The 72089-nt window shown below is 43.3% G+C and overlaps 1 protein-coding gene and 1 non-coding gene across 2 annotated transcripts; one reads left to right on the top strand and one right to left on the bottom strand.

Moving 5' to 3' along the window:
* The first annotated feature begins 5140 nt into the window (after positions 1–5140).
* Positions 5141–37043, top strand: PXDC1 (PX domain containing 1). Its single transcript, XM_074943180.1, has 5 exons — positions 5141–5470; positions 21383–21474; positions 23782–23899; positions 28309–28420; positions 35478–37043. The coding sequence occupies exons 1-5, from the start codon at positions 5215–5217 to the stop codon at positions 35593–35595; spliced, it is 696 nt and encodes a 231-aa protein (XP_074799281.1). The 5' UTR covers positions 5141–5214; the 3' UTR covers positions 35596–37043.
* Positions 27278–27350, bottom strand: TRNAC-ACA (transfer RNA cysteine (anticodon ACA)). Its single transcript has one exon. It is a non-coding gene; the product is annotated as a tRNA-Cys (tRNA).
* Positions 37044–72089: the final 35046 nt, after the last annotated feature.

Below are 72089 nucleotides of genomic sequence, written 5' to 3' on the forward strand. Positions count from 1 at the left end.
TTTGCACTGTAAAAATGATAAACAAAAGAAATAGTATTTTTCAATTCACCTCATACAAGTACTGTAGTGTAATCTCTTTGTCATGAAATGCATGTAGATTTTTTTTGTTACATAACTGCACTCAAAAACAAAATAATGTAAAACTTCAGAGCCTCAAGTCCACTCAGTCCTTCTTCCTGTTCAGCCAATTGCTAAGACAAACAAATTTGTTTACATTTATAGGAGATAATGCTGCCCTCTTCTTATTTACAATGTCACCAGAAAGTGAGAACAAGCATTTGCATGGCACTTTTGTAGCTGGCATTTCAAGGTCTTTACGTGCCAGATAACCTAAACATTCGTATGCCCCTTCATGCTTCGGCCACCATTCCAGAGGACATGCTTCCATGCTGATGACACTTGTTAAAAAAATAATGCATTAATTAAATTTGTGACTGAACTCTCGGGGGAGAATTGTATGACCCTGCTCTATTTTACCCGCATTCTGCCATATATTTCATGTTATAGCAATCTTGGATGATGACCCAGCACATATTATTGATTTTAAGAACACTTTCACAGCAGATTAGATGAAGTGCAAAGAAGGTACCAATGTGAGATTTCTAAAGATAGCTACAGCACTTGACCCAAGGTGTAAGAATCTGAAGCGCGTTCCAAAATCTGAGAGGGATGACGTGTGGAGCATGCTTTCAGAAATCTTAAAGGAGTAACATTCTGATGCAGAAACTACAGAACATGAACCACCAAAAAAGAAAATCAACCTTTTGCTGGTGGCATCTGACTCAGATAATGAAAATGAACATGCGTCAGTCCGCACTGCTTTGGGTTGTTATTGAGCAGAACCCGTCATCAGCATGGACACGTGGTTGAAGCGTGAAGGGACATATGAATCTTTAGTGCATCTAGCACATAAATACCTTGCAACACCGGCTACAACAGTGCCATGAGAACTGCCTGTTCTCACTTTCAGGTGACATTGTAATCAAGAATCGAGTAGCAGTATCTCCTGCAAATGTAAACAAACTTGTTTGAGTGATTGGCTGAACAAGAAGTAGGACTGGGTGGACTTACAGGCTCTAATATTTTACATTGTTTTATTTTTGAATGCATTTTTTGCACATAATTCTATATTTGTAAGTTCAACTTTCATGATCAAGAGATTTCACTACAGTACTTGTATTAGGTGAATTGAAAAATACTATTTCTTTTGTTTTTTTACAGTGCAAATACTTGTAATAAAAATCATTATAAAGTGAGCACTGTTCACTTTGTATTCTGTGTTGTAATTGAAATCAATATATTTGAAAATGTAGAAAACATTCAAAAATATTTAAACAAACGGTATTCTATTATCGCTTAACAGTGCGATTAATTGCAATTAATTTTTTTACGCGCGATTAATTGCAGTGAATTTTTTTTATTGCTTGAGAGCCCTAATATTTAGTGAATTAAATAACTTTTCTGGTACAATACTATATAATCACTCACTGGAGGTGTAAGGGGCTGATCCTGCATATAGTTATATACACAGTTAATTTTAGGCATGCAAGTAATCCCATTTTCAGCACTTCTAAAAATAAGATGTATTTGTATATAATATATATGCCTAAATGTGACTTAACTTTAGGAATCTAAGTTTGAAATTTTTGGCATTGGATCATTTTTCATAAGCAGGCAGTAACATGCACACAAGTTTTCTTGTGAAATGTATGTTCTCAATTGCTTTGAGCACTTTAATTAAACTGGGAAGGAGAGGGAGGGGGTGGGGCTGTGTAACTGAAGGAGAGAAAAGTGAATTGTACAAATGAAAAATCAAAAGGGCCCAAACCTGTGAGATGCTGAATGCCCCATAGGAATGAGGACACTCAGCACCAGGCCTGAAATATAAGAGAATTTCAGTCTGTATGGTACCAGGCTCCTTCAAGTTGATTTCAGCAAGAGTTGGGAGAACACAGCAATGGGCAAAAATCGGTCACAGTCTGTATTGTAATGAAAAAAATACAATTAAACAAATAGTGTTCAAAAAGTGCTTCGGCTGCTATATTTAGAAACAACACAAGGCTGACATCTTAAAAATGAGTGTGATGCACAGTTGCCTTCACTTCCTTAGGATATGTGCTGAGTTTTTTTTTTTTTCCTGGGTTACCACAGCAACTATTAGAAAATAAAATGCCTTCTCTTCTTGTTTTGTTTTTACATTGAAGAACTTGGGAGACCACCATGTACTGGAACAAGAGAAGAGATGACAAAAGCCCTCTTTCAACAAAAAGAACTGTGTTAAGTTCTTCCCTCAGTACAAAAGTTCACATCAATCCCTTTTCCTTGAAAACACATTGACTATTCCTAACAGCTAATAACGAATACAGAAGAGAGGTCTTGTCTGTCAGTGATAACAGAATCTTTTTGTGGTGAGCCAAGGAGAAGTGGGTGGGCCTTTACCACACACTGCACTGTCCGCTGTGGTAGCAATGTGTGAAATGTGTATGTAGATTGCTGAGTTGCTTATCTGGTTTACTTCTATTTGTGAGACTTAGGCCCAATCCTGCTTTTTTATGGAGGTCAGTTTGTTGGCAATTTAATTTGACTGGGGCAGGATCCAGTTCAATCTTAAGGAATTTGGGCATTATTAGTCCAGATTTTTAAAAAAATCAATATAATCTTTAATAAAAAGCAACTTGGGGAAATATGGTTCAGTTGTGGTTTGCTTTTTTCTCTGATGTTCTCTTGTGCTTTAAAATGGATTCAACACAGCTGTACTGATAAAGAAGTTGAGTCAACAGAGTGTGGGCAGTTTGTGTGTGTGTCCCTAGGAAAAGGATTAAAATTCTTCTGTTGTGTGTCTTGAAGCATCAGAATGATGTAGTGACTTATCAGCAATACCTACCAACAAGTTTAAAATTGAGAGGGTTTTGCTTACTCAAGGCTTCATGTAGTTTACAAAGTGTCAACCATCTTTTTCACCTGTTCTTTATTTAAAGGGTTTTAAAATTCAGCAATATCTGCAATAAAGATAAACAACAATGCAATCTGCAGTACCTTTCATATGAAAAAGCTACACAACCATCCCCCCCACACTGATTCAGCTGCAATGCCCTCAGAGTAGCTATCCCTCCATTCCTATAGGTTTCTGTTCCACAGCTCTGGTAACTCCTTGTATCTGCCCTCCGCTTGCATCCTCAGCTGTTGGTTTGTTGGCTGCAATCCTGGTCTGAGGAACCTTAGGAGTTTATCACATCAGCAAACCAGCTCTAAATGTGCTACTGAGTACAGTAGCAAGTTAATGTGGGAACCTTAGGTCTTCCAAAGAAAGCACCTCTCTCCTTGCCACTGTAGGATCCAGGGAAAGTGCCCACCCTTCCCTCACTGCACTTCTGCTCTGTCAGAGCTGGTGAGCTGCAAGCAAGCAGAACTCCCTTGCCAAAGACCAAAAATTCTTCATCGAGGTGCAGGTACTCCCAACCAAACACTTCTGGTTTTGTGCCTTCATTTACTTTGGGTCTGGGAAGTACCACTTACTATTCAGATTCACAGATGTTTCAAACAACTAGAACAAACACACACACCCCTCTCTCCCTTATCATAGGCACCTCTCTAGTTTTGGCAGATAGCTCTCTTGCCTGATAGCCCTTACAGTCTCCCAGCTATCCAGTAGGATGGAATAGCCCCAGCATTGATTCCTCCTGAATGAGATCTGCTTAGGGTGGGGGTGAAGCAAACTGTACTGAATGTTTGCAAGAACGCGCGCAATGCTTTTGCAGGCTCAGTCAGGGGTGCTGCTGGCCCTCGGGGGCAAAGAGGTAAGGCCAGATTGGTGGAAAGCACCAGCGAGCTTGCTAGGTTTCCCCCGGCTTTGCCTCCGTAATCCCGAACTACGTATGTGCTTCTAGTCTCGCTCTTTCCTCAGTAACACGCCACGAGTGCAGGTCCTGCTGTAGCTAATCTTGCGTGGGAGGGGGAGGCTGGATGTGGCAGGCACTCCCGCTGCGAAAGGCAGCTCACCAGAGCAGCGGGTTCTGCCTTTTAAACCACGTGCAGGCTGGAAGCGGGCGCTGAGAGGCCGCGAATGCAGCAGCCAGAGCCTGGGGCTGGGGGGAACGGCCTCTTCTCAGCCGCTGGGGCTGGAAGAAAAACTTCTCGGGTCAGTGGGAGGGAGGGAGAGAAATTCCTCGTCCGCTCCGTGGCTGTCTGTGAGATCACCCAGAGGCGCAGGCCCCTGTCCCTGGGCTGGGACCCTGCTCGGCGCTGAGGATGGGGCGGGGGCTGGCTACGGGCTCTCCGCCGCTGCTGCTGCTGCGGAGGGGGAGCCTGGCAAGCGCAGCCCAGGAGGAGGCTCCGCTGGCCGGGGCTTTTCACTGACCCCTCCCCAGCGAGCCGGATCAGCAGCGCCACCGAGCAGGGGGGAGCTGCCCCGGCCGGAGCGCGCAGAGCAGCCGCCCAGGCGGGGCGATCGCGTTGCAATAACCCTGCCCTCGAGTCCCTTTGCGAGAGAAGGCAGCGAGGGGCTTCAGCCTCTGCCTGCTGCAGGGCCGCGGGAGAGACAAAACTTCTCCGCTGCCCCCGAGGAGCCAGCCGCCGGGAGCCTCCGACCAGCCATCCCCAGGGAAGCGGGCGGGAAGCATCCCGCCCCCGCTGTCCATCCCCCGCGGGATCCGGAGAGAGGAAGCCAAGGCCGGGGGAGCGGAGCCCGAGCGGAACTCGCGACCCTCCCCCGCGCTGAGTCCCGGGGCGCGGAGGAGTCGGCCGGAGGGACGGGGGGTGGGTGTCTGCCTGGAGGGGCCTCCTCGATCTGCTGCGTGGGGAAAGGGCCCGGGCGAAGCCAGAGCTGAGTGTGCAGGGAGTCCCGGGATCGGGCTGCAAAGGGCGCTGCCTCCTGGCCCGGCCCGAGCTGCCCCCCTTGGCCAAGCTGGGAGACAGAGGGAGCTGTTTGTGTCGTTACCCCGGCGCTCTGCAAAGTGCAAGAAACTCGGGAAAAGTTCCTGCCCGTCGGGGTCCCCGCGCCGTGCCGCTGCCCGCCGGGCGTGTGACACGCAGCACAGCTGCAGCGGGAGGAGGGCAGGGCTGGAACCTCCCTCCAGCGCAGGAGGAGACTCAACCCGTGCTTTTTGCGGATCGCACCCCCCCCCTTGATTTGCAACCCTCCCCCCAGCCACCCGCCGGTTCCCCAGCAGCTGGAGGAGGCTGCTCCCCGCCGGGGTATGTGCGGGCAGCGGCAGGATGGCCTCGGCCGTGTTTGAGGGCACCTCTCTGGTGAACATGTACGTGAGGGGCTGCTGGGTGAACGGCATCCGGAGACTCATCATCAATCGGCGCGGGGACGAGGAGGAGTTCTTCGAGATCCGCACCGAGTGGTCGGACAGGAACGTTCTCTACTTGCACCGGAGCTACTCGGACCTGGGTCGCCTCTTCAAGAGGCTGCTGGACTCCTTCCCGGAGGATCGCCCCGAGCTGTCACAGTCCCCCCTGCTCCAAGGTTTGGGCAGCTTCTGGCTTCCTTCCTATTGCCTAAGACCCTGCTCCTGGCTCGGGGCGTATGTGGGTACACACCCCGGAGAGGGTGGGGAGAGGTAACTCAGTTGCTGGGGAGAGTCAGGCTCTGTTGTTGGCTGTGTGGGTTTGAGTGGCTTTCCCGGAGCGATTGAAGGGCGGCAGAACTGAGGTGGGGAGGAAAGGGTTAAACGCCAGCTAACGGGCTGGATTCTCCACTGTGTGAGTTACAGCCTTGACCCGTGCCTGTGAAATACCGCTTGGTTCAGTCAGACTGGTGACCCTTCAGACAAGGCAGTGGAGAGAATCTGCGCTAGAGGTTTGGCCCGGATTGCTGGGAAACCGAACTCAGTCATCACACGCACAGGTCCCAAATTCGGATGCACCCTGTGGACGTCATTGTAGAGAGAGTTCTTAGAACCCTGTCCCACCCCGCTCTGGGTCCAAGTGATCCTAATTGACATAATCTATGTTTACTGCTCCATCCACACTGATTTAACACCTCCCCACCCTTGCCCAAGACACTTTGAGGGATGCGGGGGCTTTTCGGGGGGGGGGGGGAGTGGGATGGGGGAAGCACTGGTGTTGAAAAGTGAGCAAATGTGTATTTCCCATTTGTAAGCACAGTCGGTAAAGCAGACTTACAGGGCTAATAATAGAGGGAAAAGTCCAGACTTTGTGTATATTTTCCCATGAGAACATGGAAGTTTGCTGCTGCTGTCTCTCTTTAACCATCCTATGCTGAGCCCCAGTGCAGGGTGATGGAGAGTTAAATTCTGAGGGTTGATTCTCTGCTCCTTTGTACCAGTGTAGTTCTACTGACTTCAATGGGGTTACTTCTGATTCTGACCTGTGTGAGAAAAGACATGGTCCTTGCGGTTGGAGGTAGCATCACAGAGTTTTCCCCAAGCTAAGGTGGTAAAAAAATCATTTTTTTCTAGAGTAATTCAAAGTGAAATATGTCTTGCAGGCTCTGTCAGTCAGTCAGGTCTCCTGCTTTCTTTACTCCTGCCAGGCAGGTCTCCATCTATTTGTGTTGTCATTTTGTCCTGTTAAAAATATCTGGAATATATTCTTCTCCCCCCCACTTCCCTGATTCCTGTGCTATATCCTAGGTTCATGGGAAATCGCTTCTCTTTCTGTTTCTGAAAATGTAGAGTTGCTCATTTTAGTTCATCTTGTTTCCTCTCCTCATCCTTTCTCAGCTAATGCTGAGGGAGGAAGGAATGCTACCTGACAGTTTAGGCACTGAGTGCCCCCTGCAGTCAACTGGGGAACCTTGCTGTGTAAAATCTGAAAACCCTTGAGCTGGCTGCCAATTCTAAGGCCTGCTGATTTGGGTACTCAACTTAACGTACTTTGGGCCCGATTTTCAGTGGTGCTGAGCACCTATAGGCCCTACTGACTTGAGCTGGAGCTGCGGGTACTCAGCACCTCTAAAAATCAGGCCCTAGCTGTATCAAGTGAGGCCCTCCAAATCAGTGATCACTCTTGCAAAATATTAGGCCTTAATTACATGTTTCAGAGGCCCCATTTGTGCTTTTTCACTCGCACTGGAATACTGATGCCCCTACTTGGTCATCCCACATAGCATGAACTATAACTGATGAATAGTAAGGGAAGAGTAAACCTCCTTAGCACATCAGGAGAGTTAATTCCTGTGCAAGGCCTGGGTCCGGCAGCCCTCACTTCTGTGAGCAATCTTTCCCATATAAATTGTCACCCTTATTTCAGTAGGCTTCCACAGTGAATGATATGCATGAGGAAGGGGTGGAAGAATTAAGCCCTAATACCACAGTCATTGAGAGCTTCTATCTCCCTACATTATTTTTAATGCTGACAATTCTATGATTTGGGGGTTAAGATCTTTTAAATCTCAAGAACTGTACTTTCTTTGGCTAATGATGGAAACTATTTACAGTGAATAGGATTACCATACGTCTGTATTTTCCTGGACATGTCCGGCTTTTTGGTTTTTAAATCGCCGTCCGGGAGGAATTTTTAAATATCTAAAAACGTCCGGGATTTTGCCATTATTATTTTTCCCCAAAGAAGAGTTGATCATTCAAGAAAGAGTGAATGTTGATCACTCGAGAGAGTGCCCGCTTTTCCCCCCTAGCTCCCAGCGCTTGTGCCGTGAAACAGTTGTTTCGTGCAGCTGGGAGGGAGGAGGGGGAACACGGTGGGCTCAGGGGAGGAGGCAGGGCGGGGGCGGGGATTTGGGGAAGGGGTCCAATGGGGCAGGGAGGGGGCGGAGTTGGGGCGGGGACTTTGGGGAAGGGGTTGGAATGGGGCGGGGAAGGGGTGGAGTTGGGGTGGGCCCAGGGGGCGGGGGGTGCAAGCAAATAGCCCCACCCCCACCCCCCAGAATGTCCTCTTTTTTGAATGTTCAAATATGGTAACCCTAACAGTGAAACATGGGAATGTGATAAAATCAAAGTCCTGAATTGTTTCTGAGTATTTGTAGTATGTAGCTGATAATTCCAGTTATAGTGAACCCACTTCTTAAAATGAAATTCTGTGAAAAATGACTTTGCGGTAATGAAGTATCACTGCATTTCTCTGTACAGTCTGTATTTCATATTTATTCACCAGGACTTGTGCATATCTGGCCACACATACAGTCAAATCTTCTTTAACTAAATGATGCTTTGGATATAAGCAGGGGATTTTATAATGTATTTGGTACACATAGGGGGTAGGACCCCATTTTAGATACACTTTTTGGATCTCAGGTTTCTGCATGTAGCATTTTAAAGAAGAATCACATTTTTCCATAATTTTCAATATATTTCACCCAGTAGAAAGTCACACAGTTTCTAGGCATTAGCACTGAGTCAGATATACTGTTGATCCTAGCTTTTCCAAAAGTGTCAGGCAGAGTATTATTTGCATCTTTAACCTTTATGGAAGCAGTGAAAGCATTGTGAGTCAAATTTGCATTGCATAGCAGGAACTGGAAATACTTTTGGTTACCATAGGTACATTTAAGTAGCATCAGAAGAATTAGATTATCCTATCATTTATATACATTTTGTCAAATTACGTTATATGAAAGTTAAGGGATATTTTCAAGAAGCAGACACCTAAAATTTGAGCTAAAATAGTTTGATCTTAAAAATGGTTATTAATTTTGTAGGCTAAAATTTTTTTCCACTTTTCAGTTGCAGAAATTTTAGAAAGAGATGGTAGACCACTCCTTTTGTGGGACTGTAATTACTTGTGGGTTCAAAACAAAGCTAACATTCTGTGCTGGTATGTTCCTTTTTGCACAGTACCAGCAAATTTTAGTGAATCCCCCTCCCAATCCACTATTTCCAGAACTGCACAGCATTAATGATGCTTATGCAAAAATAAGGTAATGGGAAAAAAACAGACCCATGTTGGCTACTGTTGCTCTAGGAATACTAAAAAAAGAGGTGGAGAGAATACTGGAGAAATACATATTTGAAATCTTTAAGAGGGGATTGCAAGCTGATTGTGGCTTGTTTGAGATTGGAGTTCTGCAGCTCAGGGCCTGTTTACACTTGCAGATTTGCAGCAGCAAAGGTGGAGCTGCTGCAGTGCTTAGTGAAGTTGATACCTATATCAGCATAGGTACTCCACTTCCGCAAGAGGCGGTAGCTATATTGACAGGAAAATCCACACACCTGAGCAACATAGTTGTACTGACACAAATTTGAAGTGTAGACCAAAGCTCAGTGTTTTGCCTTCTGAAGTTTGTTACATGTAAATCTATTTCAGTCAGAAGAAATACCATTGATCCTTGCAAAGGGCATATGTGCAAATGAACTGATCTGATATAAATGCATGCTTCTATACTGCAACAAGGATTCCCTAGAAAGTCTTGATTATGTGTTTGGTATCACTGTACTTGCTACTGGGAGATCTCCTTTCATTGGGGGTCAGGCTATAATATTACACCAAGCCTGCTTTTCATTATGAACTTTGCAGCGTTTGGACCTGATCCTACAAAACCCCATATTTCATGTGAGCAGACATTCATCATGCAGATAGTTCAGTTGAAGTCAGTGGGTCTCTTTATAAGAGTAACTGTTTGCATAAGTATTTTAAGGCTTGAGCCCTGTTCTAATATCCATACTAAAGGAATTAAGTCCCTACATTAAACTAAGATCACTATAAGTTTCTATAAACTTAGAGTCCTCTTGCAGGATCCTGAGCACTTCCTAGTGGTGCTCAATACCCTGAGCATCTGTATTCATATATCTTAACTTTTCCAGTGACTTTATGCCCTGAAGTAAAAATTTTGACTGAAAAAGCAAATAGAGAGTAGTATTAATTTTTATTTCTTTAGACCAGAGTTTCCATGAAAACATAAATGTTCTTGCCACTTTAATGTGAACTGAGGGTTATCAGAAGCTTGCAAAGATCAGACTTTATGAGCCATGTGATACCCTTAAGCGGTGTGGTACCTGCATAGGAAGCAGGGAATTTAATCAGGTTCCTCTCATGCAGTTTCCTCTGTATTCGTCTGTTGTGTGGAAGACAGGGGGATGGTTCCCCTCCATCCACAGAAGAAAGGCAGGGTCTGGTCCAAAAGGCTCACAGGATCCACCAAGGGCACAAGACCATGTACGTGTTCCAGTGGAATTGCATTGGCATGGTCTCCCCTGATTGCAACTATGCCAGGACAGGGACATTCTCACCATAGGGATTAGAGGGCGTGTCACATTTTATTAGCCACCAGCTTTATTTCATTTCATATGCCCCGGCAGTTCCCAGAGAAAGTGTGTGGGGGGAGGGAGGGGAATGCTGCTATGGAGCTAGCTCTCGCCCGCAGACACTGCCCCCCTCTCCCAGCTACCATTGGTGCGAGGAGCCCCGTGTCCCACCCCACCTAGGAGCCGAACCTGCTGGTGGCTGCTTCTGGGGTGCAGAGGTGTCAGAACAGGTAGAGACTAGCCTGCCTTAGCCAGGCAGCACCGCTGATGGGACTTTTAATGGCCCAGTCGGCAGTGCAGACCAGAACCACCGCGACCCAGTGCCTTACATGCCGCGACCCAGTACTGGGTCGCGATACGCAGTTTGAAAGCCACTGCTCTAGGCACATGCACAAACAACACAGTATAAAAGTACAGACTGGCTCAATAAGTGCAATCATAACATTCACAGACATACACAGTACTTTACAATTCTAGTCATTACCACTCTGCTTACATCTATGCAAAATTATCTCCTCTGTAAAAATTGGTGAGGAAGACTGTGAAAAGGGTTGAGGCACTGACATAAAAATGACCAATTCACTCTAAAGAGATCCAGAAATAATTGTAGTAGATCAAATTAATAAAGTAAAATAGAGAAAATGAGGTACAAATCTGGTATAGAATGAACGAGAAGTGGCTACTGCCTGCAAAATAATATTGAGTAGTTCTGTAGTAAGACTTTTCTTCAAGCACAATCCTTCACCCATTAAGTCAAAGGCAAACCTCCCACTGAATTCAGCGAGTGCAGAACCAGCCCCTAGTGCTTCGTGGTCAATCTAAAATTTTTCTCATAAACACAATGCCACTGAAGCCAGTGATAAATTTATCCTTTTGAGTGTTTATGTGTTTTCTGGGAATCCTAATGGAGTGAAACTGTAACACTTTTATATACTCTAGTGCTGTTTTCATAGGGCCAAATTCTGCTTCCAGAAACTCTGCCCTCACAGACTTCAGTGGGGAGGGCAGAATTTGATCCTGATATTTATAAACTCTTAACATGTGCTAATAGCTTTATGAATGTTCATGTTCCCAGTGTAGAGACACATGGACGGTAAGCATGAAGGTTCAAATGCACTGCCAGAATGGCCATTCACATTACGACTGTGTACATGTGCATACACACAGACACATACCCCTTCACTTTCTCTATCCAGCACTCATTCGTTTCCTCCCTGTAATCAGCACCCCTTACGTCCTATAAGTATTGTTTGTTCTAATAGCACAAATTGAAAAACTCACATTTGTAATGATTTGTTTCCAGTTCAAATGTAGTGCCTGAACCTACACACACACTCTGAGTACACACAGTCTCTTCTGTCTCATAGGGCTGTTCTGCTGTATTTCTCTTTTCAGATTGCTTGTCTTCCGGCTGCTTCCTCCCCCACCCCTGCCCTATCTAGTCTGATTTTTCTCTTCCTTTCTTCGTCAATCTTTCCCAGGCTGTTTATCCCCCTCATGTCTCACTTTGCTTGGCCTACTTTCTGTTTCCTCTCTTCCTCCTCACGTGTTTCTCTGTCCTTCACGAGAATGTTGGTGTCACTAATAATTAATTAGCTGTGGCATATCAGAGCTCTCCCATCGTCCTCCACATTATCTCCTGACACAGAACTTCTGTTTCATGCTGGATCATCTCTGCCTTCCTTCCCTGTTACATCAGGCCAGAAGCAGGAGTGAATGGAAAAGAGATGCTCAGCTGCTTCTGTGTCACATCTGCAGTGCACCAGGAAGGACTGAGGGCTGCATGATCTGGATTACACACACTAGCAGACTGTCACATTTTGCTGCACTTTCTGAACACAATAGGTTACGGGTAATGTGTGCTCTCTTATACACTGTTTACAAGACCATCTGGGAGTTTAATGTATGTGTGAAGGGAGCTCTACAGAGGCAATTTAGCATTTTCCAAAGACAGCAGCTGTTACAGTACTGTGACAATACGGATAAATACACTGCATCTATTGTGCCCCATTTCACTGTTGACAATGTCAATAGTTCATTAACAGAGTTTGTTCAGAACTTCAGTCTGGTGGACAAAAGGGAACAGATTTTCATTTTCAGGCTTCTAGCAATGTAGTCCAACTGAAATTCAGTTTTTTTATTTGCCTTAATGGCCTTTAGATTCAGCTCTTCCAGGATGGCATTGGTTGCATACTATTGCTAAGGACCTTCTGTGAAAGGACACATTTTTTCATTTTCTTCTCAGTCTCCTTTACATCCGATGAAGTGAGCTGTAGCTCACGAAAGCTTATGCTCAAATAAATTGGTTAGTCTCTAAGGTGCCACAAGTACTCCTTTTCTTTTTGCGGATACAGATTAACACGGCTGCTACTCTGAAACAAGTTTTACTTGGTTATACGTAAATCCATTGAAACCGGCTGATGTTCACCAAATCGTTCAACAGCATGGTCCAGTGATGGCAAAAATTAATGGTTCATCTGTAATGTTATAAGATTAATAAAACTTGCTACTTTCATAATAAAGCCATCCAAAAATCTGGAGTACATGATGAATTAATGAAATTTGTCAGTTTGGGGGTTTTTTGGTCCATGTTCCATGCTGAGTTTCTGAGTTTGTATGAATTCAGTGCTAAAAGTGATAGCAGAGACTTCCATTTTAATGCCATTTTCCTTCCTTCCTTTAATGACGTGTTCCTTTCATTTCCTCTTCCTTCGGTCAGTTTTGCCCACTTCATTTTGTCTTTTGTGTTCTGTCTTATACCAAGTATCTTATCTGACACCCTGTCTGCAAGATCACTGGGGCTGGGACTATTCTCTTTGCTTGTGACAGTGAAGTCCTGAGCACCTAGACTGGTGTTTGTAGGCACTATCATAATAATGATAATGTTGGTATGAATGTATGTAAAAAGCCAGTGAGTTGAGAGACCAGACTTCTCTGCCTTTAACCTCCTTGGGCTGTACATGTGTGCATAAACGGTTATGTTAAATATAGAATGAAACAAAAAAAAAACTTTTTTACTCTTTAATTCCTGTTTTGGGGAATTTGTCAGGCTGTTGTTTGAAAGGAATACTGTTAGGTGCTGTAACTTATCTCTGCATAGTCTGAGCTATAGATCTTAAAATAAGAAACCTGTTGTATCAGGATTCAATTTGTGCACGAAGGCCCAGATTTTTACAGGTATTTATCTGCCTAAAGATGAAAATTTTGAAAATCTCACTAAGGACCTAACTCTCACTGCATAATGCTAAATACCTTTACAAATCTGGCCCTAATGCCCCCAGACAAGAGCTCTGTTCAGAATGTAACCAATTTAAAACAATGGTTTTTTTCATACTGCCAACATCCAGCTCCCAGCACAGCTTGCCAGCTCCTCCCCAGTAAACATGCCCAGAATGAGCAATGTTGGTGACATCACATGAAAATGAAATCCGTGGAGCGCAGAGGTGACCTCTAAAACCTGGATTATTCTCTCCAGAATTAATGCATGGACTGAACCCTCCATGTGTGGATTTCCCCATCCCCCTGAGAATAGTGGGGAAGAGTGCCGCCTTTGTGACACCATCCCCAGCCCCATGCAAGGATAGCGTGGCAGAATTGAAGACTAGGTGTCACAGGGGAGGTGCTGCTCTCATAAGAACATAGGACAACATTTCTCAAATGCAGCCAGTTTCGCAAATGCAGCCATCATGGCTGCATGCGGCCACCAGGGTCTTTTTGTGCAGCCACAACAGCCTCCTGGGTGGTGACGGGGAAGAGGGGACGCATCGGCCCCTCCCCCTCCCTCCTTGTTGCTCCTGGATGCGCCACCCTGCACCGCCTCTGGAGAGAGGTGGGGTACAATGCTGCAGGAGCAAGGGAGTCCTTGACCACCATCGCCTCTGGCCCCTGCTGCCTCCCCCTTTGGCCTCCCCATCCAGGGCTTAATGGGTCCTGGGTCTTGCTGAGAAAAATGATATTAACAAACATGCAAATATCACTTTTCACAGCAGACTTACTAGCTATCTGTGAAAAGTGATACTTGTATGTTTATTAATATCACTTATCGCTTTTCATAGCCTCCCAGGTAGCTACTAAGTGTGCTGTGATATTAACAAATATACAAGTATTCACAGCAAGCCCCAGGACCCTCTATGCCCTGGATGGGAAGGGGGGGGCGAAAGGGGAGACCACATTATTTTATATAATTATGTGTATATAATGTCTTCTGCAGTTTCCACAGTATGCATCCGATGAAGTGAGCTGTAGCTCACGAAAGCTCATGCTCAAATAAATTGGTTAGTCTCTAAGGTGCCACAAGTACTCCTTTTCTTTTTGCGAATACAGACTAACACGGCTGTTACTCTGAAACCACATTATTTTTGTTACTGAGTCTGCCAAAAAAACCCTACAAATATACATTACAATGATTTGGATGTGAATCTGTGCATATTTAATTGTTTTTCCTAAAGTTAATTAAGTATTTTAGGGGGAAAGTGTAAGTGTGGCCACAGTGAGAGGTGGTGGCCGCATTGTGAGGCCACCAAAAATTTGTTGCGAGAACCCCTGGTAGGATTTCCCATGCTGAATCAGACCAGCTGTCCATTTAGTCCAGGATCCGGTCTGCAACAGTGGCCAGAACCAGCTGCTTCAGTGGATGGTGTAAAAAATCTGCAGTAGGCCAGTGTGGGATAATCTGCCCTCCACATAGGTTTCATCCTGATCTCTAAAATTAGAGATTATTTTAAACCCTGAAGCATGAAGTTTAATATCCCTTCCAGCATTTTTATTATCTTTAATTATGACAACTCTGGCTATTTTTGGTTATCCATATAAATTCCCAATCTGCCCCACCTGCCTTTTTTTTAAATCTTGATATGTTCTTGGCCTCAATTATTTCCTATGACAATCAGTTTCACAGCTTAATTGCTTCTTGTGTGAAAATGTATTGCCTTTTATCCGTTTTGAATTTCCTACCTTTTAATGTCTTTGAATGTCCCTTTGTTCTTGTATCATCCCTGCAGATCCTGTATAATTCTGTGCAGAAATGGGGAGGAGGGGTGGAAATAACAGCTGTAGACTGTCTTATCTTTCTCTGAGGCTGCTAATGCATGCCCTGCAGGTGGGGAGGAGCGCTCGAGTCTCTTGCTGGGCCATGCTTTCTGAGGTTAGGGGGAAGAGTAGAGTAGCAGCCAGCAGTCATCTCTGCAAGACAGCTCCTGTGTCTATGCAAAAGACTTTCTGTAGAGATTTGTAAGATCTAATTGCCCTTTATGCAATTGGGAGGGGGCTCTACCTCTAAAATTTGTGGTTCCTCAATCCCTTTCCATAAAGGAAAACTTTGCCAGGTGTACTTCATAGGATTGTCCACCTCTTCGTTTACCTTGCTCCCTCCTGTGGGTTTTCCCATGGGAGATGGCAGTCTGGGTCGAGGAGAGGTACAATCTGATTTATTTTTTCATATACGCTGTGGGATATAATACAGTAACTCCGCACTTAACGTCCTCTTGCTTAATGTTGTTTCGATCTTATGTCCCTGCTCAATTACAGAACATGCTCCATTTAAAGTTGTGCAATACTTCGCTATAACGTCGTTTGGCTGTCTGCTTTGTCCACAGCTGGCAGCTGCCCTATCAGCTCCCTTACGCCCCCACCCACAGCACCTCCCGCCTGCTGGCAGACCCCGCAGATCAGTGCCTTCCCCCTCCTCCCCCCGCCTCCTGCCTGCAGCAATCAGCTGGCTTGCGGTGTTCAGGAGAGAGAGGGGAGGAGCGAGGACTCAGCGCGCAGGCTTCCCCTCCCTCCTCTGCCTCCCGAACTCCGCAAACCAGCTGATTGCTGCAGGCAGGAGGGAGGGGGGAGGCTGCATGCTAAATCCTCGCTCCTCTCCCCACCCTCCTGTCCCCTGAACATCACAAGCCAGCTGATTGCCGCGGGCAGGAGGGAGGGGGGAGGAGCGAGGACACGGCGTGCCCCCCTCCCTCCGCTGCCTCCTGCCTGCGGCAATCAGCTGGTTTGCGGTGTTCAGGAGGCAGGGGAGGGAGGGGGAGCCTGCGCACCGTGTCCTCGCTCCTCCCTCCTGAACGCCACAAGCCAGCTGATTGCTGTGGGCAGGAGGCAGGGGAGGGAGGGAGAAGGAGTGAGGACGTGGCGTGCGGAGTAAAGGGGGAGAGGGGAAGAAGAGGCGGGTTAAGGGTGGGTGCTTGGGGGAAGGGGTGGAGTGAGCGGGCCGAGGGTTGAGCTCCCCGTCCCTGGTGCTTGCAGAGTAGGGGAAGCTGCCACTGCTGCTGCGCAACGTGCTTCTCCTAGCCTACAGCACCTTCAGCCTCCTTGCCTGCCTCATTGTCTCCAGCGCCAGGGCTGTGCCTGCGTGGGGTAAGGCGGGGGCACCTCCCAACTATAGTACTGTACTGTATGGCAAAAAAAAATGTCCCTGGAACCTAACCCCCCTATTTACATTCATTCCTATGGGGAAATTGGATTCACTTAACATCGTTTCGCTTAAAGTCGCATTTTTCAGGAACATAACTACAACGTTAAGTGGGGAGTTACTGTATGTAATAGTAATCACAGTACAACATCTCACACACTTTGCAGAAAGCGTACACTTGCTTTGACTTCCGTGCTCCAGTAAGGTTCCATGGTTAGTGAGTTAAACTTAAGAGCGGAAGGGGAGGATCTCTATGCCAGTCCCTTCGCCCCTTACCCATGTGTTAGTCCCATTAGAGTCAATAGGGGTAATCTTGCGAGTAAGATAAACAGGATTTGGGACCTGTCTGAGACAATGCCAACTTAAACATAGCTACATTTTTGGAAAAGCAAAGACCTATTCATGGCATTATCGAGGGATGGTGTGTGAGACTTATAGCTCTTATGTATGTATCTAGCTATTTTGCCTTGGAAGTCAATCAGTCTTTTTATAAGTGACTCATTATGTACATTTCTCATCAACGCTGTGTGTGATATAGTGAGCTATGCACCATTGAGTGAAATTCCTCCCCCAACCCCCATCAGTTAAAAAACATGCAAATGAATCAAATAAGTGCTTTGCTACGTATGTGTGTTACATAAAAGTTCAGCAGTGTGCAAGATTAGGTGTATGGACATTAAAACATAATTATTCACATTTCAGTAACATTTGTATATAACTGAAGGTTTTGTGGTGGGGAGAAGAAGCCCATGGAAACCCATGGAAATCCAGTTTAGCTTAAGAACGATAAAGATGGGTGTTTACAGCGTTTAAATCACTTGAATTGATAGTTATTTGTCCAAGCATAGTACACATAATAAGACAGCACAGTAAAGTTTCCAGGGAGGATCCAGCACATGCTTTCAATTAGAAGTCAGACTGCAGCAGAAGAAAAGGAGTGTGAGCAACATTTCTCCGTGACCTCACTGGGATATTTCCCAGCTCTCAGCTAACCTACGTATGCATGACTGAACAAGTGAAAAATAGTACAGTTGGGTTCCAAGCTACAAGGCATATTCTTCTGATTTATTTTCCTTTATTTAAGGACTTCAGTCTGAACAAGGTTTCCAAGTCTGTGTTAGCAATGTAAATGGAGGACTTGGGTGAAATCCTGCAACCCTCTCGGCCAAAAGTTACTCCGACTGAAGCTGGCGAAATTGGTCATATGAATAAGGAGTCTTTGCCTGGGTAAGGGTTGTAGAATTTGCCCTTTTATCCTGCAGCCCTCATTCTTCTAAGTTCTCCCACTGACATTAATCCAGGTGCTTGTGTGAGTAAGGGTTGCAGGATTCAGACAAGAGTCTGTTACCAAGCACCGAAAGGGTTTGATTCTGCAAGGTGCTGAGTCCCGCAGCTCCTGCTGACTTCATTGGGTGGGCTGATCCTGCAAACTCTTATGCATGTGAGCAGTCCCATAAATTGCAGGATCGTGGCCTACAGTTACTGAAAGTACTATGGCATGTCTTGTACCTGTTAATTTTTTAAATTATATAATGTGTGCAAATATTACAAATGAAATTATGCTGGCTTCAGTTTACATGTAAAACCAATTGGGTATTTTCCACGTATTTAGAATCTAGATGCATAAAGCAGAGAGGCCCGTACCGAGCTGAATTCATAGTGACTAATCGTATAAGATCAGCAGCTTCAGGCTGCATGTTTGTAGTCAGTGAGAACGTTCATAGCGATTTATTCATGCATATATAGTTCTTATTCATGCATGTAGGCAAAGTCTGTCCTGGAGCTCTCTCTGTGGCAGTGCAGATTTGCATGATCCTAAAATCAGACTCGTGTGCTAATCATGCAGTCTGACCACAAATTGACACTTGTCAGTCACTGAGAGGAAGCATTATTTTCAGAGGTAACAAGTGACATGGATGGCTCTTGCAGGCTTTCGGTAGAAAAGCAAAAGGGTCGGAGTTTTTGCTCCCTCTCATCACTGTTAATCTCCTTCCTCCCCACTCTGCTTCTTTTCTTCTGTTACGTTGTTTAAGATTTTAATAAAAATGTTTTTATTGTGCTAAAAGCTGTAAAGCTTCTGTTCCAGTTTTCTAGTAGGTTTTTGTTTTTTGTATTTGGTCTGTAGCTGATTCTTTTCCAAGATCTAGAGGTTAGAAACGTACTAGAGGTGAAATCTCTTGCTTATGATGAAAAATCTTGGTGGACGCATGGAGCTATAGAACCCCCTACTGGGTGGCCTGTGAAGTGCCAGAGACTAAAAATCTCACCTGCCATTTCTGATGAAAGAATAGGCCATTGTAGACAGAGAGAGCTCTTACCTGGACAGATATGCTTCTCTAAGTACTGATTCCTGCCAGCCATCTCTTTTGGAAGACTAGGAGGTGTGTCAGTGTCTTGAATTTGCAACACTGGAGCCCAATCCTGCAAACCTTTATTTACACAAATAGTCTGTTCTCGTGCAAGTAGTTCCATTGTGTTCAAGGATTTGCACAACGCTTTTATATAATGCTGTATGTCAGGAAAAAAAGATGAATGCCTATGTTAGAAATATTATTGGAGAGAAGCAGATCCTGCTATTGGAAAATCAACAGATGCAAACTTATGTACTTGGTCACGTTAGGCATAGAGATGGAAATAACCTGAGAAAGTTATTATGGAACAAATGGTGGTGGGTCATTATATTGGGGGACGACCAGTAAGGCAATGATGGATGGATGGTATATGGCAGATCACTGAAAGGTCAGCTGCTCAGCCCTTGAAATTAGCGATGGATCATGAAGGCTTTAGAAAATCCTGCTATGATGTCATTAATACATGGATTTACTTACTTACCTACTTATTCATAGTAAAAGCCAGGCAAACACTGCAGTGCCACTTTGCATATAGAATCTTTGGCCCCATGTCAAAGCACAGGTGGGGCTGGCCTGGAATAAACAGCTGGCAAAAGGGGCTACCAAGCAACTAGAAAGACGTAGAACATGAGGCTATATCTATATGTTGGTCCAACTTCTCAATAGCCTTATTCACCTACATTGTGACAAGATGGAATCTCTGTAGGTGCCTATTAGTTACAAAATTCAGAGCTAGATCAAGATTCTGAGCACCCCAGTATTAAGGGCTGTTGGTTTTGCTGTGTCTACTTTCTTTAGGCCCAATCCAACTCCCTTTAAAGTCCATAGAAATACTCACATTGATTTCAGTGGGAGTTGACTCGGGCTCTGGGTAAGGAACCTCTTCCTTCCTTGAGCATGGAAGAAATAGGAGAAATGACAGTGTGCCTAATGGATTTGTATAGAATATAGCAGAATGTGACAACACATCCAACATCCTGTTGCTCCATCCTTGGTAATCCTCTGATCTGCCGTGGATGATGTAAATTTGGGGCCCGTTGCCAGTAGTAGTGCTGTTGAGATAGTCTGTAACTTTTTTTTTTTTAACTAACGCCGTACTTTAAGGACCATTGCCAGCCTAAAGTCACACTTCTGCATAGAAGTTATGTATGTGCCAGTGCTACGAGCAACACCTAAAATAAGGCTATGTACACACTACTACTTACGTCGGTATAACTTATGTCGCTCAGGGATGTGAATAAGCCACCCCCCGTGCGATGTAAGTTACACTGATCTAAGTGCCAGTTTGGACAGTGCTGTGTAGGCCGGAGCGCTTCTCCTGCCAACGTAGCGACTGCCGCTTGCAGGGGCTAGAGTAATTGGAGAGCTCTCTCCTGTCAGATTAGAGTGTCCACACTAGCAGTGCTGCAGCGGCACAGCTGCACCGCTGTAAGCTCTGTAGTGTAGCCACTGCCTAAGATAACAATGCCAGACAGAGATTGGAAGGAAAATGGAGGGGAAATTTTTCTATATTTTTGTCTCCAGTTTGTTAGTTTTGTATGTTTGACAGTCTTGTATGGGTCTTTCACACAGCAACAAGGAGATTAAAACTTTTTTTTTAAAACATGAAAATATAAGTGTAAAACCACAAAAATTGTCAGAGTGCTCACGGGCAGGGTTCTACCTCAAACTATTTTACATATTTTTGTTGTCTGCTTTTAAAAGATTGACTTAGGTTTCAGTTTGCTGGATTTTTTTCTGCAGCAGCCTGTAGGACTTCCTCATTTCCCAGCGATGAGGTCTGTTAGGTTGTGAAAAAAATCTCTCAAGTATTATGATGGAAGCCTCTTATTCTGAGACATTTAAAACTAGAGACAAAGCACTCTAAATATATTGCACCGACTGGATATTAAGATGGTGTAGAGGACCTAACATGTCTTTTTCCATCTTGATCGTTTCTATGGCTGTGTGATAACGTTCATGGTGGATGATTATCATGACAGTTGTAGCAAAATCCCCTTGTCCTGTAGTCTAGCTGTTTACGAATAGGGTTTTGAAAAATCTTCCTTTGACTATTGCTCCTGTACCGTATTATGTTCAAGAAATATGAGACTGCTCTCAAAGAGCTTTGTTTAGCTTGTGTTTGATTCTTTCCTCTTCTCCTGTGTGAGTATTTTCTTTTCTACTCTTCGTTGACAAATGAGGATGGATCATGGCTTCAGAAAGAGGATTTTGGGTTTTTTGATTTAATATCCCTCTCTGTGTTCCAACACAGCAACACTCTGACATGAAGTTAGGGGAGCTACTTCTGGACAATGGGTCATCATCTCCTGAGGTAAAAGATGTGTATCAATTAGGCATGCTGTTTGATGTCTTTCCACATATTCATGAGTAACCTAGATCTGTCTGCCACATATAGACGTCCACATGCATGTTTTGTATTTTCATTCTCGCTTACAATGTGTTTACCTTGTTTCTAGGACTAATCACAATAAAAGAGGCCCGTGATATAGAAGCCAGGCTCAATGAAGTGGAGAAGCTTCTGAAGATTATTATAAATATGCCTTGGAAAGTAAGTATGCTAAGTACCACCTTACTGAACTTCAGACCCGGTGGATAGTAATTTGCCCTCTTCATTTAGATGGGAAGGCATGGGGCTGTTCAAGATCCTGCATGATATCATCCCTCCCTCCCTGTATCTCAACCCTCATAGTCTCCTACCCCTTGTTTCTACCCCTGCTGCCTTTGCTCCTAAGCAGCCCAACTGGTATCCTTCTTTTCCCCAGAAGACCCTGCTTTTCCTAGTGCACCAAACTATCACCCTCTCTCCAGTCAGGTACATCCCTCATTTCAACACAAGTTCTTCTCTGGAGCCTGTCAGAGTTAATCCATCTAAGTCAGTGGTTCTGAACCTATTTACCATTGTGGGCCACATATGCAGCTCTCTATGTGTTATGAGGGCCGCATCCACACAATATATATACACACACTACCTGTATGGTCCTAAGGCTGTCACATGGGCTGCAGCTGTGTGCTGTTTGGACCACAAGCGGCCGGCAGGTTGAGAACCAGTGATCTAAGTAATGTTCTGTTACATAACATTTATTCCAAAGTGACCTGAGCATTGCCATGACTATCATCTCCTTGTCTTTCAGGGTAATATATCTGACCTGCATTGTGTGTTGAATTGAGTGCCCAATCTTGTAATTAGATCCACATGAGCAGACCCCCACTGATTTCAGTGGGGCTCTGTATGGCACAAGGGTCTACCTCTGTGTTTTCTGATTGCAGGATGGGGGCTGTAGATTGTAAGCTCAGTCAAGCAGGGACTGTGTATTTCCCTGTTTTTATTGCACGAGGCACGCTGAAGGTGCTCAAAGAATAATAATAATAGTAATAATGGGTATTATTTGTAGTCTTGCCACTGCTACCCCAGGCTTCTGAATGCCTTCCTTTTAATGTTATCTGGACCCTAGATTCAGTCCCCTTTTTAAATTGGACAAGTCACTTAACCTCTCTGGCCTTTCGGTTTCCCATCTGTACAAAAGGTATTATAATATTTATCTCCATGACAAGGCTATGTTGAGGCTTGATTAATGTATGCAAAACACTTAAAGATCCTTGGGACGATCTTGTGAAAGAGCAATTGCTCTTGAAGTTCAACCACACATGCAGGAGTTGGGAGATATGAGTTGCATTCTTGGTCATGGTACTGGCTTTGCTATATAAATGGGGAAGTCATTGAACATGTGTGCCTCAGTTTCCCCATCAATAAAATGGGGATGATGATACTTTGCTGGGGTACCAAGCGATTTTATTCATTTTAAGTGCTTTGTGTTCTTCAAATGGAATGCAGCATGGAAATACAACGTATTTTTATTTTATATTTTCAGCCAAGGTCCTATGATATGATGGTGTAGCCAATAGACTAGTGGGTCTCAAACTTTTTACTGGTGACCCCTTTCACACAGCAAGCCTCTGAGTGCGACCCCCCTAATAAATTAAACGCACTTTTAAATATATTTACCACCATTATAAATGCTGGAGGCAAGCGGGGTTCGGGGTGGAGGTTGACAGCTCGCGACCCCTCAGGTAATAACCTCGCGACCCCCTGAGGGGTCCCGACCCCCAGTTTGAGAACCCCTGCAATAGACCATGTGCCAGGCGTGATCATTCTGCCTGACAGTCATATTGCTGTATTTCAGTGTCTCAGATACTTACAAAGTGTGTAGTCATGTCTGCTGTGTCAGTGTCTTTACCAAGGAAACTAACTCATGAGCAAACAAAGCGCTCACTGGGGAAGAAAACTACTTGAGTAATTGGCGACCATGGTGACTGATAACCAATGTGAATGGGTGGTCATTTTGAAATCTGCAGATCATGGACCTGGTTGGCTACTTGTTCTTGTGTGGAGCAAGATATACTCCACAGAAGTCAGTGGATTTACACTAGTGAAAAGGAGTGTAAGCGAGAGGAGTTGCAGACTTCATGAGTTTTTTGGCATGTCCAGATGAGTTCAGTGTAAGAGGGTTCCCCCCCACCCTCCCCCACTAGACAAATAAGTTTGTTATAAGGAATATTGACTTTTTTTATGCAAAGTGCCTAGAAAATCACTGATGGACAAGTAACAAAAAACAAAAAAAACCCACCCATGAAGTAATCATAATTTATTAGACAAACCCTGAGAGCACTGGGCATCTGGAATGCCTAATGTAGTCAGTGGGAGTTGTGTGTTGTCAACAGGAATTGCATGTATTCAGCATTTCTCAAGATTTGGCCCAGTAAGAGGTGGGAGGTAGGGGATAACAGGATAAACAAACCAAGCCGTAAGTCTGGGAATTAAACTTTGAAAATATATATTTCTTTGGTTCTTTTTCAGTATTCTAGATCTGAAGTTGTCCTTACCTTCTTTGAAAGATCTCCGTTAGATCAAGTGTTAAAAAATGACAATGTCCATAAAATTCAACCAAGCTTTCAGAGTCCGGTTAAAATATCAGGTAAGAATTATTAGCTCGCTAGAATGCATACAAGAATTATTAAATGAAAATATTTGTCTGTTCTTTCACTCCCCTCCCTCCTCAACATTTCAAAAGAAACGCTTCATCCCTCACTTTCCCCATGCTCTTGCCTTCCAATGTATAGAATATCATAAGGGCAAACACGCTATGGGCATTATACGATCTTCAGATTCTTCTTTGTGCTGCTTGGAGTCCATTAGCCATTCCCTGAGAAGGCCGTGTCCTTGTGCTGTCCATACTGTTGCACTGCAATGGAAGAATTGAAAGGACATGAACTAAATAAAGTATATTTTTATAACATGCAAAATGGTCACATTTTGTACTAAGGGTTTATTTATAAATATTTTAAGAAGGATTAATACATGATGAATAGATGTGAAAGACAGGAGTAATAATCTTACAGATAGTTGTAACTACATCAGTACAGTAGAAGATTTTGTAGATGATTATATGCCATGGTTAGGAGTAATCATTTGTTAGAGTTTATTAACCCTTTATAAATGATTTATAAATGTACCCTTAATATAAAGCATGCCTGAGAAATTTAACAACAAACCCATCTGTATAAACGATGGTGAAGAGCATCAAAGAAATTAAATGAAACACAAGAGCAGACGTAAGTACAGAACAGTGATTCCATGCCCTATTTGGCTTCCATGTACAAATTCAGTCTCCTTCTCAGTGGAGGATTTGTGTGTCTGTCTCTTCAGGTATCTACTTGTATGCTTGGGGAGAGGGGAAGGGCGTGAATACATTTACTGTACGTAATCCTCCTTGACCAGAATGTGAGTCAGGTAGAGGTGGGTATCTTCATTAATCTAAACAAAGAAAAGTGGGTTTTTCCTATATTGATACATGACATGTGCAAATGTATCCCAAGAGGGAGTAAATGCAAACACAGAAAATCAGTCATTTATTCTTTATATAATCTTGCAAAATTTAGCGTGTTCAGGATCTTTTTTTTAGTCATTTTACTGATGTACAGAACAAACTGTGATAAAGACCTCTAGGCCAGTTCTAATGGCAAAGGTATGAATTTATAGACAGATTATGTATAAGCTAATTAGAAATTACATCTACCATTTCTGTGCACAGTTTTTGCATCGGTCATTCACTTAAATGCATGATGTGTTGACTATATGCCATTTATTTTGCTTCTATATACCTGAAAATGTTCTCTGAAAATACACTAAAGAGCATATTCAATGGGACTACTTGCAAAGTAAGTTGCTACTCGGTGTCAATAAGGGTGGCAGACTCTAGCTTTAAGAATATATAATGTGAAACAAAGTGCTCTTAAACAATATACTTTAAAAGAAAGTCTAGGAAAAATTGCAGTTTAAAATACTGGAAATTGACATACTGGGCCTGATTCCCTTGACACTTATACTGGGATAAATCAAGTATAACTCCATTGGAGCTGAACTGGTTAAACACTGGAGAATCAACTTTTTTGTTTTTGTAGAGTTTAAGGCTTGTTTTGTTCTCTGAAGAAAAATGTAGTGAAAGGCAACTACTTAACAACTTGGTCTGTGTGCATCTCTGCACACGTGACATGATGGGTCCAGAAGCAGATGGAATGTGGTCATTAAGCAACAGTCTGGGCACCATTCTGTTGCAGCTCTAAGAGTGCAGTAAGACAGCAGCTACTAGTTCTGCTGCTGTTCCGTCTTACACTGGTGTAAATCAAGCATAACTTTGTGGAAGTCACTGAAGTTACACCAAACTGGTGTGACAAGAAAATGCGGGTCACTGATATTTTTAATGGTTGGTAAAGAATTGTGTGGAGACCACCACCTTAATTCTCATGTATGAATGCTCAAATACAAAGAGTGAAACCTGGACGAGCAGTGAGTAGATTCTGCGTAGAGGAGCTATGGAAACAATGGGACCTGAACAAGAATACGTTTTTAAATCCCAAATTAACTCCTACAGTTTATAGTCACACCTGACTTGATTTGTTTTTTCCTCTCTGTCTGGGTATCCAAAAGCACTCTGTGGTAGTCAGTCTTATGTATTGACTGGCTGTTATAAAGAATTTCAAAACAAAGCCCAGAATCCGCTGTTTAGTTGATACAACCCTAGTCTGAATTTTGCACAGTGAAATGACTGTATTGTTTAGTTGATGGTTCCAGCAGATGGCACTAAAGGTTAACTTCTAAAATGCTTCATACTGCAGGGGTAATGCTGTAATATTCTTAGGTCATGTCAAGGACACTAGGAAAAAACTGTGACATGCTGGGCTTGCTTTACGTTGGATATAATACAACTCTCTAGGTGACTTGTAACCTCTGACTACGCTGCAAAAATATTTTGTAGTCACTAAAAGAAAACCAACTGTGTCCAGCACAGTCCACTCCGGATTAAAATATTTGAACCAAACAAAACTCACCAGATGAAAGCAGAGTCTGATCCTTGAGTTTGCATCTCAGTCTAGTGAACAGTGTTTGACAGGGAGTCATGGCTGAAGTGGGATTCTGGAGGGATTCAGTGTAAAACCGCTCACAGATACATCCTGTTCAACTTGGGTGCAATACAAAATGGACCAGAAGTCAGAGAATAATTTTTCCACATAAACATAGAGGCACATGAGTGTTAGTCTGAATGCAAAAATGTACCTTCATTGTAAAAAATTTAAACCTCAGGTCTTTTCACATCTAAGGTTGGTCGGTATCACAGGGTGGCAAACACTTTGGGTTCAAGATGCAAACCTTTTGTGTCCAGACCCACCCCACCACCCTTTCAACAGCGGGATAGTTCTCTTGTTGTTCCTGCAGATAATGCTGAAAACTAACAAACAGGGCCTGGTTCTCCTCTTAATTTGGTGTATATCAGGAAAAAAATCTATTGAGGTCAGTGGCAGTGTGAAATGAGTGCAAGTGAGAGGAGACTCCAAGGATGTGCCAGCCCCAGTGTACTTTTGCTGCTCCCAGTGAATGAAAGGTGTTCTAATGAACATGGGGCTAAAATCTCTGATGTAAATGGGTAAGAAACCATTAAAGGCAATGCTGCTGTATCCATGTATACCAGTTGCAAATTTGCCCCTGAATTGTAACTTGGTTTCATGCAGAATTTATAAAGTAAATGCAGGTATGTTTCTTCACTCCCTGCCTGAGAGCTTTAACTTTGAAGTTTAGTTAACTTGTTAGATGTAGGAGTGTAAATTAATGATCATAGAATATCAGGGTTGGAAGAGACCTCGGGAGGTCATCTAGTCCAACCCCCTGCTCAAAGCAGGACCAATCCCCAGTTTTTGCCCCAGATCCCTAAATGGCCCCCTCAAGGATTGAACTCACAACCTTGGGTTTAGCAGGCCAATGCTCAAACCACTGAGCTATCCCTCCCCCCAAAGAACACTGAGCCAGGCAGGAGTCGAACCTACAATCTTCTGATCTGTAGTCAGACGCGTTATCCATTGCGCCACTGGCCCTGAATCAAACATCTCTCCCTTTTATCATGTTCTTTCTTCCCTCTTGGCTTAGCCCCCACCCTTCCACTCATTTGAGTTGCAAGTGTTGGGCCTAATCTTGATTGAAGTCAGTGGCATTCAGGCCCAAAAAGTGTAAGCTTGCTGCAGTGAGCTTGCTAAGTATTTATGATATCATAACTTTGTGTATTCACTGAGAGCCGAATCTAGTGCCCCATAAAGTCAATAGGTGTCTGTCCACTGATTTTAATGGGGATTATGTTAGACCCTCCTACCTATAAAAAATGACTGTAGAATTCAGCCATTCTGAGCTGGTAGCATTTGCAGAGATGTAATGACTGCACAAGGCTCAAGGCAATAGAGAATTGGGCCCAAGGAAAATTGCTGTTGGAAAACCTATTGTCTAACTTACTTTCAAGGTTGCTGTTGATTTAGAGTTGTAATTATTTCTTTTCTTCATCTTTTTGTTTAATTATGATAACTTGCTGTCTGGGAAGAATACAATCAAGAGTACTGTTGGACTATAACCTTATGGAGCAGATGCCACTCCATTGAAGTCAGTGGGAATTTTGCCACAGGCTTTAATGGGAGCAGAATTTGGCCTTCTCCCAGATGGGAAGATTTGCTAAATATTCTCACATTAGAGTTCTGAACTGCAAATATTCAAGCACATGAGTTCAGTAGGACTGATCACAAGTAAAATTGCTCAGATGTTGCTCAAGTGGCTGTGAAGTCAGCAAATGAGCCCAGCTCATCATTAAGCTACAAAATAATAAAAAGACTTTTTCTTTTAAATTAGCTTGCACAGATATTCACTGACACTTCAGTGTGTCCTGTTTGCAGTAATGTCAGCTTTGTGCGATGCACATCCACCCTATCCCTGCCTTGTCGCCGTCCCCCCCTTTTCTGGATCCATCTCAGACTTTCAGCATTTTACCTCTTTCTTCCCTTCTCCCCACAGAAATCATGCGTTCTAATGGATTTTGTTTAGCAAACACTGAAACAATAGTTATTGACCACAGTATACCAAATGGAAAAGACAAGCACCTGGATGTAGATTCAGCAGAGCACTTGTAAGTATACATTGTTGCTGAGTATTGGGGTCTTTAAATTAATTGTAACCTTCTCCTAACAACATTTTAATGCCCAGACAAACCCAGTGCTGTGCGAAGACCTGTGTTGGTAAAATTGCCTGTCTAGCTGATTAAAGGTTGGTTAGTTTGGCTGGGCTGTAAGGGTCTGTCTATGCTGCAGCTGGGAGTGAGCCTCCCAGCCTGGGTAGACAGACTTGTGCTAGCAGGGCGTAACCTACTATGCTAAAAATAGCTGTGTTGACGTTGCAGTGCCGACAGAGGCTCGGGCTCCCCACTCGAGCTCGGACTCAGGGAGCAAGGTAGGCCTGAGCTTGGGTGGCTAGCTTGAGCCTATGCCATGCTGCAACATCTACACAACTATATTTGGCATGCTCGCATGAGCTCCACTGGCACAAGTCTGTCCACCTGGGCTGGGAGGCTCGCTCATAGCTGCAGTGCAGACGTACCCTAAGGGCCCATTGCAGCAGTCATAAAAATCAATAGACTCCCAATGGAGTGTCATAAGAACATAAGAACGGCCATACTGGGTCAGACCAAAGGTCCATCAAGCCCAGTATCCTGTCCTTTGACAGTGGCCAATGGCAGGTGCCCCAAAGGGAATGAACAGACAGGTTATCATCAAGTGATCCATGCCCTGTCACCCAATCCCAGCTTCTGGCAAACAGAGACTAGGGACACCATTCCTGCCCATCCTGGCTAATAGCCATTGATGGACCTATCTTCCATGAATCTATCTAGCTCCCTTTTGAATCCCGTTATAGTATTTGCCTTCACAACACCCTTTGGCAAGGAGTTCCAGAGGTTGACAGTGCATTGCGTGAAAAAATACTTTCTTGTGTTTGTTTTAAACCTGCTACCTATTAATTTCATTTGGTGACCCCTTGTTCTTGCATTATGAGAAGGAGTAAATAACAACTTCCTTGTTTACTTTCTCTATACCACTCATGATTTTATAGACCTCTATTATATCCCCCCTTAGTAGCCTCTTTTCCAAGCTGAAAAGTCAGAGTCTTATTAATCTCTCCTCATACGGAAGCCGTTCTATACCCCTAATCATTTTTGTTGCTCTTTTCTGAACCTTTTCCAATTCCAGTATATCTTTTTTGAGATGGGGCGACCATATCTGCACGCAGTATTCAAGGTGTGGGCGTACCATGGATTTATAGAGAGGCAATCTGATATTTTCTGTTTTATTATCTATCCCTTTCTTGATGATTCCCAACATTCTGTTCACTTTTTTGACTGCTGCTGCACATTGAGTGGATGATTTCAGAGAACTATCCACAATGACTCCAAGATCTCTTTCTTGAGTGGTAACAGCTAATTTAGACCCTATCATTGTATATGTATAGTTAGGATTATGTTTTCCAATGTGCATTACTTTGCATTTATCAACATTAAATTTCATCTGCCATTTTGTTGCCCAGTCACCCGGTTTTGTGACCTAAAGGAGACTGGCCCTCTTCTGATGGAAAAATTGTGGATGCAACATGGGGCCTCAAGGGTGATAGGTACCAAGGGTCTGATTTGTGCGACAGAGTGCTGAGAACCAGTAGCTGACCCAGCACTCTGATCACTGAGCTTTAATTAGTTCCCCCAGAAGAGGCCTGCTGGAGGAGTGGAGTATTTAATTATCTAATCAAACTGGAGGATGGGAGGACTGATGGGCTAAGGGGCTAATTATCCTATTAGCTGAGAGGGTAGTTAAAAAGCATGGAAAGGAAGTGCAAGGGAGGACGCTAGCAGAGTTCAGAGGAAGCAAGAGGTCAGGATGGTGAGAGCGCTCCCTAGAGAAAGGGCTGAGGATTAGAGGAAACTGCAGAGAGAGTTGCTGCACAGGATTGTGATGATGGTTTGGTGGAGGTAATATCAATAAAACTCATGGAGGTGCTAGCAGACAGAAAGCATCCCAAGCTGTTTGTGTGGGATCTCAGAACAAGAGCGGACACTGGCCTGTTACACTTTGTCTTTGGTGAGAGCTGGATTGAATCCAGTGTGTGGAAAAGTGAAGGATCCACAGAGAGGCGAAATCCTCCTAGGAGGCAAGCAATTTATTACTCAGTGACTAAAATATACCTTCTTATTTGTTATTGCTCCCCCTTTGGATCTGCATTGTAGGCACTTTGGGGATAAAGCTTTCAAATAGAGTTTGAGTCGATGAGTATGTTGACAGATTAATTTTTATGGAAATGCACTCCTGTAAAGTTCTGTCATGCCAACTGATTGATGTTTCACTTTAATAGCTTCAACTAGATGGAGGTAACAGTGTATTCAAGAATTTTAAATATTTGCAGTGAAAAACATTGAGTTACCCATTAGTCAAGCCAGTAAAAACCAAGGAAAACAAGGGAGGAAAAACGTCATGGATAAAATGGGCAGAAGCTTGGTTTCCAAACTTAAGGTCTTTTCTAAACTTCATTTAGAATGTGATCTGTATCAGTTTGCTAAAGGGTTTAAAGGATGTTGAGGGCCCCTGTTGTAATCAATGGGAATTTTGCCATTGACTTTAATGTGGCCAGGATCTTGCTCCTTGTTTCAAACTTTGATTCTTGATAACATAGTTTGAACTGTAGCACATATAGGGCCATAATCCAATGGCTGGAAGTAGGCGTAAAAAGATCCAGTGTCTGGAAGCTGAAGTCATCAAAGCTGAAACTGGAAAGCAGACATACATTTTTAATAGTGAGGGTAATTAACCATTGGAACAGGTTACCAAGGGACATGATAGATTTTTCCATCACTTAGATTCTTTTAGAAAGACATCCAGTCTTGATTTAAAAATATGCTCTAGCTCAGCCAAAAGTTGTTAGGCTACAATAGGGGATCAGATGGTGTAATGCAGTGGCCTGTGGCATGCGTGAGGTCTGACTGGATGATCATAACAGGCCCTTCTGGCCTTAAAATCTGTGAAATATATAACAGATGCAGGGTTTTCAGACAAACTGTGGTGAAAGAAATAAGCCAATGAAACAGGATGTCTTTACCATTCATATTCTAAATTCAGAGGTAGCTTGTTTTCTCTTGCAGGGAACGGTTCAGAAGTTAATAACTGAAAATCTATACGTGTGCTGTTCTTAGGCTGAAGTGAGGTCCTTCCTGCAGTTGTATTTTATAGCAGGGATAGGACTGGAATCACTTGTGTAAGATGTGGTTTTATCAAAGGCAGAGTTAGTGAAGATTTCCTATATTGCAGCTGTAAATGTAGGTTGATAATCTTGAGTGAAAGTATACATTTTTTTGGAGTGTTATGGACTCCATTTGCAGTCTGTGTACAGTTGAATTGACTGGATTGGTGCTTTCTGTCTGAAATAAGAGCTAATTCCTGTTTGGCTGACTAGTCTCACCTGAAATGAAAACTTGTAGATCCACATTTTTCTTCAGCAACTCTAAGATATTGTAAGCTAAATAGGGCTTGGCTAGCTTTGAACTTGGATAGCAAATTTGCACAGAATACCTACATGCTTCAGAAAGTGGTACTGGAGATTCAGTAGATGGCACTCTTTCCTATAAGTCTTTATTGAACCAGTGTCCAACATTCAGAGGCATTAGATCGTGAGTGGTGCTGTGTTTTGTAAGATCCATAAAATGGAAATCCTGATCATGCTTCATTAAAGATGTTGTAGCACTTTTGTAAGCAGGAGAGTTAGTGCTGGTGTTCTGGCCAAATGCCAGTTTGAGTAACTGTATTCTGCCCCTTTAATTTCCCCTGTAATTTTAGAGCCTGTTTTGTGCCCTATGTGACCTTGGATGGTCTGGAAAGGATTCAGATTTAGAATTTCATTTGGCTGTATTCTTCACATCCTGTCCTGAAATGTGTTGTACTGTTGCAGTGTGCTGTGAAACAACTGTGTTCCATCCCAGAGGTGGCAGAAATGATCCCCTTGTGTATAGTTTGTAATCTTTTGAGAGAGAAAGTGCTAAATAGACATCTTCTACTCATTATAATTTAGTCGCTGGTTTTGCTTTAGTCACTGGTTTGCTGTACATGAGCCTTATCTTACAAGGGTTATTTGGACTCTTTCTGCCAGCAGCAGGTGGTGAAAACTGTGGAGTTAGCCATGCTGCTTTCTAGTAAAAATCCACTGTAATAGAAGATGTGCATTTTTAAGGACAACCCTACTGTAGTGTTATAAGCATGTAGAGCTCTGGATAGGAGATTTTTATATAAGTGAATGCAAATAAGTTAAATAGAGAGCTATGCTGAAATACTAATGTTGGGAATAGAACATTGCCAGAAATGTAAAATCCTACCATTTACTATCAGGAAAAGAAAATGCTACCACTGACCTTTAAGATCTACCCAGAGAGAGAGCAGGGGCACTATATAGATACTGATCTTATGCGGGCTGATACATGGGACCAGGCTCTCTTCTCCCACCAGTTTTACACTAGTGTTATTTCATTGACTTCTGTGGAGTTATTCTTGGTTTACAATCATGTAGATTATGAGAGGAGAATCAGCTAATACTTTCTTCACCAGCAGCACACTGTCCCTGATTCTCCTCTCACTTACCCATGATTTACACTGGTGCAATCGTATTATAAGGAGAGAAATTACCCGTTTTGCATCAGTGTGTACAATGAGAGGAGAATTAGGCCCTTTGTGAGGACGTATCTTTTGAGGAACTAGGGAATAATTAGTGAGGACAGAGGAAGGAATCCGCATGTAATTAATAGTCTAAAGAACTATTGTTTCAGAAACTCTCACTTGGGAAAATGACTTGTTTGTAACGTCTCAGAAGCATGTTAAATATCCTACTGCAGTGCTGTCTGATGCAGTCTCCTTAACTGAGTTCAGCTTCACATGAAGATTTTAAAATATTGCAGAGTCTAGGGTATATGTCCCACTTTAAACAGAAGTGTCATCTGTTCTTCAGTAGAGATACTGATGGGGGAAAGATAGAATCTTAACAGACCTGTCTCCTGCTTTTCTAGTTTTTTCACCCTGAACGTAAGACCATGGAAAGTAGATAGAAGCCTGGTATCAGAATGCTATGGCGTGTTTAAAATATTCCTGCCAATGACTTGTGAGGCTTCTGAAACTAAAAGAAAGAGTTTGATGGAGAAATTGCATGTGGGGTTGGAAGCTTTTGACTGCCATTACTTTGCCCCAGCTCTTTTTGGTTCATCTCTGGAATAGCGTGCCCTAATGGCAATCTGTGGTAGAGTTGCTGGGATGACTGTAGTTATGTTACTCAGCTGCTGCAGTCTAATCAGTTCAGATGAATGTGATGACCCAGCTTTACACTGAACTATTTAAGGCTCCATCTGTTTGGTCTCTCTTCAGAGAATTCAATGATGTCTAACAAGATGTCGGAAAATATGAATATTGGCTCCATGCCAAGCGAGGCAGGTCCCATAATGCAGCAGCATGAAGATGGTGCAGAAAATGTCAAAGGAAGAGAAACTGAGAATAGGATCATCTTTTATTCTGGTCCAGCTAAACTAGGTTTACTAAAACCTTGTGTGAGTAGGGGATGGAAGTCAGGCTGTAGGCTGTAGGCATTAGAGAGGGATACACTGACTCATCAAGAAATTGCAGTCATTCTGTCATAGTTTAGTTCCTTATTCTGAATTGTTGCAAAAGCCAAATGCAAAGCATTGTATATAAAAGGAAAGGATTTTATCTCCATTTTCAGACCAAAACAAAAGCAGATTCCATTCAGACTCTGTCCTCTGTGTTCTCAGAACAGAAGCATTTGAAATAGCTGCCAAAGGCTGTGAGAATGAAATGAGAGAATTTGGGCCTCAATTACATGACTCATTTTTCTAGTGCTTGCTTGCTAGCTTCCTTCCTTCCTTCATCACCAGCATGTTTTAACCTAGAAGAGAGTGAGATGGTTCACTCACATATGAGAGTGTGGTTCAGTAGGATTAACTCTAGAGGTTCTTCTTAAGTGCTCCACGTGCAGTCATTCACATACCATAGTTTGAACTTCTCTTGGCTAGTAAAATTTAATCAACTCCTCTCCTAGATCTTTGACATTGCCTGATAGAACATTGACTTCCTGGGAACAGAGCCTTCCTGTGGTTGGTTGGCAGTAGGGGAGGCATGGAGAAAAGAATTCTTGAGAATGACTTGACTACTGTTTTTGACCTAGGCCACCTTTCATATGCCACACTAACAATGTATCACAAATACACAGTGTCATCAAGTACTATGATGACAACTGCCATAGGTGGCAACTATCATATTAGGGTGCTCATCCTTGTGGTAATAATTTTTAATAAACACTGTTAGCTAATGAGATGGATAACTTACTGCCTCCATATGGGTACCATGCTATATTATGAGGTTTGGTCTGGTTTTTCATTCAGGGCATGTTTTTAAGAAGATAACCATCTTATTTTACTGAAAACAAACTGATCCTCCCTCCATTCATTTCCATGGTTTAGAAAGACACAGGCCTACCGTTAACTGGGGGGTGGGAGGTGGGGGGGGGGAAATCTCTCTAGTCCTGTAACACTAACTGATTCTGAAACTGGCAGTAGATGCTGTACTACTTTGGTCAATGTATCAAAGAAGCATAATTACAATCTGTCAGTGGTTCACAGACTGTGATCTGTGAGACACCAGTAGTCCGTATGGGCTTTCCTTGGTGGAGCATTCTGAAAAACAAAGCACTGCTTCATTAGGATGAAGCGCTGAGGTACTGGAAGAAGGGGTTGATTCCTGGGAGGATCATTCTCTTACAAAGTAGTCTGCACAAAGATAAAGCTGCAATAAAGCATTAGAAATGCTTCTACTGTTACTCAGGTCTGATGTGAACTAAGGCTAGTTGGTAATACTTACTCAAAACATTGCCCTGAAAGGTGGGCAAGCAACATTAGCTGGAGATAAAGCTCAAGAAAGCATTCTTGTTTGCGGTCTTGTTTCCACATGGTTCGCTAGCAAGTATCTTTCCTCATTGTTTCCTGGATTCAGTCTTCAGTTGTTTTACCTCTCTTTCCACAATTTATGTTCATTCTTTCCTTTGTCCTCCACTCCTTTGTCCCATGCTGTGTAAGTGATTTGACTTTTTTTTTTTAATTTTAGGTTTGAAAGTGTTAGTGAGTTTACTTCAGAGCTAGAAGACACTGATGATCCAGCAGCCTATGTCACCAACTTGACATATTACCACCTGGTCCCATTTGAGACGGATATTTTGGACTGAGGCTTTCCAGGGACCCAGTCAGCTAGCATCCAGCTGATTTCTTTGCTCATAGACTCTGCTATCCCCTTGCTCTTCTATGAATAAAGCTGTGTGATTAAAAACAGCAGAGAAGTTGCTGCAGATATGCCATGAAACTGATTTTGCAGCTTAGCCCTTCATTGTGACTCAAGGAGATACCTTGCAAGGAAGTAACTGCTTCAACAAACTCCTTTTTCCCTGAAAGGAATGTAGCAAGATCTTTGGGCTACTTGGATCCAAGGAAATCATTTTGGCAAAGGCCATGGCAACCACTACACTGACAAAACCATAAGCGATCGTGCTGTCGTTTGGCACCGGTGGTCACTGGTATACAATGCAACTTGTACAAAAGACTACCCATATTAGCAGCTTCCTGTCTTAAAACGTCACCACAAAATATCCCCAGATGTACCGAGTACACTTCCACTCCACCTTTATTAGAAGACCACCTCTGTTAAGCAATCAACATTTGTCAGTCCCTTTATGTGGTCACTTAAGACAGGCCCCATAGTTTGCTGTCTGTTCAGCTGTGAGATGACAGGTGCCTTACGTATAATGTTACAAATACCATAGAGTGCCTACAGGAAACCAATGCACAATCTGATTACTTTACCTCTGTTAATCCTTGGGTGTTGTTTAATCATCCGAGAGCTGACCTCTTTCCTTTCCTTTCCTGAAATAGGAGAGCAAACTGGCATGGCAATGGAAAGCTTATAATGCTGAGGTACCTTGAATTACATCAGAGTTCTGGAAAGCTGATAGGAAGGCTGAACTGCCTTGCTAAGAATGGTCAATGTATGCCAGGCACTTGGATCTGGGTTTTCTCTTGGACCAGGAAATCTGAGCAGTGCTTGCAGTTGTTTACACAAGATGGATAATTACCTTTGTGTATTACTTTCCAGAGAGTGGGGAGATTTAAGCCCTGTTGGGACTGAGAATTAAAGATAAACTACAATGTATCTTACGAGGACAAGAAAAAAGAAACCACCGCAGCTCAGATAGTCTGCTTAACCCACTCCCATAGACCCAATGGGCCTGATTCTGATCTTGCCTACACTGGTTTCATACCAATGAAATTCTATTCATCTCAGTGGAGTTACTCCAGTGTCAGAGAGAGCAGAATCAGACCCCAAAGGCTCTTTACTACTGAGTAGTGCAACATTAACCTCTCTTAGAGCTCAATCTTGTAAATTGCTGAGCACCCTGAACTCCCAATATGAGCTCAACACCCTGCATGATCAGGCCCTGACCTTTCATCAAGCATTTAGTGTAGTAATGGCCAGAATTAATTTAAAGAGATATGAACTGAGAAGAGTGCATTTTGAGCTGGTTATCTGCACAATGGCTTTGCCTTGGTCCTGAAGAACTTGGCACAGCTCCTCTCCTGTATACTCTTCAGTGCTCTGTGTATAATAACAGTAAACAGAATTTGCTAATGTACATAATAAATTATTGAAAATCCTAATTCCTTTACACAGTATGTTTTTAAAATATATATTTAATGAAATAAAATTACTCACCTTAAGTATGATAACTTCCATTTAAAGTGTTGACTTCCATTTATTTTTCATGGAGAGTAAGTCTCTGAGACCTGAGTCTCTGCTTTTTCCTCCAATAATTTTGGAAACAGGTTGAGTAATTGCTGCTTTTTCTGTGCTGCTTGAGTTCTCATGCTGCAGATATAATTAATACCCAAGTGAAAGCTACAGGGCTGGGTACTGATCTCACTTCTGTATAAACATGGATTAACACCACTGCCTTCTGTGGAGCTGCTTGGGATTTATACAGGTGAAAATGAGATCAAATCTGGCATCTATAGTTTCTCGGGGTGGAGGAGTTCCTTAAACTGGAATGTAATAGGAAACTTCCTTTTTTCATGTTCTTGAACTAGATTTATTTTTCTTTGCCCACTAACTACAGTTCTTCAGTCTATGCTTCCAGCTGATTATTATTGGGTAGCCGCATTATCTAATGGAAGGGGCACTGGTGGACCGGGAATTGGGAGATCTGAGTCATGTTCCTTGCTCTGTTACTAACCTGCTATGGGACCTTGGGCAACTATACGTCACTGCCCTATGCCTCAGTTTCCCCATTTGAAAATTCTACCTGCTATCTCCATTTTACAAGTGCCTACGCCCCACTGACTTCCCCTGAGACATAAGTATTCTTGTAAATGTTATCCAGTGATACTTACCTACTTTTTGTAAAGTAATTTAAGATGTATGGATAAAAAGTTATATTAAAGCTATGTATTATTATCACTGAGTTTAAAAGCAAGTGACCTCTTTCACAATGAGGAAACAGGTCAAGCTGTGGACAGGAGAGAAGATGTTGTGGGTGGGTCGTTTTATTAAATCTGTGAGATTAAGGTTTAGTTCATAAACAGAAGTTGCACTGGTTTCAGATAACTGTTCTTTTTAAAACGATTTAAATTGGTGCAAAAGGCTGTGTGACTACACTTTATGAAATAACCCCTTTAGTTAAATAGATGCAACTTTCTCATGTAGATGAGGCCTTAGTCCTTATACCAAACATAAATTTGGAAAAGGATAAAGTATTAATCATGAATATGTCCACTTTTAAAATTCAAAATGGATCTAGGGCTAAGTAAAAATCAAGTAATAGTATGAGGGGTGTAGGAGTGTTCACCGCCACACAGTCAGATAATGTTAAGTGTATACTCTATTACACACAAAACACTACATTGAAAGGATCTTATGAAGGTTCCAAAGTCAAGCCCTCAAAAGTTTGCTGGTGCAACCTTAATTCGGCCCCTGAACATGTATGTGTTATAATTCAGTCTTTAATTACATGATCACATACTATTTTCCCACAGGACCCCTACCTCATTCAGGCACAAGGTGGGCCTGCACAGGAGCTGAATCAGGGCTGTCTAGTAAAGGAGATTGTTGTCTGTAGGACTTTTGCTTTATTTGTTGCAGAAGTTGGAAGGTGTGTAGTGAATGAGGCAGGACACTGCAGGAAGAGAAAGGATGTACATAAAAGGTTGTTACAAGGAGGAGGGAGAAAAATTGTTCTTCTTAACCTCTGAGGATAGGACAAGAAGCAATGGGCTTAAATTGCAGCAAGGGAGGTTTAAGTTGGACATTAGGAAAAAATTCCTAACTGTCAGAGTGGTTAAGCCCTGGAATAAATTGCCTAGGGAGGTTGTGGAATCTCCATCATTGGAGATTTTTAAGAACAGGTTAGACAAACACCTGTCAGGAATGGTCTAGATAATATTGTCCTGCCATGAGTGCAGGAGCCTGGACTAGATGACCTCTCGAGGTCCCTTCTAGTCCTATGATTGATTCTGTGGTGGTGTAGTTTTGTGTGGTGTGTGTGCATGCGCACAATCTAGGTTGTTTTTTGTTTTTGTTTTGAAAAAGCAAAGTGAAAAAACAGAAATTCCATCATGTGGCATTGTATCGGCACAGACGGGTCATCAGCAGGGTTGAGACTTTAGATCTACCACACAGATCTGTGGCACTTGACCTAACAGTAACTGATAGAGGATGACAACCTACTACTGCTATGTGGACTAGCACTAGAGGAGGATGGGGCACTGCCAGTGGGTTTCAAGGTATTTGCTGACAGCAGAGGAATGGTGAGACCAGGAATATTATGTTCTGTTCTAGGATCTAAAAATGAGTATGCTTTAGTGGGCATAGATTCTTCTGCCCATTCCCCTGAAGTGGGACCCCTTTTGCTCATTCACATCTCTTTCCCACCCTGGTTCCTCGCTCCAGTCCCATTCTTCTCACTTAGCTAGTCTCCACTCTTTAGGCGTCTCATCCCAATCTCTTTGCCTCGCCAGTCCCTGTTCTCGCCCTGCAACCCAGATCCTCATCAAATTGATCTTCTTCCCATCACCTCCTTCTCCCTGCCTCTGTGGTTCTCAGTCCCAGTCTTCCCCACCTGGCTCCTCAACCAAACTAATTCCTCCCTACTTACTGGCTCTCAGTCTCCTGACCCAGCCAGTCCCAGAGTCCTCCCCACCCACCAATGTCCAGTCTCAGTTTCCCCTCCCAGACTCCTTGCTCCACAGGCATCTGCCTCATCCAAGATGCCTGGGAGCCAGCAGGGGGCTCACTGGGAGCACAAGAGTCACAGAATCCCTGCTCTCAGTTCAGGTGCAGCCCAGAGCTGCAATTGCAGGTCCCTGGGAGCATGCCCAGTACAGACAGAATCAGTGGGGAATTGAGCCAATTAATGTGAAACACATTAGTGTGCTTTGGAAATAACTCCCCTATAGTCTGCATTACTGCTACATGTAGACAAGCCTTTAGATGCTATAAGCCAGGGAGCAGGAACATCAGCTATATAAACAGAAATTCCATCATGTGGCATTGTATCGACACAGATGGGTCATCAGCAGTGTTGAGACTTTAGATCCACCACACAGATCTGTGGCACTTGACCTAAATGTAACCTGTAAATACAAATGCATATGGTTTGAGTCATAGGACCTGAGCCTTTACTCAGGGACCCAGATCCTGCACTGTAAAGCAAAGCATTTCAAAACCTGGTTGCTGGCCATAAAAGGATTGGCCTACCATAGCAGGGAGATCCACTGATTGCACAGAGCTGATGCAGCAACTCCTTCGCCACTGCTGCAATAATGGGTAGAAGAAAAGTGTAATTCCCTTCTGTTCCCTGGTTTCCACATGGGACATTTGGGGCCACTGGCAGCCAGTGCAATTTAGAGTAGCCTTAATGCTGCTCTAAATTATGTTAGGGGACTAGCCTGGCATAAAAGTCAGGCCAAGATTATGGGGATCACAAAAGCCTTTTTTGTGCATGTACACCAGCTTCACTGTGTGTCCCTGAGTTGTAACTAAGGAGTTGGGCCACTCATACTGGAACAAATCAGGAATAGCTCCATTGAGATCAATGAAATTACACAGTATAAGTGAAAGCAGAAGGGACCCAGGTTTTCAATCTCTAATATTGAATGTCCAGAAGCAAATTAGATAAGCTGGCAGCCATCAGTCAGGTTGGGCAAAGCAGGAGCTGATGGGTTCCTCTACCACATTGACTGGGGCTAGGGTTGTTTCGTCCCTTGGAGCTTATCATTCCATTGAAAGAATGTGCCTGCAAAGCGCAGAGTGAAGCTATGACTTTAGTGATTTTGCCTATCTATTTCTGATCTTCTGTGTTTTTTCGAGACTCCTCCTTTTGTGAAATAGCAGCACATTAAGGAATAGGAAATTAGTTATCTTAAACTTACGGCTTTGCAATCACACTGGAACTCCTTGATAACAAAGTTGACTTATTTCAGGAAAAAATCTTTTAGTAGGAAAAGGGAATATATGACAAAATAACCCCCTTCCTCTTTTTTCAGGAGAGGAAGCAGGGATTTCTTTCCTCTCCTACAGTTGCAGGGAGCCCTGGCAGCTATTAGTCTTCCAGAAGCTTCCATATTTTCATTCATTCCCACCCGAGAAGAGCTGCAATGAGTTTGAAAAATTCCTCCTTGAACCTTGTCTACACTGGGGATATGACCTGGTTTCATCCATGGGTGGCCAGGCAATGGTGTAACTGCCTCTCTGCAACCCTTAGCACAGGCGGACACAACCACTATTTGTGAGGTGGCGCTTACTCCTGCTTGAAACCAGGCTAAGCTCCTTCAGTGCAAACTGTGGCTCTCCTTGCCCACATTAGGTTTTGCACCAGTGCAGCTACATCACTGGTTGCTCACTGATGGCGGAGATGGAGGCCAATGTAAACAAGGCCCATGGAACAAAGGCTATGTCTATACTATGGAGCCTAAACCAGCATAGCCCCTTAGTGTATGCCAACAGACATGGTTTTTCTGTTGGTGTAGAAGCACCACCTCCCCATATGACATGAGCTATGTCAGCAGAAGCACTTTTCTGTCAGCATAGCTGCATCTACACTGGGGGTTTTGTCAGCAGAGCTGTGTTGCCTGGGGGTGTGGTTTTTTCACATCCCTGACATAGCTGTGCCTATAAAAGTTTTTAAATGTAGACCATGCCAGAGGCAACCTCCCTCCTCCTTCCTTCTTTGCATCTGCTAAACAGGTGGTGGGAAAATGATAATCCACTTGGGCCATGTCTTCTTAGGGAAAAAAGGTGTCTTTTTAACACGTGTTTAAATCCTAGTGTGCAAAAGGAAGTTGTCAGCTAACACATCTTGGGCTTGTCTACATGTGAATGCTTTTACCAGTTACACTGGTCCATTCATAGAGGTGTGACTCCCACGTAGACACTGGGAATGTCTACACGGGGAAAATCAGAAAAGTTAAACCAGATTAACTAAAGGAGTGAATTTAAAGTGCACTAGCTGACGCACATTAAACCGTGTTATTTGGGGTTGAGAGCACTCACACGGGTTTAATCCTGTTTAAGTTTTATGAGTGTCCCCGCGTAGATATGCCCTCTTATTCTGGTATAAACACCTACATAAATTAAACCCCTTCTGAAGTGCCATAAACTAAACCAGAAAGGCACTCTTCTACCAGAAATGAGTGTTCATATGGGCAGTTTTTCCTGTACTAGTAACTGAAAGCCTGTGCTGTTGGATGGCTGTAATTCATAAAGTTGTATGTAAATAAAGCCAAAAATGACTAAGAATTTAAAAATTTTAACAGACCGCATATCTCAGTGAAGTCCAATCCTGGTGATATTCCCAACAAAAATATATCTCAACTGTTTGTAGCTGTTTCCATCCCTTCACAGTGACTCAACAGCCAGTCTAGGCTTCCAGGTGATGTTTGGGGCTAATGTGTGTGCTGCTGGTGGTGGTATGTGGGTTGTTGTGATGATTTGCGTCTAGGGGGGTTGTGTTCATTTGTGCATATGGTGAATGAGGGGTGTGTACTGCTGTGAGGAGCTCTGTATGTTTGGGGTCATTGTGTATGCTGGTTGTGTTATTTTGTGGATGGCAGTTGAGTGCATATCTGTGGTAGTTGGGCCAAGTAATCCTCCATCCATGCAGCCTCCCTCACGTCACCAGTGAAACTGTTGCATGTAAATTAGCTGTAGAGTATGGGTTGTGAATGTGATTGATTGAGTGACCGCTGATATCACACTGGGTCTAGGACTCTGGGCATGGCATAGATAGATGCCTTACTGTAGCTGAACACCACACAGGTGTAATTAATAAAGTCAAAACTGGCTGAGAACTTAAAAAATTGGATAGTAACAGACTGTGAAACCCAGTGATGACTCAACCTGGTGATACCTAAACAAAACAAGCTCTCAAGCATGCTTGTAGTTGCTTCCATTGCTTCACATGGACTTTACAGACATTTTAGACTTCTGAGTTATGCACAGGGTGACATTCCTGCAATCTGATTATATAGATAATGGCATCAGTTTAAATTCACACCTTAGCGTTATACTTGCATGACTTGTGTGTGTATATAAGGTCTTAGATGATAAAATAAATCTTAGGGGAAAGTTTAGGGTTTATCTTGGCCAGCCAACACATTTAAAAGTACAGCATGCTTTGTCTAGGATTGTAACATGTTAAAAATCCATCTTTTTTTCCCTTTAGTGAAGGTAAGGCCTTGGAGTACAACATTTAACATGTATCTGGTAGGTGTTAATTGCTGCAATTCAAAGTGATAAATACATAGCATAACCCGATTGCTTATGGTGAAGCGTCACGCTGAGTGGAAATGCAGTGAAGCACTTCTGGGACTTTGATTTCACTTCATAGAGCTGGATTTCACTAAATTAAAAAAGCTTTCATGTGAAGAAGGAGCACAGAGATTGATTTAATGATGAGCACTGTGTCTTAAGGAAGTCTTTGTACATAACACGTTGAGGTTTTCTGTGGCTGTTGTTAGGAAAGCAATTTTAAAATCATTTGGTGGAAACATTCCCTGCAATCCTTTGCTTACGTACTTAAGGTAGGAACAGTTTTTCCTTTTGATTATTTTGTGTGTGTAATTCTTTTCTTCCTTTTCTTGTATTTCCACTTTCAAGTCCCTTGAGTAACTAAAAAACTAGATTTTTTTTCTCCTATGTTTTTGGAAATGTATTAAATTTTTTCACTACAGCACACAAGCATAAGCAGAGCCCATGTATTCCACAGCCCTGGAATCCTCCCTTTACTGTACAATTCTGCTCCTAAATCAATACTTTTCTTTTAAAAAAACAAAAACAAATTTACATTTCCAGCTTTTAAAATTGAGAAGAAAACCTTCCAAGTGTATCCAATGCAGTGGTGTCTGCAGGAAGCCAGGAAATACCCCTGCAGACCCCCTGGGTCTGCTGCTCCCATTCTTTTCTGTGGGGGTGTATATTCTGAAGCCTAATGATGAAAATGTATTTTTCAGCACTGTTTGTTAACTTCTGGTTTTAGCAAGAACATCCAGGCAATGCTTTTATCCCAAAACTCCTTCCATAATCCTAAATCACCTCCCATATGTTCTTGGCTGTCTAAAGCCTCGCTGTCCTTTGCCTAGCTACCACAGGGTCTGGCTTCCTCCAACAACTTCTGCAGAGTATTTGAGTTGTGAATGATTGGACTGACAGTATGTTGAAAAATGAAAATTATGGGGCATATTAAAATTTGAATATACACAAGGTATATTATACTCTTCTGTTCTTTGTTTTCATATTAAATTAAATAAAAACCTTTGGTGAAATCCTGGCCCCAATTAAGTCAGTGAGAATTTTGCTGTTGACTTAATTGGGGCCAGGATTTCAAGCACATTTTGAAGTACTTTGAATCAGGACCCTAAGTCCACATGTGGTCTCTTGTTCCTAAGTCTTTGCTCAGATTTGTTTTAATGCTGCTTAAATAGTTGACTATTGATACAGTTCTAAAATCCCATTGTCCTGATTTCTTTTTTTCTTTATTGGGGGTGGGGGGTGGAGAGGAGTCTCTTTTGGAATAACTGTTTCTTTATGTCTATTACTTTGGAACACTGCGCAAAAATAGTGCGCTAAACAGTTACTGCCATGAGAAGAATAAAACAGTATTCAGTATAGTCTAGTGGTTGGATCAGGAGCAAAGGATTCATTTCTTGGGGGTTTGAAGTGTTTCCCCCCCCCCAGTTATTAAACAAGCTGACATTTGAATATTGTCAAAAATCTTAAGGAAGTAAGGAAAGAGAAGAAGGCCATTCAGCACCAGATATTGTCCACTAACCCTTTTATCATTATTAATTATTATAAGCAGCATGTTTAAATGTCTCCTGCAGTCCAGTCTTTCATTATGATTCCTGATTTCTCATTTATATCTGCAATAGTTCACAGAGCAACAGCAGATTTTTTTAAAATTCTATTTTCTAATTCCTAAGATAAATGTTTACTCCTGTGTTACATACATACATGTTCCCACCACCCCCAGATTACTCAGATATTGTTATTGGTCAGCCCAAGTTTCTTTCATCAGTTTAATGGCTTTCTAATGGAAATATTTGCACACAGATGTGTTGTTCCAAAGTTTGACTGCACATTGAGTATTCAGAGCTTCAGTGCTGTAGAACAATTGTCTCTTGTTTGTATAATCGTTCTTGTCATATTTAACAATTTCAGCTAAGACATACATTTGGGGATTTACGCAAAGGGAAGAAATATATTAAAATGGTATTACACATAAGTGTCCGTGCATAACAGTAATGGAAATCACATTCCGCTAAAAGTTTATGGTAATTGTGAGGTCTTGTGAACTAAATGGAAATACTTATCATATAATTATGTGTGGGTTGGCAGTTTTTGGGTCTCTGAACAAAACCCCACTGATCTGTCTGTCTGATAGCCCCAGAATCCACATTATCATAGTATCAGAGCACCTCACAATCCATAATGTATTTATCCCCACAACATCCCTGTGAGGTAGGGAATTACTATTATCCCCATTTCACAGATGGATCAACTCTCAAACTGTAAAATAGGACTTGTTGGCTGGAAACCCAGCTACTAAATTGAGATGGTCACTCCTTTTGCAAAAGCTACTACTGTAGAAATCCTTGAGGGACCTGACTCAGGTCAAGATTGATAAAGGAGATTCCTTGATCTTTAAGAGTATGGTTACACTGCAGAGGAGTGTGAGCCTCCCAGCTTGGGTAAACAGACTTGCGCTAGTGTGGCTCAAGCAGGTGCGCTAAAAATAGCTGTAAGGACATTGCCACTTCAGTGGAGGCTCAGGTGAGCCACCCAAGCTCAAGCCTAGGGGATTGGGTGGGCTTGACAGGGCTGGCCTTACCATGAGGCGAACTGAGGCAGCTGCCTCAGGTGCCAGACTGTGGGGGGGCACCACTAGGACCCAGAGTGTAGATTATTGTGTCTGCTGCTGGTGCATATGTATCCTCTCTGCTCTAGGTGCACAGAGATGGTGGAGTGCTGTGCTGGAGGAAGGAGGGCACAAGAGACATAACAGGCAAGCAGGAGAAAAGGTGAGAGGGAATAACAGAAAGCAGCAGGACCTGCAGGGAGAGAGAGGAGGAGGAGCCGCTTATGTACCTCTCTAGCACCCCCGGGAGCCTGGACTGATAAACACCAGCTTCTCAAGGAGCTTCCTGTTTCCTGCTGCTTCCCTGAACCCACTTGAGGAGAACAGGCAGTCAGCTGAAGTAGTAGGAGCCAGTTAGGCCCTTAAGATGCTGATATCTTCCCTCACTCAGGCCCTGTTACCAGCCTGCTTATTTGTCCCTTTCAATTGAGTGTTGAGAGCCTAGCACTGCGTGGCACATCAGATCAGCTGTATGTGCCAAACAATGGAACTTCCTTAAAATTGTGGAGCTGATGGCTGAGTTTGATGCTGTACTCCAGGAGCATCTAAGAAGAGTCACCACCCAAGAAATGTACACACACCACTACCTTGGAAAAACCATTCAAAATGAGATCATACAGTTACTGGCAACAAAAGTCAAACAGAAGATTGTGGCAGATCTGAAGTCAGCAAGATGTTACTCTGTTATTCTGGACTGCACACCTGACATCAGCCGTATGGAACAAATGACTCTAATGGTGCGTTTTGCAACAACAACAGAACCTAGTGAAAACGTCCCTGCAATGGTGACTGTCAGAGCATTTTCTAGAATTTATTGACATTGATGATACTACAGGAGCTAGTATGACAAATGTGCTTCTTAAAAAGCTGGAAGATATGGGAATTGTGATAGCTGACATGAGAGGTCAGGGCTACATTAATGGTGCCAACATGAGAGGAAAGAACAGAGGAGTACAGACACAGATCCGAGAGTTAAGCCCCCGAGCTTTTTTTGTCCTGTGCAGTTCTCATTCATTGAACTTGGTGGTCAGTGATGCAGCATCAGCTTCTAGTGAGGCTGCTGCATTTTTTAATGTAATTCAAAGCATCTATGTATTTTTCTCTGCATCAACTCATTGATGGCAAATTTTGAAACAACATCTGGGAACATCCCCTCTGACACTGAAACCACTGAGTGCCACACGATGGGAAAGTCGAGTGGAGGCGATAAAGCCTATCAAACACCAAATTGGGAAGATAGATGATGCCGTAGTTGCCATTATGGAGGATAATGTTATGACAGGAACTGTTCGTGGGAGAACAGTGGCAGAGGGAAATGGAATCACCAGAAACATACACAACTTCACATTTCTGTGTGGCTTTGTGTTCTGGCATGACATACTGTCTGAAATAAATGTTGTAAGCAAGAGACTCCAAGGTGTTGACCTTGATATCTGGAGCAATGGAACAACCGGACAAAGCAAAGTCATACCTACAGTCTTACCGGTCAGATGAGGGATTTCAAAACGTTCTGAAGAGTGCACAGAAGTTGGCAGAGGAACTTCACACTGAAGCTATTTTCCCACCCGTTCAAGAATACAAGAGTCACCGAAGAAGACGACATTTTGATTTTGAGGCACAAGATAATCCCATAAGAGACCCCAAACAACAATTCAAAATTGAATTCTTTAACCAGGTGCTAGATTGTGCAATACAGTCAGTTGAAGAACGTTTCATGCAGCTCAAGGAACACAGCAGTATATCTCGGATGTTGTATGATATTCCCAAACTCCTCACTATACCTGAAGACGACCTACACCAGCAATGCAGGGCACTAGAGACAGTGTTGACACATGATGACATGCGCGATATTGATGCGAGTGATTTAGGTGATGAACTGAAAGCCCTTTCAAGATACATTTCAGCAGGATCAACTCCAAAGGCTGTTCTGGAATATATATGCACAAATAAGATGGCCACCCTCTTTCCAAATGCTTTTGTTGCTCTGCGCATACTTCTAACACTTCCTGTAACAGTTGCCAGTGGAGAACACAGCTTCTCCAAGCTGAAGTTAATAAAAACACATCTACTCTCCACAATGACACAGGAGAGGCTGGTCGGCCTTGCAACCATCTCAATAGAGCATGAGCTTGCCCAGAGTGTGGACCTTCAGCAGGAAGCAGTTCAAATCTTTGCAACCAAGAAGGCAGGGAAAGCACCACTTTGATTATTCAAACAGATAAAAATGCCAGTGTTTATTATGCAGACAAGAAAAGTTACATTTGCTGTTCAGGTGTTTGAAAGTTAAGTGTTACTTAAAATTTTTGAACAAGGCATTTTAAGTTGTTAGTTCTTCTTTATTGGGGTAGGTAGCAGAGCAGTACCACGAGAGGAGTAGAACAGGAAGAAGGCAGAATTGAGACCTTTCAAAGTTTTGGCCCAAGCAAGGGGACATGGGGGCATCATTTCAGCTCCCCGCCTCAGGTGCCAAAATGCTGTGGGCCAGCCCTGGGGCTTGAGCTCATTCCCTTTTTGTCTTGTTAGAGCTGGACTTGAACCATCAGCTCATTTCCCTAATGCCATTGAATACCCATCAGAAAGGAGAACCTTAGGTCATTAGTGAGCTGCTGAGATTTCAGCAGGCACCTTAGTATGTCTACACTGCAAGTGAAGTTGTGATTGTAGCATAGCCTGAGTGCAAGCAGTCCATGGAGCCTGGGTATGTACTTGGGTTGCCAGCCCATGCTGAAGCCCGTGCCAGCGTGTCTACACTGCTTTTGTTACCTATACTAGTTAGATTAAAGTTAGCATGGGCATGAGTATACCTATCTGGCTACAATAGCACCTTCACTTGCAGAGTAGACATGCTCTAAGGTGCCCATTGAAATCTTATCAGCTCAGTAGTGGCCTGAAGTTCTACTGATGGGCATTCAGTGGCATAAATGAAATGAGCTGATGATTCCAGTCTAACAAGACAAGAACCCACATCACAAGCTGTAGGGAGACCAAGAACTCTGAATAGTCCTTGAGTCTGAGGTCTACACTAGAAATTTACATTGATATAGCTCTGTTTCTCAAGGATGTGGATTTTTCACACCGCTGAGAATCATAGCTATGCTGACCTATCCACATTGTAGACAGTGCTAGGTTGATGGAAGAATTCTTCCATTGACCTAACTACCATCTCTCAGCGAGGTAGGTTACCTACCGTGACAGGAGCATCCCTCCCATTGGCATAAGTAGTGTCTACACTGAAGCGCTAACGCAGTGCAGCTGTGCCATTGTAGCAGTTTAAGTGCAGACATACCTTCAATTACTGCTTTGCTGCCATAAATGGTCCCTCTAGAACAGGGCTGAGAACAGTTGGTTGAGGCACTAAGACAACCATTGCTGCTGGTTGGTGTGTGTGTGTGTGTGAGTGTGTGAGAGAGAGAGAGAGAGAGAAATACAGGATTGCCGTCTCCAAGGTGGTTCACGTCAGCACCTTTTATGATTACTAAGTGTGCCTTTTAAAAAAGGAAATGAACCAAACCTCCACTGTGTGCAACATGTTGTGAAGGATCCTGTGTACAGATCTTGCTGACAGGCAGTACAGGGGGTTAGGTCTCCATCTCACTATATGGAGATACAGTTGCTTAATTCCCTTTAGTGTAAGCCCATTGTTGCCATTAGATAATCCCCAGGCTCTCCTAAAAGATATTGCAGTGGATATTGACTCAAAATAATTTGTGGCCAATCCATTAAAATCATCTTTAATAAATATGTCACAAACAATAGGGGAGTGTATGCAAGTGAACTGCAGTGAATGCAGGATTAGATTCCAAAGGCTTTCACGGTATCTGCTTGAATCTTCATGGACCAGGTTAAGACTTCCTCTGCACCTCCCTGGGCAGCTGTTTCAGAGTAATGACACAGCCTTACTGTGCTACAGCGACAGTGTATCTATCAGGCCTGGAACATGCTGAGCTCCCTCAACTCCAATGGCAGTTAAGGGTACCTTATAAGGGGGCTCAGCACCTTGCAGGACTGAGCCCGCTTTTTTTTTTTTTAGAGCTGTCAAGGTTCCTTCCCCACTCTGAACTCTAGGGTACAGATATGGGGACCTGCATGAAAACCTCCTAAGCTTACTTTTACCAGCTTAGGTTAAAACTTCCCCAAGGTACAAATTATTTTACCCTTTGCCCTTGGATTTCCACTGCTACCACCAAACTTTATCTGGGTTCCTGAAAAAACGTAGTTTGGACACATCTTTCCCCCCAAAATCCTCCCAACCCTTGCACCCCACTTCCTGGGGAAGGTTTGGTAAAAATCCTCACTAATTTGCATAGGTGACCACAGACCCAAACCCTTCGATCTTAGAACAATGAAAAAGCATTCAGTTTCCTTACAAGAAGACTTTTAATAGAAGTAAAGGAATCACCTCTGTAAAATCAGGATGGTAGATACCTTACAGGGTAATTAGATTCAAACATAGAGAATCCCTCTAGGCAAAACCTCAAGTTACAAAAAAAGACACACAGACAAGAATATTCATTCTATTCAGCACAGCTATTTTCTCAGCCATTTAAAGAAATCATAATCTAACACATATCTACCTAGATTACTTACTAAGTTCTAAGACTCCATTCCTGTTCTGTCTCCGGCAAAAGCATCACACAGACAGACACAGACCCTTTGTTTTTCTCCCTCCTCCCAGCTTTTGAAAGTATCTTGTCTCCTCATTGGTCATTTTGGTCAGGTGCCAGCAAGGTTACCTTTAGCTTCTTAACCCTTTACAGGCGAGAGGATTTTTCCTCTGGCCAGGAGGGATTTTAAAGGGGTTTTACCCTTCCCTTTATTTTTATGACAAGAGCCATGTCATAACCCGCTAAAATTCCACCAACGTGCTGGTGGTCTCCAAACAACTGGTCTAATTTATATGCGGTAAAGCTGAGTTTAAAAGTCACCCTCAATTAGTCATTGCCTCTTGTTTAGTAGCTGCACCTTTACCATGCAAGCCACAGGCAGAAGTAATTAAATGTAATAGAAGCCACACTTATTTTGAAACCCACCCTCCCTTTTTTTATAGCCCCAGGAACAAATAATTAAATTTAACAGAGGCCATGGTGTTAAAATAAAAACATACTGGAACTTCACAAATTTGGAGGACAGCTTTTTTGTCTAACAGGCCTTAACTTCAAGGAAGTTGGTGAATGATGTCATATTCTAAATTCAGTGTTCCAGGCTTTATTCTTCAGATATAGAGAAGAAAGTGAAAAAGGAGACTGACTTGGCAGCTGAGGGATGGAGGAGAAAAGGGAAGGATTGTGAGTACAAAAGAAGCAGAGTTCAGAGGATATCCTCTATAGGGTTACCATATTTCAAGTTCCCAAATAGAAGACACTGTTGAGGGGAGAGGAAGTAGGGGGGGGAAGGATGGGTACAGCTCTCCAGTTGCCCAGTTCTGAAGGCAGCGCTGCCACCAGCAGCAGCTCAGAAGTAAGGGTGACAATACCATACCATGCCACCCTTACTTCTGCACTGCTGCCGCGGTGGCTGGCCAGCATCCACCACTCTCTGACCACCCAGCTCAAAATCACAGACATTTGTTCTTATTTCAAAAATGCACCAGCACAGAGATCGGAGGACCTAAACAGAGGTCACGTCTGGGAAAACCCAGATGTATGGTAACCTTAATTTCCTCGATGTGATGGGATGACTCATCTTCATCACTTTAAGGGTGTATTTGTGTTTCTTCACATTGGCAACGTCCAAAGGTCAGATCAGGCTGTTTAACACAAATGGTTAACATCCCAGCAGAATTGGTGTGACTGGGGTTTTGAATTTTGTTGGTTTATGGATGAAGGTTTAAATAGAGATAGTGGACCTCCCACATTAAAGATTTCAGAAATAAACTGCTATACTAGTCCACTGCAGCTCTGGGGCCGGGGGAGAGGTGTCTCTCCCTGCTGCGCGCCTGCACAGCCCTTGATAGCCTGCTGTGCGGCTGCGAAGCTTAGAGGGAACTTAGCCCACAACCAATGTTCAATGTTCTGAACATCATTGAAATGAATGCTGTATGTGCCTCTCACCTCCAACTCCATTTCCGTATTTCTCAGATGAAAAATGCTTATCGCTATTTTTTGATGTTGAGTTTTTTGGGAACAGAGTGGTTGATAATATGCTTCATGATTCTGTGACTTTTTCCTGTTTGTTTATGTTTGGAAATATCCAGGACTTGCTTCAATGTTGAGGGCATGATTTTCATTTACACTAAGGCCCCTAAATGCTGCAGTGCTCTGGCACTGTAAAGCGGCATTAGAATGGGTATAAATGGCACTTACACACATTATTTTATTATTAATTGTATTCCAGTAGTGCCTAGAGGCCACAACCATGATCAGGGCCTCATTGTACTGGGAACTGTACAAACACACAGTGGGAGACAGTCTCTGCCCTGAAGAGTTAGCAATCTAAATAGATTCAACAAATAAAGGCTTTGGCAGGGGAGGGATATAATGTGAATACCACGATGGTTTGCAAGCATCGTGTTAGTTCCATATAATTTTTTTTTCCAGATATTTTTGGGCGGGTTTTTATTTGATCTACACCTTGTATTTATAGAGCACTAATCAGAGGGTATTTACTTTACTACGTACAGTACTTAAGAAAGCACAAGTCTTAAAATGAGAGTAAGCTCCTCTTATACTTTCCTGGGGTTGGTTGCTTGTGATTTTTTGTTTTTATGTAACCGTCACAACTCTTGTTTACGATGTGTAGGCTTTGCTTGTCCTTCTACCTAATCTCCCCCAACTATTTGCTGGTACAGTAACAGGGAATATGAACTTTAATATTACATCGGAAGCTTCCTCAGCTATACCTAAAGAGCCAGTGCACTCGGCCAATGCTTCAAATGTATAAATGTAGCACAAGACTAATCACGGTTAGTTTGGTTTGGAGAATTTAATGGCTCTAGAACTCAAAAGAGAGAGAATATTGGCATGACCTTGATGAATATGAAGAATTAACATGGTTATGGGTTTCCGAATGAAAAGATGAAACTTACAGATATATTTCTAGAAATATTCAGTCTAGATGGCTTGAGACTGGTGATAGGTTAAAAGAAGTTTGCTTCCGCTTCTAATTTGAATCCAACTCCGGTCAGTAGAGACCTAAAGGCATTTTCTTTGGATAGCTCTTTAGAGGCCTCTGTAAAATAGGTGGGTGGTTTCAGTTCATTGTTTACTGGCCAATTCTCCACGTTTTGCAGAATGGCACAAAATAAAATCCTATTGGTAATATCCTCAGTGAGGCTATGGAGTGAATGTGGTAGTTCCAGGAGGAAGGGCATAGAGGTGCTCCTTTGTAGGTAGTCCTTCCACTACCTACCTTGAAGGTAGTCTATTGGGGGCCTTATGAGGGAATTTGCACCATTATTGCCTATACTGTACTGGTCCTGTGCATAAATAATTCTGTTTCCAGAGTTAACCATTTATCTTCTTTCACTATTGAAATGCAGATGGAAAGTATTTGTAAGACCCTGGTGCTGGGCTATGTACCAGCGATGGTAGCCGGGCTTCATACTAATCAAGGGAAGGAGAAAACATGGATAGAACCCAGCCACTTAAAGAATCTGAACTAGTCTCTTCCGTGCCGTAAAAGATTCTAGAATTAGTAAACAGAACGAGATTTGCTCCCTCATGCTCAACAATCTGGGAAATGAGCAGGGGATGTGCTGTGAGCAGGGGATGTGCGTGGGCCATTAGTTATGCAACTAAAGAGAGAAAAGGCTGGTTGCTAATGAATATAAACACGTTTGTGAAAGACGTACATGGACTACAGTAGGGGCACAGAAGAATGGGTACTATAGCAGTACCTAATGAATTTTCCATGCCTTGACTTAAGCTGTCTGAAATGTTGACTTGGAAAACACACTTTATTTTCCATAGAGCCAGACAGAACTTTTGTGAACTAAGCAACAAGACAGACAAATATATAGCTCAGTGAGTCAAGAGGGAATTACAAAGCAGTTCTGTGGCTCTGACAGACAGAAAAGATGGGTTTATTACCTTTGACAAGACTGAGATTGGGAGAGCCAGGTTCACGATTTTATACTGATTGATACATATGAGAATCTATCTCAACTCCTGATAGCATAGACTTTTCACCAGTAGATAATTCCAAGCGAATGAGGGAAAGGGGAGACAATGGGAAATTAATTCACAGATTAGGCATCAAATTTATGATGCCTTAATTGCTTAAATGGAAGATGGATGCCTTCTGAATTTTATATGCAATTGGATAACACCAGTCAGGTACCTCCAATTACTATACCGCAACTAGATACTACAGTAATAGTTTACAAACACATATAGCTAGCTTTGTTAATGCAAAAGGAGCAAGCAAACTTTCTGGATCACTAGAACAATTTATTTTGTGTAGTTCTAGAAATTATTGTCTCTACAGCTGTCCCCCCTATTGTTACCATAAAGCACAGTAGGAAATATTAAAAGGTTTTGGATTTGATCACAGCTTTGTTCAGTGGCTCAAAATACTCTGAGCTAGCCCTACAGTTATGGGGCCAACTTCTGCTCTCTCTGTTGCACTCATGCAATAGGGTTGTGCCAGTGTAACAGAGAGTGCAGAATTTTGGCTTATGGTGAGCAAACTACAACAGCCCAGTTTCATTAGGGCACACTAGACAAAGATGCCATTACTCCTTCCTTGTTCTGCCTGTGACTTTATTGACATGCACTGTGACCGTATAGATCATTGTTGCAACCAGGGTCCTATGGTTGCACCGGGTCTGGTGCAGAGGAGGGCAAGTGGGGTGTCTATGGAAAGGTTGTAGTTTGCGGGTTATGATTATGCTGTCTGTATGTGTGTATCATTTTTGTATTTGAAGTTATGAATATTGGCTATGTACCTCAATGTATTTCAATGTGTTTGATGCTAAGTAGCCTCAGTAAAGCATTTGGTCAGCTTCTTGAGAAAGGACTATTCTCAGTAAGTGCCCAATCAAGAAACACTTAACTGACAATGGACTTTGGGACATGCCAATCCACATCTGAGCTTTCCTGGGAATGTTCAAACTAACATGTAAACAATGGCGTTGGACTGCAAAAAGCTGAATCATTCATAGACATGTGACTTGCCCAGGTGGCTACAAACTCCATCTTGTTGCTGTGATTTTGCACAGGAGAACAAAGGGGTTTCCACCCACAAGAGAAAGAATATAAAAGGCCCTGAAAACCCCTCCATTCTGTCTTCAGTTGGCTTAAGTGATGGCCTCTCCACCCCAAAGAGATGCCTGAAAGAAGGGGTTTTTCCCATCACTGTAGGTAATCTACCTCCCTGAGTGGCAGGATGGAAGAATTCTTCCACTGAGCCAGCTGCACCTATATGGGGGTTAGATCAGTTTAACTGCGGTGCTCAGTGGGGTAAATTTTCATATCTGTGGGTGCTTTAGCTATGTCAACCTAACTTCAGGTATAGGTCAGGCCCCAGATTATAAATTCTTTGGAGCAGGGACTGCCTTTTTGTTCTGTTTGCACTATGCCTAGCACAATGACGTACTGGTCCATGACTAGGACTCCTAGCTGCTATGGTAATACAAATAATAAATTATGATTAAAAATATACTTTTTTTTCTAGCCTGGATGGAGCCTTAATAGAATATAGAAGAGCTCCTCTGGCATGTCCTGGGGGCCTTACCTAGCAATGACTTTCAAATGTATGGGACTTAGAATGTTCCAAAAATAGGGAATAATGAAATTTGTGTTCAGATTTCTTGCTTTAAAATACTGGAAGTAGCACTTATAGGAATCTGGCATAGGACAGTCATTAGATCTAGCTGATTTTTTTTTTTAAATAGCATAACATTTCAAGGACATTTTTACTCTACAGGTTCTGTAAACAGACAATTTTTTGTTTCTTTAAACCTTTTCATGAACTTTTTAATCAAATTTTTGGTTTTGAATGTTTCCAATGTTTTCTATTTTTTCTTCTTTCCCCCTGCACTTTCCCCTCCCCCATTTTATCAGTGAGAAAGGTGTGTGTATGGAGGGAGGGGCAGGAGGAGGGTTGAGGAAAAAATGGGGAAGAAAGGTAGGTAGGAAGGGGAGAATGAACAATACACTGAAAAATGCAGAATATTAACAAAAATTGTCTTTTTTGTTATCAAGAGTATCAGAAAAACAAAGCTAAAAAAATCTGCACAAAGATTTGTATTTCAATAAAAGGCCACTTTTCACAAAATTCTAAAATTTTCAAGCATCTTTATCAGCAATAAGTAAGATATTTCAGATTTACAGCTTGATGTGTTGTGAAGCAGGCATATATATTTTAGAATTTGTAATTTGTTTCTTCTCTGTATTTCTGTACCTGTGCCTGAAAAAACATATGTTACCCAAACTAATGAGCTTCAGAAAAACATATTGACCTTTCTATCATTTGACTAGGCTTGGAAGGAATAGATTTTTATTAGTAAAATGTCTGTAAACATCAATTTCACTGTACACACACAAACCGATGAAACAATAGTTCCATTGATAATAGATCCATTTACAGATAGACAAATGTGCTTTTGAGAACTCATTAGAGTTTGATTTCAGGATATTTACTTTGTATACTTTGATATCTATGTTGACAGTTTGTATTTTAGTGGGTTATAGAGCTTTAACCTTTTGAATCTCAACAACTAAATAATTGTCTGATCCCCCTCATAGCCTACGCCCCATAATTTCCCACAACTGTGAAAATCTAAATGGATAAAAATAAAAGTTTAAAGCCCGTCACTTTGCACAGCTATGAAAGCTTTAATCGTTAAAAATAAAAAAAAATGCTCAAAGATAAACATCAGTATTATCTGTTGCAATATATAAAATTTAATTTTGCCAAGCCTATGTATGACTGAGTTCCCAGAGTCTTGGTAGGGAAAAGCTAAACCTTATCTCCTCTGTAACCATGAAACTTATTTCTTATCTAGTGAGGATAAAACATTCAGACAGAAAAAAAATGTATGCTTAACCCAGTGGTTCTCAAACTTTTTATGTTGGTGGCCCCTTTCACATAGCAAGCCTCTGAGTAAAACCCCTGTTATAAATTAAAAACACATCTTTTATATTTACCACTATTTTAAGTGCTAAATTTACCACCCTATTGTTTAAAATGAATTTACCTTCTCTCACCACTTTTTAATTGACTAAAACACATTTTTATCAAATTATTTTTATAAGCAAAAAGATTTTTAAATAGCTACTGTTTAATATGGGTCGGGGGGGGACAACAAAGAAATGTTTTCAATATCTCTGTTCACACCAGACTTCGCAACCCATTGCCACTCTCACTTCTGCACTGCTGCTGGGGGCAGGCACTGCCTTCATAGCTGGACAGCCAGAGAGCAGTGGCTGCTAGCCAGGCACCCAGATCTGTAGGCAGTGCCACCACCAGCAGCATTGCAGTATTGCAGAAGTAAAGGTGGCAATACCGTACCATGCCACACTTACTTCTGCTTAATGTTTGATCTTTGCTCTGGGAGATGTAGCTTCCCAGTGGAGGGTTGGCTGAGGCAAAATTTGGGGTGGCTATTGCCTCTGCAAGCCTCTCCCGGTGCCACCCCTGCCTGCGTGTCTGACTATTAAATTATAATTTTTTTTTTTTTTTTGCCAATCTCAGTGTTTCGATTAGGCTGCGGTTTAATGCATCTCTTCAGCTGCTGAACAATCAAGCCCTCTAATGTTGTCTCAGTCCCAGGGCCTTAGACATGCTGCACTGCTGTAAAAAGTGACTTGCACCAGTGTAATTTATTCTGGTTTTACAATGGGATAAGATACTTCAATTCAAGGGTCCATCCACATTAGGAAAAAGGTGTATTCTTACCACGTTAGCCAACACAAAGGAAAATTTCTAGTGAAGACAAGGCAGTTTGTAGTTTTTACATGTGTCAAGGTAAACTCTGGGGGAGACTTGCATTTACCTGAAAGCTTCTTTACATTTAAAGTACTGTCTATACTGTGAGGCTGGTACAACTGCATGGCTGGATGGATTTTCCACATCCCTGAGTGATGTACTTATACCATGTGACAGGGTGGACTAGGGCAAGAAGCCCCCTGCTGGAGGCCTCAGAGTCCTGCCACACCTGTCCCAGGAAGGGAGCAGTGGAGCTAAGTCCTCCAAGCTGCCTAGAGAGACTGTGCAGGAAGCAGCCAATCAGAAGGTGAGACTGCAAGGGGCTAGCTAATCAGAGGATTGCAGGCTAGTATAAAAGGAGCTACAGTGTAGACCAGAGTCAGTTGCTGTTTGGTGCCTGAGGAGTGACTGTGGTGCTTCTAGTGGACTGAAGGATGGTATCACTATGGACATCTCAGTGCTAGCAGGGACTGGGGGTGTGAGAGATAGTGCCAGGCTGGTTGCTGAGCCTGACCATAGAAGAGCCCTAAGGTAAGGGTGAAGCATTGGTGAAGGTTGGGGCCATAGGAAAGTGGATCTGAAAGCAGTTTAGTTAAAGGGTCATGGTGGCTTGGGTCCTTGGGTTGGGACCTGGAGTAGTGGGTGGGCCTGGGTCCCCCCCACAGGCTACTGGAGAAGTGGCCTATGATTAGATGGTGATTAACCCTTGCCCCCTTCTCCTCTGAAGGGAATCTGAACTGTTAAGAGGCCCAGCTGGGGCCAGAACAGACCAGAGTAGGCCAAGAATCTCCAGGGAGGCAGTCCTGGGAGCACAGCCCCCCTACATGGCCAGGACTGCTTAGAGACTTGGTTGGACTAATCCCCCAGAAGGGGTCCATTTGAGTTGTTCTGTACAGACTGTGAGTGACTTGGTCACTAGAAATAGGCAGAGAAACTGCCAGAAGGGGTCACCATAAACCAAGAAGTGTAGACATAACCAGTCAAAAGGGGTGTTTGTGAGGTGTGGGTGCTGCACTATTACATAACAATGTAAGTTTGTAGTGTAGACCAGGGCTCATCTTGCTAACATGTGGAAACTACAACCTGCCTTGTGTCCATGAGGATTTTGCCATGTGATTAAATGGTAATATGTGGTAAGAACCCACCTTTTCCCCCCACCCCCCCTGCACAGTGAAGACAAGGCCTATGTCACCAGTTACATTAATGCAATGCATCTACACTAGGGATTTACAGTGGTGTAGTTACACTGGCACTAATCCCCACCCCTCAAGTTCTCAGGTACAGCTACATCTTGCAACAGCTTTCTGGAAGTCCTGACAGAGCATGGAAGCTCATTTTATTTTCTGGATAGGAATGTCATCACTCTACCATTGAAAAGGCCCTGATTTGCCTCCTCTGGCGTGAACCTGAATTTGTCTTGTGCATTTTTAGGAAGAGAAGATGCTCTCTTGCTCTTTGTACTCAGTCTTCTTAACATTTTCATCCCTCCCCATACCTTCATGTGTTGATGGAATTTACCACTGAGCAGTTACTATGGCAACCAGGACATGGCTGTTCTAGGAATGAGAAAGCTACAGAAAGCAAATAAACAATCCGGCACATCCACTGTTGGATTGCTTAGACAGAAAATAATTGTGCATTATACCAATAATGGATGAGCAAGCCTGTTTAAAAGACAACATGAAATAGAAAACTAATATGATTCTTCATCCTCTTGTCTTATTTTTTAAATGTAATCCTCTCCTCCTTAAGTCTTTTTGGATTGCTAATGTCATAGCTGCAAATACTACGGTTCATGTGGTCCCCTTTGTAGTAAAAAGAGATGGAAAAGGCTCTGCTCCAAAATATACTGGAACTAGAGTGTGAGGTGAAGGTGCTCAAGGAGGGAAGCAAGGTTCTGCTGCATGCTCCCTCCTGACCCAAAGTGCACAGGAAGCCCCTCTATGGTTGGAGCTCTGACTCAGTCTATACAGGATTTTTCTTTATCTCACAGTAGTTAGAATACTTTAAACATGATAGCTAACACATGGTACAAGCCTAGTGTAGACAAGGCAAGGTACAGTTTTAACATGAGTTAGCTAGTTGAGCTAAAACCTAGAGGTACTCAGAAAAACTGGGCTCACCATTCTCTCCAATGCCTTGTCTTCACCAGAGTGTTCTACCTCAGGTTCATTGCTTGCCAATTAGCTTTAGATAGTTAACATTTTATTAAGGCTGGTCTGAACATTCCCCAGTTATTTGTTCAGAGCAACAAAAATCTGGGGCCTCCAGACTAGCCTTTTCAAAGGCATTTTCCAATTAACTTGGGGTACTTGGGACCATAATTAGAAAACACCTTTGAAAAGGCCAGTCTGGAGACTCCCCAAATTCTTGTTGACTGGATACTCCCCAGGCATTTGTACCCAACCACACTCTACATAGTTAACACCTATCTTGAGGTAAGTGGCAATCCATTAATTTAAGTTCTATTAAAAAAAAAAAAAACCAAACAACTTCTAGCGAAGACAAGGCATGGAGGATGAGGGAGCAGATCCGGGAAGAAATCATCATACATTATGAACTAACCTTTGCAGCAAAAGCCTGTAATGTTTAGGTTTGATTAACCTCACTGCTGTCAGAACTCCCAGCTGAGGCCTTGTTTACACTTGCAAGTTAGAGTGCATTAAATCAGCCACAGTGCCATAACTCCTGACCCGTCCACACTGGCAAGGCACTTAGGGCGCCTGGACTCTGCAGCTGGAGCATTCCTGGTAATCCACCTCCATGAGAAGCATTGAGCTTGCTGTGCCTGGGCTGGAGCGCTGGGGTGTCAATGCAACACATTGTCCAAATTATTGTGCTGTGATTGGCCTCCAGAAACCTCCCACAATCCCTAAAGTCAAGTAGCCGTTCTGGTCATTGTTTTGAACTCTGCTGCAGGCATGCAGATATCCCCTTTCAAAGCTCAGTTTCTGACAGCCTGCATGCTTATCTGCTCCAGGGCACACAGAAAACCATTACGGTGGAATGCTCCTGCTGCAGAGGCAGCCGTTTGTGTGAGAGGTGGGGGCTGATGTCGGGTTTCCCCTGCCGCTGTCTGAACTTACAAGATAGCATGCTGACACGCTCTGTCCCCCAAAACACACATTCTCCTCCCCACATACAGACAACACGCTCCCTGTCACACTCCCCACCCTCTCATTTGAAAAGCAGCTGGCAATCTAGTAGGATGCCCATGGAACAAGGGGATTGGGAAACCTGCATCGTGTGACACTGTGCCAGCCCCATTAGGCATTGCAAATCCTTTCCAAAGCACGCTGCAGCCACTTGCACACTGGGATAGCTACCACAATGTACTGCTCTCTGTGGCGTTGCAAGAGCTGCTAATGTGGATATGCTCTCCACAGTCAAAAGGAGCACAGTGTGAACACACAGCAGTGCTTTCCCTGCTGCTGTCTCCGAGGGCTGGTTTAACTCCCGCCGCTCTACATCTGCAAGTGTAGCCATGCCTTGATAGGATTGTAAGATGCAGCCAAGTTGGAGAGAGCCAGAGGCAGTTGTCTTTGTTTGAACTTAAGGGCAAGTTTTCAATTTCTTCTGAAGAAGAGCGCTCTGTAGCTCCAACAGAAGCTGGTTCAATAAAAGGTATTACTTCCCCCACCTTGTCTCTCTAATATGAGTATAGTTGAATTTAATCTATGCTAATAGTGCACTTGAGGACCAGCTAACATGCTGGCTAGAACTATCCAAGGCCTTCAGTTAACATCCTTCGTGTTGCTGTACACTTACTGCTATGAATTCTTTTTTCAGCCACTGTCTCAAAATGAGTCTTTTGCTTACCAAGCGAAAGAACCGCCCAGCCATCCAAAACAAACTTTTTATTAGCTTCCTAAGCTACTCTGCTTTTCCTTTAATATTCCAGTCAGATTTTTTTTGTGTGTTATAGAGCTCCAGTCTTTACCACTGGAAATAAAAAGATGATTGTCTCATGGAAGAAGAGCCATCATTTGAGGGAGATCTTATTGGGTAGTCGAATGCTATGAATGGCAATATATATTAACATTCTAAGGGTAGAGCAATAAATTTTATAGTACAAAAAACTGTAATCAGAGCTGTCCCTTGGGTAGGGCGAATCAGGGCGACCACTCCGGGCCCCGTGCTTTGACATCAGTGTCAGATGGGGCGAGAACATCAGCTGTCTGCCTTGAGCTGAGCAGGCAGAGGCAGCCAGCGACCAGGAGGCAGCATGGTGTGTCTGGCCCTGCCTCCCCGCAGCAGCTCATTCCATTTGGCATAGCTGGGGGGGCTTGGCAGGCCCAGGTCATGGGTTTCTGGCTGCTGTGCAGACAGCTGGGCTCTCCCATGGCACCTGCGCACAGATTGCGCAGCCCCCACCTCCTCCCTGTGCTCTTGGGCCCCTGCTGGGCCTGGGGCAATGCTGGCAGGAGGGTGCTGCGCATGCAGCTCCCTCGCCCCATGCGCCCACCCTGGCCCCGCCATTATTTGAATGCGGAGGCCCGGGAGTGTGGGAGTCCCAGCCCAGGCTGGGCAAGAGGCAGCACTGGTACCCAGCAGACGGGTACCCCTGACCACCAGTGGGTGTGCCTTGCTCCAGGTAAGCCTCCTCATCCCATGCCCCACAGAACAGCTGGAGCCCCATTGCCCCCACCAGCACACACCTTGCCACATCCTCTCCCCCACCAGTGCCCCCAGGGAAGACCCAGCATGCCCCCTGCCCCATGCAGGGCCCATACAGGTTGATTTGTCCCAGGCCACCCCCCAGGGACGGCCCTGACTGTAATACTATTTATTACCTGTTCCATTTTATCTTGCAGTATTCATGATTAATAATACACTAATATAATGCCATCTATGCTAGTGAGCTCACAAACTGAAGCTAGTTGCTTTGATGAATGGTCTTTAATGGCATTAGCTGTCTGACATGTCTTACTACAGATGATCTGCAGCTGTTATAGCCACCTGCCAAGGACAAGCCATAAATGATCATTGCCTGAGACAACAGCTGCTTGATAAACAAGCACTCAGTAGATATTTACTAGTGAAATTAGTCATCAAGTAGAGACTTCTGCAGTACATGGGTCATGCCACAGATCACTGCTCTGCAGAGCAGTCAGACTGGATTAAGCTTTGTTCCTCACAGAATGGCTTTATGTGGGCATGAGTGTCTGGCCACACAGGTCTGATGGCAGGATCTAGGCCTTTGAGGCCTTTCCAGTGCTACAGTCAAAAGCTAGAATTGTATGGAAAGAAGTGGGCCCATAGATTCTCACTGATTTCACTGGTAGTTTTTGTATGTGTATCTATGGGCAGAATTCAGCTCTTTTTTTATGTTGGAAAATATCCTTTTATAGATCTTCTCTCCCCCCTGCCCCCCAATCATACAGGAGGAACATGGTTTCAGCTGTTCTGGCTGCAGCATGGAACCTCACTAGAAAAATGCAGGACTGGTTATAACGTCACAGTAATAAAGCTGTAGCTATTGCAACATGAGATGGAAAGCAAATGGCTCATCTAGTTGCTCACAGCATTTCTGCAAGGGTTACTTGCCAGCACTACAGTCAAAGTTAACTTTCCTCACCCCAAAACCTCTCCATTCCCTGCTTCCCTTTGCTCTCCTCCTTCTTTTTCTTCCTTTTTTGGGGATATTGTTGTTCTTGAAGGTGTTAATGGCTGCTGTCAAGGTTCCTTCCCCACTCTGAACTCTAGGGTACAGATGTGGGGTCCTGCATGAAAGAACCCCCCCAAAGCTTATTCTTACCAGCTTAGGTTAAAAACTTCCCCAAGGTACAAATTTTGCCTTGTCCTTGAACCGTATGCTGCCACCACCAAGCGTGTTAAATAAAGAACAGGGAAAGAGCCCACTTGGAGATGTCTTCCCCCAAAATATCCCCCCCAAGCCCTACACCCCCTTTCCTGGGGAAGGCTTGATTAAAAAACTAACACAGACCCAAACCCTTGAATCTTAAGAACAATGAAAGAATGAAAAAGCGATTAGGTTCTTAAAAGAAGAATTTTAATTAAAGAAAAGGTAAAAGAATCACCTCTGTAAAATCAGCCTTTCTAGCTAGATTACTTACTAACTAACAGAAGTTCTGAGACTGCATTCCTGATCTGTTCCCGGCAAAAGCATCTCACACACAGACAGACCCTTTGTTTCCCCCCTGATTTGAAAGTATCTTGTCTCCTCGTTGGTCATTTTGGTCAGGTGCCAAAATGTGGTTATCTTAGCTTCTTAACCCTTTACAGGTGAAAGGGTTTTGCCTCTGGCCAGGAGGGATTTTATAGCACTGTACACAGAAAGGTGGTTACCCTTCCCTTTATTTTTATGACAGCTGCCATCAATTGGTTATCTGATCTAGAGATAATTGGAAGTGGCTGAAGTTCCTAGATCTGCCTGGGGCTCCATGTGTCCCCCATTTCCTCCTTCTGGTTGTTAACCTTGGTGAAAGCCACACAGGGTTCTGCCCACGATGCCTAAAACATTACCTGAAAACTCTGAGTTAATCAGATGCAGTATTCAAAAGGTATTGCATACATCCAAACAGAGCAATGAAATCAAGTTGATTATAAGGCCTTGCAAAGTCACTCAGTTATACCCATTTTATCAATGGGGAAACTGAGGCACAGACCGGGTAAGTGATTTGCCCAAGGTCACATAGGAAGTCTGTCATGAAGTGGGGAACTGAATGTGAATCTCTGAAGACCCAGGCTAGTGCCCTAACCATTGGACCAATACCTGTGATAACAGTAGATCTCAGAGCGCTTCACATAGGTGGTCATCATTATTATAGATGTGCTGATATGTCATAGTTCTATCATTTTCTTCCACTGACTAAGCTTTGTTTTCAGATATTTAGTAATCTGAGAAGTTTCCAGGAAGACAAGTACAAATCTTCACATTATCATTTCATAAAGGAGAGTTATCCATATTTTGCCCCCAGCAAAACACTCTCATAAATATTTGATTCAACATTTATTCTCCTTCTGAAAAATTAAAAGGGCTCGAATTTTCAGAAGAGTTGAGGACTGGCAGCTCCCACTAACTTCAGCTGGAGTTGTGGAAGGTCTGTACTTCTAAAAATCAGGCTCTTTATTACAATAATGAAGTTGAGTATATAAATGCGAAAAGGTCAAGATAGTCTCTTAAGGCTTCTGTCTAGGTTTGTGGTTCCTATAGGGCCTCATGACAATCCAGCTTCATTGAACCGCAACATAATTAACTTATGTTAAACTCCATAGGTCAGATTCATCACTGGTGCTACTTTTTTCGGCCTGAGCCAGATTTATACCAGTGTAACACTGTCTAAACCAGTGTACCTGAAATCAGAATTTTATGCCAGGAATGAAGTTGGCCCTACTACATTATGGAATTTTATGCATGTGATAATTGTTATCAAAGTCGTAAAGGGACTGAAAAACAGCTGATAGGGCATTATAATGTTTTTAATTTTCTTGTCAGTTCAAGCAGTGACCAACCATTAGCAGACAACAGAAAATATCTACAGTTTAAGGACTTCTAACTCTCAGATCAGAGTATACACTTCTTCCATAGGCAATCTGGCTCAGGATATTAGCTTATCTATCTCTCTCTCCCTCCTTGAACAAATGATATTCAATTCACTTCCAGTTTATTAAACTGCATCCCTGAGCCCTGTTTTTAATTTGGTTTGCGTACTAACATCTACATTTGTAGAAACAGGTTTTTAAAAATTAATTACAGTACATAAAATATTGTCCACATCAATGGCTTTGTTACTGGTATGACTTTGGAGCATTTACAGACAATTCAGCTGTGTGTAGCTTGTTGGTGTTAAAAAAAAAATTGAAAGAAAATACAAGAAATAGCTGTTTGTCTTGACACTTTTTTTTTTTTTGAGGGTTCACATCAATAAATATTAGTGCTGAGACAGACCCAGAACATTGATGCTGACCCTTAACCCCTCCCTCCCCCATACCTACTAGACCTCAAGGTCAAAACTCGTAACTAGTGGGTGCCTTGATTTTTCTTTTTAGGTGACCAACATGAGATCCCCTAAAGGGGTGTGCTTTTTCAGAGTGGATCCTTACTGCTTTCTGAGGCTTGGTCTACACTTACAACTTCTGCTGGTATTACTACATCACTCAGGGGTGTGGAAAATCTAACGCCAGGTGAAGATAGCACGATGTCCATGGGAGGGCTTCTCCCATCAGCATAGCTACTGTCTCTCAGGGAGATGGAGTACCTATGCTGATGAGAGAAGCCCTCCCATTGGTGCAGGTAATGCTTTCACTGAAACACTACAGTGGCACAGCTGCATCAGTGCTGCTGCATCATCTCAAGTGTAGACAAGCCCTGAGAATCTGCCTTCTTTAAGGTGGCTGTAGTTGGAACTCAAAACCTGAACCACCCAAATTGACAATCACTCTGAAAATCTTGACTTAAGGTTGGGGCTCCTTCTCGGGGTAGAAGAGAGTGCTCTGTGCTCCATTGGTAGAGAAAATCCTCCCTTTGCAATAGTATAAAGTTCTTGTTTCTAGCCCTGCAGGGCTGAATGGTAACAATCTAAAAATTGTGACCCTTTTATGACTTAAACTGTCACTGGCTCAGGACTGAAACTCACTCATCCTGGGCCTTGGGCCAGGTTAATTTTTGGAGGGAAAAGTACACATTTGAGAGGGAGACAAAGTAAACATTTCTCTTCTGGACTGGTGGCGCTTTGGTTTTTTTAAGGCAACAATATTTTGGAACAAGCCTGGGAAAATGGCAAGTGTTGTGGACATAGGTGTGTGGTGATCAGTATACCCTGGAGACAAATATTCTCTAATATTGTGGCAGGAACAACTCTTCTACTTTCTTGGTCAAACCTTGAGCCTAATAAAATCAGTGGAAATTTAACTGTTCACTTCAGTGGGACCAAGGTTTGGGTCTCTGTAATGGAAATTGATTGTGCAATCAGAGCTCAAGGTCTGTGTTGGAACTTCAGCATAGAGTTCCAACATGGTAGGCTAGATGTTGGATCCTAAATTTCCTCCTATACCATAATTTGCAAACAGGTTAAAGAGTGTAGTCATGCTCTCAAATTTCTGACTTTCAGATATTTGAAAGACACTTCGTTGCATTTGGCACTGTAAAATTATGTGACGGGGCAACACCCCTTTGATGGGTTGGACACCCCTGTCCAGGATGCCACCTGATGTGCTGGGGTCCCACTGGTTCCACTAGGCTGGGTTTCCTCACCCTGTCCTAGCTGTGCTAGGCCCTCAAGCCTTCTCTAGCGCACACACTGGCAAGGCCACACCCAGCTGCAGATACAGACTGAAATCTGCTCTGTGTGGGAAGATTCAGCTCAGGGATTTATCCAGCATTCACGTGCACACCTCCCTTTGGGGTGTAAACACAAAATAATATTGTCTTGCGCTGTATAAAGAGATTTGCACAATGCAAGCTCATAAAAATCGCTCCCTCCCTCAAGGTGGAGAGAGATATGTACAGCTTTTTGCCCCCCCCCCCAATATGAATTGCACAAACTGGGGTCTTGAAACTAACAAATATTAACTACAAAAGGTAAATTAAGTGATTATAAGGAATAGCAAACAGAACAAAGCAGATTACTGAGCAAATAAAACAAAACATGCAAACTAAGCTTAATAAACTCAAGAAATAGGTTACAAAATGTAATTTCTCACCTCAATGTTTTAGGCAAGTTGCAGAGTTTCTGTTGCTTAGAGTTCCAGTTATTTTTCTTTACAGACTGGACCCCTGTCTCAGCCTGGACTCAACCCTGCCTTTCCCTGATCCCATCACATCAGGTGGCAGCCAGGATCGGGCTCCAACCTGTCACAACCCCCACTTCTTCTAGTGCACATATCCTAGAAGAGCTTTTTTTGTATGGGATACAGATGACTCCTTTATAAACTGCATTAAAACATTTACAGCTGTGCTTTAAAGCACAATGTTGCCCTCTTGCTAGGTAGAAGAAAGTAAATTTAAAAATGTGGATCTTCCTGTTTCCATAGAAATTATTTCCCCCTCACTTCAAAAAGTGAATAGAACATTTCCTTATACAAATAAGGAGTACAACGTGGCTTTTGATTTGGAGCAGAACTGTACCTGTAGGTAGGAATGTCCTGTGGGTCAGTGTGTCACATGCTGATATAGCAAGGAGCCTGAGAAATGTTTGGGGGGAAAATAAATCATTTTGCAAGATCCTTTCAGTTGCCAAACAAATCCAAATCTCCGTCTTGTCACTCTTCAAAGATGAGTCTTTTTGAAGTACTTGAGGTGCCTGTGTGGACATGAACTGGAGGGCAGAGCTGACATGTAAAGCTGGCAATAAGATATCCTTTAGGATATCTTAATAGATGGAATAGAATATCCTGGAAAAGTGGATGATCAAAAAGATCTGATTTCTCCTTTTGTTTTCTGGAGAAAGTCTTTCAGTCTCAAAATATATTTGAATGTAAAATTTTGTAAGTTTCTCATAAGTGTGTATAAATGGGGCTGATCAAAAAGTGCCCCCCCAAAAGTTCATAATTTCTGGTGTCTTTTTTTAATTGATATTTTAAAAATTTCAACTCTAATAAAAATCAGAACAGCATGACCTTTTGGGTATAGAAAAATCAATCAAGCTTTTTGCAGTATTGAGAGTAAGAGGAAGGAAGAATAAGATCCTAATTACTCATGTTTGGTCAATGTGCCAAGTTTGAAAAGCCTACCTTACAGCTCTGGAAGCACCACTTTAAATTTTAGCTGGGTCAGTTCAGCCCTTCATCACGCTGAGGCAGGTAAATCAAATTTCATGCAGTTTGCTGTGTAGAGGTTTTTTGGATGGGACCTTGAAAACCAAGTACTTGGAGCTGGATCCAAAGCTCAATGAAGTCAGTGCAAAGACTCACATTAGCTTAACAAGGGCTCTGGCTCAGTCTCTTGGTTCAGGATGTTAAATATTTTTATGGAATGTTTCATAACAGTAGGTTGTGCCTGGGTGTGCTTAACCAGCATAGCCCTATCCTCCATTATATGCAGTGAGTGGCTACCCAAAAGATGGTTGCACATCAGGGATGCTATGTGTTATCCACAAGGCTGCATTAACCTTTTGTGGGCCTGGCACCAAACATATTTGTGTGCCCCCATGGAGGCAATGGAGCATGGCGCAGGGAGGTCAGTCCCTGGAACGAGAGGACAGCCAGAGACAATGGGGCATGGCAGGGGCGGCCCCACTCTGCCCAGTGTGAGGGCACTATTTACAAACTGGCAGTTGCCAGACACACAGTGGCCTGCCCAGCCCTGTGCTGCCAGCATGCCCCTTCCCCTCAGGGGCGGGCCTATGCCACACCACACAGCTGCCCTGCCCAACACCCCCCTGACTCCCTATGGCCAGAGCTGCCCTGGACCACTATGCCCAGCACCCCACCCCAGACCCACCCACAATGCACAACACCACCCCTGCCCACAGCCCTACCACAACTGCCCAGCACCCCCCACACTGAACCCCCCACTCCCTAGTGCCCCAACACACAGATCTTCCCCACCCCTTCACAGCCCAGCACCCCCACCCCCATACTCCCCACAGACCCACTCCCCTAAGCCCTGCCTCCTGGCCGCACTCACCGGCCTTGCTGGGAGGTGACTGTGTCTGTCGGGCTGAGCCGGCAGGGCTGCCAGGGCTGGTCCCAGGACTCGGAATTGCTCTGGTACCTCGGGAGTGACGCGATCAGCCAGGCCAGGACCTGCCCTGGGCAGGCTCCCTCAAGATGCACTTGCCTGGAGGGGCCCAGCCAAGCCCTCCATTTTGGCTTCCTGCCCCACCTCCGCCACCTGGCTCTGAGTGGCCAGGCTTCTGCACAGGTGGGGCCCCACAGGTGGTGGGAAGCAGAGACTGCCCAGAGCTGGAGGTGCACTGGGGTCCGGCCAGAGGGCTGAGAGGAGCAGGGGGTGGGGCCAGTGGGCAGAGAGGAGCCCTCAGCCAGCCAGTGGGCAGGCTGAGAGGAGCAAGTGGTGGGCAGGGGGGGAGCCAGCGGGGTCTTGGGGCACACAAGCAGAGCAGGCCAGGGCCCCTTCTGAGCATGGGCCTGGCTCCATGGAGCCACTGGAGCTATTATAAACCCGTCACTGGCAGTCCATTGAGGCACTACCAGCTTTTATCATGTGAGCTTTTGCAAGATTAGATCCATATTCTATGTTGTATAGATAGTCCATACAGCCTGATCGTGCAAACCCCTGCTCACATGAGTATTGACTCCATTAAATTTACATTGATTTCCCCAGATTTAAATGGGAGACTTGCTTGTACAAAGAAGAGAGGATTGGGCCCCTTGCATCCATCTGAGAGAAAGGGACCCATTAAGTCTCTAGCAAATCGAAAGGGGTGAAAAATCATCTCCAGACACTTCTGAATTGCCAGCGGTTTCCAGACCTAGATTAACTATCTTTTCCATTTGGGGTGGAAAGGGCAGTTACCCTTCAGTATTCCAAATGATGGCTTGTGTAATGAAGTGATCACAGGAGTATAATACAATTTTTATTTCTAAAGCAGTTCTTGCTACAGAAATACTCAGGGAACTGTACAAAAATATTTACAAGCCTAATAAAATGCAGTGCAAAAAACCACTCTCATAAAGTATCAAATGAATAAAAGAAATTGAGAGGATCAGAACAGGAAAAAATGGTGTGGAAAAGAAAGACGATGACAAAGATAATGTGGCCAACAGTGATGATATTAAAAGTACATTTAGGAAAAAATGAGGTATTTTTAAAATGGTGTCAAAATGACTCAATATCTAAGGGGCCGGAGCTCTATCCACGCTAAAGCCCATCCCAGCAAAGGCACAATCGCCTACTGAAGCTGTAACAATGGGATCCCTAAAAGGGGTGTGTGAGAATGTGGGTATGAGTCAGACAGAGACTCAAGGAGGAGATAGCCAGAGTTTGCAGTGCCAACTTTAAAACTGGTGTCTGTGCTATGGAATAGAAGCCAATGTAAGGAAACTAGAAAGTCCTATTGGGTCACATTGCAGTCTCCCTTTTGTGGATGCAGTTTGCATGTGCAGAATGTACATCTTTATCTTTGCATCTGCGGCTGAACTGTGGGTATAGATCTAGCTACATGACCATGTATGCAAATCAGGCCACCGAAGGTGCAAGAACTCTGATTTGTTCACACAAATTGTCTTTAAGACCAAAAATGGAGGTGCAAGTTTTGCAAATGCTAATTGCATCAACAAAAAGGGAGGCTAGGACTTCAGATCTTTTGAACGAGTCACTTCTTTTAATCCTTCATGTGTCTATCAATGTGTATCTACCTCCAGCATTTCTAAGGGCTTGTCTACACATAGACTTATTGCTAATAAGTCATTATGTGGACACTCTTATTCCAGAATAAGAGCGTGCACACTTGGATTTTAAGCAGGAATAACTCCATGAATAGACAAGCCCTAAGGTGTCTATTTTTGTGAGCCACTTGATTAAATTAATGTCTGATCATTTAGAACATTTGGAGGAAAACACAACTTTATACACTGTCTGAGGAACTCAGTGTTGCAAGGAAATCAGAGGGACAAATCCTTTGTCTGAATATTTGAAGAACTGCATGATTTTATGACCAAAAATTAGATCTGTTGTTCCATAGGTGCCGACTCCATGGGTGCTCCAGGGCTGGAGCACCCACGGAAAAAAAAATAGTGAGTGCTCAGCACGCACCGGCAGGCCCTGCCAATCAGGTCCCCTGCCTCCACCAAGTGCCTTCCACCTGCTGCTGATTAGCTATTCAGTGGTGGACAGAAAGCACTCGGGGAGAGAGGAGGAGCAGAGGCAGGAAGAGCCAGAGCAAAGTCACGGCACCTTTTGGGGGTGGAACAGGGCAGAAAGAGGAAGGGTGGGATCTTGGGGGAAGGGGCAGAGCAGGGCTCAAGCACCCCCAGGGAAATCAGAAGTCAGCACCTCTGTGTTCTGTAAGTTTAAAACAGGATTGGTCAGAGCTCATGTTCCAGAGCATGAACCAAACATTGAAAGAGACAAGAAGGCTTTTTTTTCCCCTCCAGTGTGTACAGAATTGTACAATTAGTTAGGTATTATTGTGGTGAGCTTTTGCCATCTTCAGAAGCATCAGGCAAATCGTGGAGATAGGATAAGGGACTTGATGTATCAATGGTCAGATCCAGTGTAACCAGTCCTTTAGCCCTGTTAGTCAGTACATGTGGATGACAGCCAGCAATTTAGCTGTTCAGAGTGGTATTCCTGACTCTTTTGCAAAGGATGAATTGTTCATGAGCTTCTGTTGCCATTATCCAGCAGGTTTTTTTAGTAATGAGATAAGGCTGCCGGATAATCAAATTAGATTAAACCATTCACCATAACAGCATCTCATCAAGCTTGTCATTTACATCATGTAATAAGTGTAAAAAGTAAACTATTTTCA

This window comes from Natator depressus, chromosome 2 (assembly GCF_965152275.1).
Source record: "Natator depressus isolate rNatDep1 chromosome 2, rNatDep2.hap1, whole genome shotgun sequence".
Lineage (NCBI taxonomy): Eukaryota > Metazoa > Chordata > Testudines > Cheloniidae > Natator > Natator depressus.

Coding starts and splice junctions, on each gene's coding strand:
- PXDC1 (XM_074943180.1), top strand. CDS start 5,215: ATGGCCTCGGCCGTGTTTGAGGGCACCTCTCTGGTGAACATGTACGTG. Junction 21,475..23,781: donor TTATAAATATGCCTTGGAAA/GTAAGTATGCTA, acceptor GTTCTTTTTCAG/TATTCTAGATCTGAAGTTGT. Junction 28,421..35,477: donor GTAGATTCAGCAGAGCACTT/GTAAGTATACAT, acceptor TTTTAATTTTAG/GTTTGAAAGTGTTAGTGAGT.